Source organism: Microcaecilia unicolor, chromosome 5, assembly GCF_901765095.1.
Source record: "Microcaecilia unicolor chromosome 5, aMicUni1.1, whole genome shotgun sequence".
Taxonomy (NCBI): domain Eukaryota; kingdom Metazoa; phylum Chordata; class Amphibia; order Gymnophiona; family Siphonopidae; genus Microcaecilia; species Microcaecilia unicolor.
The window spans coordinates 91989953-92062041 of NC_044035.1; positions in this window are offsets into that span (position 1 = coordinate 91989953).

The following is a 72089-nucleotide window of genomic DNA, read 5'->3' on the forward strand; positions in this document are numbered from 1 at the left end:
TCAATTTGTTCCTAACAGCTTCCAGGTTTATAGAGATTTATTTCAGTTTCTCTGACTCATCAGCACTGAATACTATTTCTGAACCATGGAGGGGCATAATCGAAAGGGGCGCCCAAGTTTTCCTGAGGACATCCTCGCAGGACATTCCAGTGAAGGGGTATTATCGAAAAAAGATGGGCGTCCATCCTTCATTTCGATAATATGGTCAGTTCACCCAAATCTTCACATTTAGGTCATCCCTAGAGATGGTCGTCCTTAGACTTGGTCGTTTCTGATTTTTGGCGATAATGGAAACTAAGGACGCCCATCTCAGAAACAACCAAATCCAAGCCCTTTGATCATGGGAGGAGCCAGCATTCGTAGTGCACTGGTCCCCCTGACATGCCAGGACACCAACTGGGCACCCTAGGGGGCACTGCAGTGGACTTCAGAAAAAGCTCCCAGGTACATAGCTCTCTTATCTTGTGTGCTGAGCCCCCAACCCCCCGTCCAAAAAAAAATCACTATCCAGAATGGTACACCACTACCATAGCCCTTAGAGGTGAAGGGGGGTACCTAGATGTGGGTACAGTGGGTTTGTGGTGGGTTTTGGAGGGCTCAAATTTACCACCACAAGTGTAAAGGGGGGATGGGCCTGGGTCCGCCTGCCTGAAGTGCACTGCACCCACTAAAACTGCCCCAGGGACCTGCATACTGCTGCGATGGACTTGAGTATGACATTTGAGGCTGGCATAGAGGCTGGCACAAAATATTTTTAAAGTTCTTTTTTTTTAAGGTGGGAGGGGGTTAGTGACCACTGGGGGAGTAAGGGGAGGTAATCCCCAATTCCCTCCGGTGGTCATCTGGTCAGTTCGGGCACCTTTTTGTGCCTTGGTTGTAAGAAAAGCTGGACCAGGTAAAGTCGTCCAAATGTTCGTCAGGGACACCTTTTTTTCCATTATGGGTCGAGGACACCTATGTGTTAGGTATGCCCAAGTCCCGCCTTCGCTACGCCTCCAACACACCCCCATGAACTTTGGTCATCCCCGCAATTGAAAGCAGTTGGGGCTGCCCAAAATTGGCTTTCGATTATGCCGATTTGGACGACCCCCTGAGAAGGACACCCATCTTCCGATTTGTGTGATATTGCTCTGTGAAAACCGAAGCAAAAAATTCATTTAATCTCTGCACTATGGTCTTGTCTTCCCTGAGTACCCCTGTTACCCCTCAATCATCTAGCGGTCCATCTGATTTTATAAACAAATGTATAGTAGTCAGTACATCAACTAGAATGCAACTATTCTCAAGATTATTCTGTACATGTTATAACATGCTCTAGGTTGCATTCTAACTTTCTCCTTTGAACTTAAGCTTACTTTACAAAAGTCTTTTTAAATAAATTATTTGACTAAAGTTTCCTTTTTTATGGTATTTAATTACTGTGGTTTTAACTGTCAGTTTCCAGTTTCCATAAATACTTCATTACTAAGCATATTTGATAAACTTCAAACTCCAACAAGAAAATTGTTCTTAAAATTATAGATTTTCATTATTCTTCTTGATAAAATTGTGCAGCAGTAAATAGCTATTTTTCTACTTTTAAAGGGTGTTGACATAATCAACATATTTTGCTACAAAATGTATCCCCTTAATACTGTACACATCTACCTTACTGGTAAGGAATTAGCTGTTCTTAAAATATAAAGACCCCTTCCCATGATTTGTTTAATCTAAGACTGTATACAGTGTTTTAGCTGAAGTATAAAAGTTTACAAGCCATTACGCATCATTACCTCTCCATAATAAGATGATTCATTAAATGGCAGGAGGAGAATAGTTTTTCCAACAGTTAAAATCAATGCTTCGTGTGACAAGTCTCTATTTTACCCAAAGTATTATGTTATTGACTACTAAAACCTGAACCTTTTTTCCATCTAGTTATACAACAGTTATATTAAATACAAACTATAAACTTAACCCCCGGATTCTACATATGGCAACTAGAGTTTCTCACATGCATCAGCATGCGTAGCCAATTTGTGTGCAGAATTTAATTGGGTAACAAGCCAATCAGTGCTGATAATTGAATACTAACGAGCAATTATCAGTAGTGCTTGGGACTAATTAGGATTTATGCACATAGCTCACTAAACATATTCTATAAAGTAGTGGATGTAAATCAGACTGCGTGGATCTCCAATGAGGGATGGCCATGCGAAGGGCATGGGCAGGTCATGGGCATTCTTTCAATTTGTGTGCAGCGTTAGTCATGTGCTTTTAAACCAGGTTTTAGTTGGCATAAATGGCTGCAATTAAATTTACATAAGTACATAAGTAATGCCATACTGGGAAAAGACCAAGGGTCCATTGAGCCCAACATCCTGTCCAAGACCATCGAGCCCAGCATCCTGTCCACGACAGCGGCCAATCCAGGCCAAGGGCACCTGGCAAGCTTCCCAACGTACAAACATTCTATACATATTATTCCCGGAATTGTGGATTTTTCCCAAGTCCATTTAGTAGCGGTTTATGGACTTGTCCTTTAGGAAACCATTCAACCCCTTTTTAAACTCTGCTAAACTAACCGCCTTCACCACTTTCTCCGGCAACGAATTCCAGAGTTTAACTATACGTTGAGTGAAGAAAATGTTTCTCCGATTTGTTTTAAATTTACTACACTGTAGTTTAATCGCATGCCCCCTAGTCCTAGTATTTTTGGAAAGCGTGAACAGACGCTTCACATCCACCTGTTCCACTCCACTCATTATTTTATATACCTCTATCATGTCTCCCCTCAGCCGTCTCTTCTCCAAGCTGAATAGCCCTAACCTCCTTAATCTTTCTTCATAGGGAAGTTGTCCCATCCCCGCTATCATTTTAGTCGCCCTTCGCTGCACCTTTTCCAATTCTACTATATCTTTCTTGAGATGCGGCGACCAGAATTGAACACAATACTCAAGGTGCGGTCGCACCATGGAGCGATACAACAGCGTTATAACATCCTCACACCTGTTTTCCATACCTTTCCTAATAATACCCAACATTCTATTCGCTTTCCTAGCCGCAGCAGCACACTGAGCAGAAGGTTTCAGTGTATTATCGACGACGACACCCAGATCCCTTTCTTGGTCCGTAACTCCTAACGTGGAACCTTGCATGACGTAGCTATAATTCGGGTTCTTTTTTCCCACATGCATCACCTTGCACTTGCTCATATTAAACGTCATCTGCCATTTAGCCGCCCAGTCTCCTAGTCTCGTAAGGTCCTCTTGTAATTTTTCACAATCCTGTCGTGATTTAACAACTTTGAATAACTTTGTGTCCTCAGCAAATGTAATTACCTCGCTAGTTACTCCTATCTCCAAATCATTTATAAATATATTAAAAAGCAGCGGTCCTAGCAAAGACCCCTGAGGAACCCCACTAACTACCCTTCTCCATTGTGAATACCGCCCATTTAACCCCACTCTCTGTTTCCTATCGTTCAACCAGTTTTTAATCCACAATAGGACATTTCCTCCTATCCCATGACCCTCTAATTTCCTCTGTAGCCTTTCATGAGGTACCTTGTCAAACACCTTTTGAAAATCCAGATACACAATATCAACCAGTTCCCCTTTGTCCACATGTTTGTTTACTCCTTCAAAGAATTGAAGTAAATTGGTCAGGCAAGATTTCCCCACACAAAAGCCGTGCTGACTTGGTCTCAGTAATTCTTGTCCTCAGATGTGCTTTGTAATTTTGTTTTTAATAATAGCCTCTACCATTTTCCCCGGCACCGACGTCAGACTCACCGGTCTATAATTTCCCGGATCTCCCCTGGAGACTTTTTTAAAAACCGGCCTTACATTGGCCACCCTCCAATCTTCCATTACCACGCTCGATTTTAAGGATAAGTTGCATATCACTAGCAGTAGCTCCGCAAGCTCATTTTTCAGTTCTATCAGTACTCTAGGATGAATACCCAGGAATGGGTGCTACACATGTTCTATAAACTGCACCTAACTTTAGGCAATGCTTATAGAATAGCGCTAAGCGCATTTTTTGTGCCAATTTTTAGGTGCTATATATAGAATTACCCCCTTCTTGTGATGCTTCTGCTTCTACTCCAAGCCTATAGGTATGTGCCCCAGCCCTAATTTGGTGCTACAGGCATCTGGTGCCCTGTTGGCCAGTATTGTGTACTTTCACTGGGGACCAGGTCAGGGTAGATATGCTCATCATTGTCACTCTGGATACTGAAGTGACAGAGCTCAGTATTGAGGCATGATAGGCCAATGCCATAGGTACTGACTAATTGGCTGTGCTGTGCTGTGCTGCACTGCACTGCGCTTTGGGTGGAAGACCAGTAAGGAAGGGCAGTCACAGTTTGGCAGAGTTCATGTGCCTTGACAGAAGGGGACAGCACTTATTATTGAGCCAGACTCTAAGGCAGTAATGGCCCAAAAGAGAAAAAAGTTATTTCCTATTTTCTGAGTGAATTTGTGGTTTGTTTTATTGTATTATTTGGTTAACAGCAGGAAGTCAAACGGATTGGCCATAAATCTGACCACTTTTGAGGCCTACAGAAGTTGCTCTATTGGAAGGCTTGAACCTTTAAAAGTAGGACTGACTAAAACACCAATGGCATGCAGGAAATAAGGAGAACAAAAATATTAGGAATCAAGACCTTCCCACACCTTGCTGTCTATTTCTGATGGCTGACCAACGCTTACTTGGGAGTCAGCCTCCAAGGTTGCTGTTGCTGCAGAGCCCCATGCCATGTTGTGCTGGTTCCTGAAGTTGCTGAGCAACCATTTGGCCAAAGACCACCTGGTTCAGCATTGAAGGTTTTAGGCAGCAGCATGCTCATTCATCACAGGGCCCCCACCCCTTCTTTTTTTCTGAGGATGGACTTTATTGGGGAAGTAAGCTTCCTTCATGTTTACTAATCCCCAGCATTGATAAGCTCCCATAACACAAGGGTTTTTTTTTTCCACTAGTATGGATTTGTGGTTCATAATTAAAATGAACTGATTAGTATAGAAAACTATGATAATCAGCTCATTTAAATTTTATGCAGACTGCGCAACACAAAATTCCATGTTAATGCTTCCATTTACAAAAACTTGGGCTAACTTTAGTAATTTTTGTTAAATGTTTTCTGCTAAAAGCACATGTTAACAGACATTTATAATGGACATCATTGCTGTGCAATAATGATCTATTCATCCAAAGGAATTTACAGCAAGTTATCAGCGTAGACTATTGTTATTTTTTTTTTTTTTACAACAAGGAAGGCAGAAAACTAGAAAGTGCAACACAAGCTCCAACCCAGGAAGTGTTGATCATAATATATATTTTTGCAGCAGAGACCTGACATGGGGCCATGTTTTGGTAGGAAAAACTGCCTGCCTTTGATCCGAAAACGCTAACAAAAAGTCGCTACAAGTCATGCTATTTTAGCACAGGGTCTCATTGTATAAAATGGGACCCTGTGCTAAAATAGCATTACTTCTGATAAAATAACATGACTTAACAGTAGCCTTCATTTTATTTATTTATTTATTACATTTGTATCCCACATTTTCCCACATAGCAGTAGGCTCAATATGGCTTACAGGTTCCGGAGAGGAGAGTACCAACTCCGGGAATATATACAGAGTGAAATATAGAGTAAAAGTAGGCGCAAGGAAGCTGATTAGGTTCCGGAAAAGAGAATACAACTCTGGGACGAATATATAGTAGCATATAGAGAGAAGTAATCCCAATGAGGCTGATAAGTCTCCGGGGATGGGACTACAGCTTCTAGTGAGCAATACAGAGTAGGATACAGAGTAGAAGTACACTTAATTATAAATGGAGTGATAAGATTCGTGCAGTTTGAAGTAATAGGATTGTGTGGGTAAGAATGAGTATTGTTCATTTCTTAGTTTGATAGATGTGATAGATTATTCATGAATTAGTTCTGGTCTGCTAAGTAGGCTTTCCAGAAGAGGTGAGTCTTGAGGTCTTTTCAGAATTTTAGATGGGTGTTCACAGATCTAATGTTTCTAGGTAATGCATTCCACAGCTGGGTGCAAATGTAGGAAAAGCTGGATGCATATGTTGATTTGTATTTCAGACCTTTGCAGTTTGAGTACTGCAGGTTTAGAAACATTATCGTTGATTCGATGGTGTTTCTAGTTGGTAAGTCGATATGTTCAGTCATGTAGGTTGGAGCCAGTCCATGGATTATTTTGTGGACCACATAGCAAATTTTGAAGGCTATTCGTTCCTGGATTGGTATCCAGTGCAGTATTTTGCGTAGGGGTTTAGCGCTTTCGAATCTTGTCTTTACGAAAATAAGCCTAACTGCTGTATTCTGCGTGGTCTGGAGTTTCCTTAAGCCTACTGAAGTTGTTCTGATTGGAAGGCTTGATCCTTTAAAAGTAGGACATTGAAAACTTCCCTCCTGAAATGCAGTCAGAATAACGTGTTAAAAATTCAAGCTAGCACATGTGTTTAACACAATATGGTAAATATACTCTATTGTGAAAAATAGTGACCTTTAAAAAATGATAGAAATAAAGAATAAATCACATGTGGCAAGGTCAATACAATTCTGAGACATCTGATTCTAAACATCAAACTATATTTATACCCTAAAATGCCATTTCACAGGTTGAGAAACCACTGAATAGGCTTTGTCGGCATTACTGCACTGGGAGCTACTAGTGCAGCTTGATAAAAGAGGCCCTTTAGTTTTCATTTTCCCTTTAACTGCATTTTTGGAATTTCTTTATTAAATTTATTTTCCTTTGATCTCCCAAGTGAGATTTCCATTGATTGTTGAATGTTCAACAGAATGAGAGGGATAACATAGTTCTATTGTTAACTTTCTTTTTGGTTTTTATTTTATAGCCTTCTCCAGAGGCTTATTTTGTTGATTTAATCCCATCACCTACTTCCGCACACAAACATACATCTAAACACAAGCGCACACGCACACACACACACACAACTTCTTTTTGTGGACTTTTTTCTCAGTTTGTTTTTTTCTCCAATATAATTTTGAATTAATTAGAAATGCTATTTAGAAAATGCTATTTCACAAAATGAATTATAAGGTTATTGCTTATTAAGATACAAAATTAAAAACAATAAAGCTCACACTATAATACTAATTTCCCATTTTTGCAGTAGTTTCCATGATCTTCTATTAATATTTAAGTCCTGTGGAGAAATGATTCATTTAAGGACACTGAGGGGAATATTTATTAACATGTGCTAAGCAGTTAGAATGTGAATTAGCATGTGCTGCTGGCACATGAAAATAGAAGCCATTCCTGCACTGGCATGGGAGCATGCACTAATTCATGTGCTACTCACATATCATTTTATGGGTGCAGGAAATGAATGTGTTATGGGGGATGAATGTGTTATGAGGGATGGATGTGGACTGCCTGTTGCAGGTTGAACATGGCACTTTACCATGTGTTGTTATTTGTGCTATGCAGTTACCCCCTGATTCCATACAAGTCACCAAAAACCTTGTGTGCAAATTTAGGCATGTTCCTGATTTGCACAAGCAATGTAATAGAATAATGAGCCAATTAGTGCCAATAATTTTTTTTTACATTTATACCCTATGCTTTCCCACTCGTGGTAGGCTCAATGTGGCAATGGAGGGTTAAGTGACTTGCCCAGAGTCACAAGGAGCTGCCTGTGCCTAAAATGGGAATTGAACTCATTTCCTCAGGACCAAAGTCCACCACCCTAACCACTAGGCCACTCCTCCACTCCAATTGCCTTTTAACAACTAATTATTGGCACTAATTAGATTTAGGGCCTCTTTTACTAAGCTGTGGCAAAAGGGGGCTGGTGATGGCATTGGCACGTGTTTTATACCCGTGCCATGGCCCCCTTTTACCACAGTTGGTAAAAGAGAAGTCTCACTTTCCTGCAGGAAATGGCCAGGTGGCAAGTAAAGCATTTGCTGCACGGCCTTTTCAGGGGAGAGTCCTTACCGCCACCCATTGAGGTGGCAGTAAGGGCTCCCGCAATTAACCCAGCAGTAACCAGGCAGCGTGCAGCACTGCTAAATTATCGCTGGGTACACTCTGGCGCTACAAAAATAAATAAAGTTTTGTAGAGCAGGAAATGACAGCATTCTAGGGGTGGGAAGTACCACCGGGCTGCTGCCCTTAATTGGGACCTATGCACATAGGTCCAAATCCTGATTTTATGAAGCTCAGATATGGACACCCTTATTGCAAGGGGGCATGGTCTGGGTGTATTTTGGGCTGGATTAGGGAAGGGCCAACTCCAATTTCAGAAGGGGAAAGGATGTCTATATCCATCAAAATTGGTATTTAGACCAGGCACCCGGCATGTCTAGGTTACAGAAAGGTTCTCTGATTGAGCCCACTAGGAGGATTAAGGGAAGTCAATCCCTGAATCCCATGACGGTTGCTATGTCCCCCCCCCCCCCCCCCCCCCCCCCCCAAATAGGAAACTGGCAAGGGATACTGGGCTCTGTGACAGCTTCAGGAGTCATGGATGTTCATAGTACTAACTTTTTAATTAATTTCTTATATACCACCTGTAAACCCAAAGGCTATTGAAGTAGTATACATTCAGATTCAGGCACAGTAGACATTTTTCTGTCCCTGGAGGGCTCACAATGTTTTAAAAAAATCACAAAAAGCTACAGTGGAATATGAACCAGGGACCCCAGGTTCTTAGTCCACTGTTCTAACCATTAGACTACCCCTTCAATCTGCATGGATTTCTATGTGGCCATTTTATACTGTAATTCAACAATAACATCCATGAACCTTGTTTTGCCCCATTCATAGTTTGGATTTCTCAATTTGTAAAATGGATATTCATACTGGATATAACCACCACATGGACTTCCATTTCTCATGTATTTTAGAACAGATTGTACATAAGCATATCATGTTCTAAATTTCTAGCACCACTGGCGATATATCGATCAGGACATCTTTATTCTGAGTTGGATGTCTTTTCTAAAATGTCATTTCACATGGATAGTGCCACTAAATTTGAGCACCAAACTTTTGGCACAGAATGAAGATAAACATGCAAATATTTTTTAATGGGCCATTAACTAGCAATTAATTTATATTAATAATCAATTATTGCACTTAATTGGCAACTGTTGGAGTTTGCGTGCATATCTGCTTGCATGCTATTCTATAAGACTGGGTGCCTAAATCCCCTATTGTGCAACTCAAAAAGGAACATGGTCAAGGGAGGGGCAGGGGCATTCTGAAAAGTTGCACATGATTTTATAGAATAGCACTATTTCCATGCCCAAATTCAACTCAATTCAATTCAATTTAGGTCTTATATACTGCTAGTATCCCCTTATTAGGTTTTAGTGCAGTTTATAAAAATTAGACTAGCTTTAATCAGAGCATTGCATTAAGGATAGATTGATACAGATACAGAAATGAATGGGTACAGTGCAATGATGGGGACTTATGGAGTGGTACTTGGGAAAAAGAAGGTTTTTTTTTTACTGTTTTCTGAAGGTGATGTAGTTGCAATCTGTGCTGATGGCGATGGGTAGGGAGTTCCATAGGATGGTTACAGCCACAGGGAAGATCAAATTGAAAGTGTTCTGAGAACTGGTCCCCTTGTAAGGTCTAGGTGATAGGAGCAGTTGGGCACCCAATGAGTTGGGTGCTGGATTTTCAGGAAAGCTTTCCTGAAGATCAAAACTGCCAGATTTATACCAGGTTTTAGCTGGTGTTGATACCGGCACCCAACTGTGGGCACGAATATCGACTCTAGGTATTATTCTATAAAGGGTGCTCAACCCGGAACACTCTCTATAGAATAGTGGTTATCACTGCTTTTTATCTGGTGCCAGTGTTTTAGTGCCATTTATATTACCCCCTCCCCCTTTTGTCTCTGAGAATGTGGTTGAAATCCTTAGATGCCAGTTGTGGTTTGTTTGCCCCAGTGCATGTGAAAGTAACACATAACAATACAACTAAGTCATATTCTGATCCTAAATTGTTGAAAAGTACTTGGAAGAGCAAGAATTCTTTGTGTATGGCAACAACATGACTTTCTAAGGCCCCCCTTTTACCAAGCTGTGGCAAAAGGGCTGGTCGCTTTCCTTCAGGAAATGGCCAGGCGGAAAGTAAAGCACTTGCCACATGGCCATTTCGGGGGGGAGCCGTTAGTGCCACCCATTGAGGTGGTGGTAAGGGCTCCCGTGCTAACCCGGTGGTAACCGGGCAGCACGTGGCACTGCCCAATTACCACCGGGTAGTATCCGGTGCTACAAATTGCGTACTGCCGGAAATGATGGAGCGGTAGGGTGGGAAGTACTGCTAGGTTGCTGCGTTAGCCCGGCGGTACTTCCCAAATAGCGAGCGGTAAGCCCGCATTGGGCTTACCGGCACTTGGTGAAAGGAGCCCTAAGTTAAAATTCCTTGATGTCTTATATGAGTGATCAGTGTTGTTCTCTGAAGCTATGGGGTCTTGTACTGCTGCCTGCTAGTTCTCCTATACTATTGTCCTCCTCAACCGCCTCCCCCCATTCTTTCCTCCAAGAGAAGGTGGTATTGGTAGGAGTGGTCTTTTTTTTTTTTGCACTGTTTGATATGGTTTGGATATAATGATTCAGCACAACACTACTGCATGTAGCATAGGAGCCAACTTTCAAAAATTATTCGGGGTGCTAAACCCAATGGAAAATGCCTCTCTCTGAACACAGTCAAGGAGTTTGTTCAATATTGGGGGTGCTCAAGCACCCACATCACACACAGAGTCGGCTCCTATGGCGTGTAGCATATCTGATGAATTCTGTTTTCAATGCTAGAGCACAGCTCATTTATTTATTTGTTGCATTTGTATCCCACATTTTCCCACCTCTTTGCAGGCTCAATGTTGCTAAGATGATATATTTAGTCTTTATGAAGTCTACTTTCTGGTTTTCCATTGAATGTGAAGGGGTTCAATATCCTATAAAATGTTTTAAAAATTGTATTTCAAGAAGCTTAATCCTTCTGTTGTATTTTTTACAAGAATCATATATTTCTGCTATTGAATCAAAGAAGATTAAAAAAGACTGGGTGAAAGACAGTTTTAACTTTCCAGCTCAAGGCAAAAGGAATGATGTGATTATTTTAATAGCAGAGTCCCTTCGCTATTCTGTTGTTTCTCATGTTGCAGACTTGGAAGGTCATTGGCTTGTAACTGTGTGGCAAATGAGTCAGAAGAAATATTCTTTTATTAACATTTATGCTCCTAATACTGATCAATCTATCATTTTTCTTACATTGGCAACACATATTGCACTAATAGGTGCTGACTACTTCATTATGGGAGGAGATTTTAATTTTCCTTTGGATAGTATTTTAAATCAGAAATCAAAAGTTAAGGCTAGACCACTGAAAGCAAATTTGGCATTGAAAAATTACTTCAGTTCAGGAATTTTGTGGATACCCCGTGTATCACTCAATCCTAGTGATATAATCTATTCATTTTACTCTTCTCCTCACCATTCTTTCTCCCATTTGGATTATATCTTTAAATCCAATATTCTGGTTCCAAATATTATGCATGCTGCCATAGACCCTATTCATATCACAGATCATGTTTGTGCTACTCTTTATGTAGATAGTATAAACACATCTGCTGTTAGAAATTGAACTCGTTACTATTGCAAGATGATATATTTTGTCAAAAACTTAAATAGTGGACTGAAGAATATATTTATCACAATGACTTAGAGGAGACTGATTATAGAATCGTCTGGGATGTATATAAAGTGTATATAAGGGATGAAACCACATAATATAGTGCTTATAAAATAAATTGAGGAAAGAAGAATTAGATAAGATAGAGCATGAAATAAAATCTCTTGTTATACAATATCGGAGTGCATCTAGTACAGCATTTCAATTTGCAAAAACAATTTTAAATGTAATCATCTATTGCATTTTCAAGCTGGTGTTATATGGAGGGGCATAATCGAAAGGGGCACCCAAGTTTTCCTGAGGGCGTCCTCGCAGGACATCCTGGCAAAGGGGTGGGGAAACCCATATTATCGAAACAAGATGGGCGTCCATCCTTCATTTCGATAAGGGAATTGTGAGACTAAAAGATACAGCGAACCGCTATGTAGATAATGATGAAGAAAAAGCCAATTTACTAAATAGATACTTTTGTTCAGTTTTCACTGAAGAAAATCCTGGAGAAGGACCGCGAGGGACTGGCAAAAGTACACCTGAGAATGGAATGGATATAGCACTGTTCACGGAAGAGTGTGTATCAACAACTTGGAAAGCTAAAGGTGGACAAAGCCATGGGACCGGACGGGATCCACCCCAGAATATTGAGGGAGCTCAGACAGGTCCTGGCGGGTCCTCTTAAAGATTTGTTTAATAAATCCTTGGAGACTGGAGAGGTTCCGAGGGACTGGAGAACGGCGGAGGTGGTACCTCTTCACAAAACTGGTGATAGGGAAGAAGCTGGAAACTACAGGCCGGTAAGCCTCACTTCGGTTATTGGAAAAGTAATGGAAGCCATGCTGAAGGAAAGGATAGTGAATTTCCTAGAAGCAAACAAGCTGCAAGATCTGAGACAACATGGTTTTACCAGAGGGAAATCGTGCCAAACAAATCTCATTGAATTCTTTGATTGGGTAACTGGAGAATTGAATCATCGACGTGCTATAGACGTAATCTACTTAGATTTTAGCAAAGCTTTTGACACGGTTCCTCACAGGAGGCTCTTAAATAAACTAGATGGGCTGAAGATAGGTCCCGAAGTGGTGAACTGGATTAGGAACTGGTTGACGGACAGACGCCAGAGGGTGGTGGTAAATGGAGTTCGCTCGGAGGAGGGAAAGGTGAGTAGCGGAGTGCCTCAGGGATCGGTGCTAGGGCCGATTCTGTTCAATATATTTGTGAGGGACATTGCCGAAGGGTTAGAAGGTAAAGTTTGCCTATTTGCGGATGATACTAAGATTTGCAACAGAGTGGACGCCCGGGAGGGAGTGGAAAGCATGAAAAGGGATCTGAGGAAGCTAGAAGAATGGTCTGAGGTTTGGCAATTAAAATTCAATGCGAAGAAATGCAAAGTGATGCATTTAGGGAGTAGAAACCCACGAGAGACGTATGTGTTAGGCGGGGAGAGTCTGATAGGTACTGAGGGGGAGAGGGATCTTGGGGTGATAGTATCCGAGGATCTGAAGGCGACGAAACAGTGTGACAAGGCGGTGGCCGTAGCGAGAAGGTTGCTAGGCTGTATAGAGAGAGGTGTGATCAGCAGAAGAAAGGAAGTGTTGATGCCCCTGTACAAGTCATTGGTGAGGCCCCACCTGGAGTATTGTGTTCAGTTTTGGAGGCCGTACCTTGCGAAGGATCATAGGCGTAGTTTGACTGTTTCATTTGGGGGGGCAAAGGAAGGGGCGGGGCATATTAGCATATTCATTTGCATATATGTATATGCAAATTATGCTAATATGGAGGAAGGAAGGGAGCAAGAGCTGGCTTTTTTGGGAATAACCAGTGTTCGTTTGCCAATGGATAGCCACTGAATCAGAGAGGCAGCGGGTTTGGCGACAGGCACTGGTGTGCTGGCAAATGTTTAACAACAGGCTCTCCCCCCAGTCCCCCTCTGCGCCCCCCCCAAATTGCAGAGCTGGCTATAGCCGGGGAGAGAGCCTGGGGGGGGGGGGGTATAAATAAGTAAATATAAACTTTTAATGTTGAGCACCTGATTCTCAAAGTGAACATATTGCAAACACTATAATGAAAATAAAATTATTTTTTTCTACCTTTGTTGTCTGGTGACTGTTTTTCTGATCATGCCGGTGCAGTATCTGATTCTGCTGCTATCTGTCCTCTTAACTCCGTTTCCAGGGCTTCCTTTCCATTTATTTCTTTCTTCCTTTCTTCTTCATTTCTGGTCCTCAGCTTCTGCCTATTTTCTTCATCCATGTGCAGTTTTTCTCCTCTCTTCCTTTTCCCTCATCTCATCTCCTTCCTCACTCTTTCCTCCCCTCCATCCATGTCCAGCATTTCTTTTCTCTCCCCTGCCCTCCATCCACTCAGTCCAGCAGTGACCCTCCTCTCCCCTGCCCCCATACCCAGTGGCCCTCCTTTCCCCTGCCCTCCATCCACTTAGTCCAGTAGTGACCCTCCTCTCCCCTGCCCCCATGCCCAGTGGCCCTCCTTTCCCCTGCCCTCCATCCACCCAGTCCAGCAATGACCCTCCTCTCCCCTGCCCCCATACCCAGTGGCCCTCTTTTCCCCTGCCCTCCATCCACTCAGTCCAGTAGTGACCCTCCTCTCCCCTGCCCCCATGCCCAGTGGCCCTCCTTTCCCCTGCCCTCCATCCACCCAGTCCAGCAGTGACCCTCCTCTCCCCTGCCCCCATACCCAGTGGCCCTCTTTTCCCCTGCCCTCCATCCACTCAGTCCAGTAGTGACCCTCCTCTCCCCTGCCCCCATACCCAGTGGCCCTCCTTTCCCCTGCCCTCCATCCACTTAGTCCAGTAGTGACCCTCCTCTCCCCTGCCCCCATATCCAGTGGCCCTCCTTTCCCCTGCCCTCCATCCACTTAGTCCAGTAGTGACCCTCCTCTCCCCTGCCCCCATATCCAGTGGCCCTCCTTTCCCCTGCCCTCCATCCACTTAGTCCAGCAGTGACCCTCCTCTCCCCTCCCTTCATTCCGCCCTCTCCCCGTTCCTTCCCCCCCCCCCCAGCGAGCCAGTTCTCCTCCCTCCCTCCGGATCCGTCCCTCACCAACGATCTTCGAATTTTTCACCTGCCCGGCCCGCTAGCGCTGACTCTCCACTGCCGGTTCACGCTTCAAAATGGCCGCCGAGACTTCTCGCGAGGCCGCCTCTGAAAGTCTCGGCGGCCATTTTTAAAGCGCGAACCAGCAGGGGAAAGAGCGCTAGCGCCTAGCGGGCAGGCAAAGGATTCGAAGATCAGGTCGGTGAGGGACGGATACGGAGGGAGGGAGGAGAGCCGGCTCACGGGGGGGGAGGAGAAGGAACGGGGAGAGGGTGGGGTGAAGGGAGAGCTGCCTGTTGCCGGCCCTGCGTTTGGGGGGGCAATCTCGCCCCCCCCAGTCTACGCCCATGGCGAAGGATGTTAAAAAAATGGAAGCGGTGCAAAGAAAAGCTACGAGAATGGTATGGGATTTGCGTTCCAAGACGTATGACCAAAGACTTGCTGACCTGAACATGTATACCCTGGAGGAAAGGAGGAACAGGGGTGATATGATACAGACGTTCAAATACTTGAAAGGTATTAATCCGCAAGAAAATCTTTTCCGGAGATGGGAAGGCGGTAGAACGAGAGGACATGAAATGAGATTGAAGGGGGGCAGACTCAAAAAAGATGTCAGGAAGTATTTTTTCACGGAGAGGGTGGTGGATGCTTGGAATGCCCTCCCGCGGGAAGTGGTGGAGATGAAAACGGTAACGGAATTCAAACATGCGTGGGATATGCATAAAGGAATCCTGTGCAGCAGAAATGGATCCTCAGAAGCTTAGCTGAAATTGAGTGGCGGAGCAGGTGGGGGAAGAGGGGTTGGTGGTGGGAGGCTAGGATAGGGGAGGGCAGACTTATACGGTCTGTACCAGAGCCGGTGATGGGAGACGGGACTGGTGGTTGGGAGGCGGGAAATACTGCTGGGCAGACTTATACGGTCTGTGCCCTGAAAAAGACAGGTACAAATTCAAGATATGAGTTTATCTTGGGCAGACTAGATGGACCATGCAGGTCTTTTTCTGCCGTCATCTACTATGTTACTATGATAAAACGGTCGAGGACGCCCAAATTGCGAAATTTAGGTCGACCTTAGAGATGGTCGTTCTTATACATGGTCGTCCCCGATTTTCGGCGATAATGGAAACCGAGGACGCCCATCTCAGAAATGACCAAATCCAAAACCTTTGGTCATGGGAGGAGCCAGCATTCGTCTTGCACTGGTCCCCCAGACATGCCAAGACACCAACCGGGCACCCTAGGGGGCACTGCAGTGAACTTCAGAAATTGCTCCCAGGTACATAGCTCCCTTACCTTGTGTGCTGAGCCCCCCCCCCCCCAAAAAAAAAAACCCACTCCTCACAACTGTACACCACTACCATAGCTCTTATGAGTGAATGGGGGCACCTACATGTGGGTACAGTGGGTTTCTGGTGAATTTTGAAGGGCTCACATTTACCACCACAATTGTAACAGGTAGGGGGGATGGGCCTGGGTCCACCTGCCTGAAGTGCACTGAACCCACTAAAATTGCTCCAGGGACCTGCATACTGCTGTCATGGAACTGGGTATGATATTTGAGGCTGGTAAAAAAACGTTTTGAGGGTGGGAGGGGGTTAGTGACCACTGGGGGAGTAAGGGGAGGTCATCCCTGATTCCCTCCTGTGGTCATCTGGTCATTTAGGGCACCTTTTTGTGGCTTGTTCGTAAGAAAAAAAGGACCAGGTAAAGTCATCCAAGTGTTCCTCAGGGACGCCCTTCTTTTTTCCATTATCGGTTGAGTACGCCCATGTGTTAGGCATGCCCCAGTCCTGCCTTTGCTACGCCTCTGACATGCCCCTGTGAACTTTGGTCATCCCCGCAATGGAAAGCAGTTGAGGATGCCCAAAATTGGCTTACGATTACGCTGATTTGGGCGACCCTGTGAGAAAGACACCCATCTTGCGATTTGTGTCGCAAGATGGGCGCCCTTCTTGTTGAAAATAAGCCTGATTGTCAACTAAAGAATCAGCTTACTATTCTGGAATGAAAAAAAGCTGGTTGAGTCTTGGCCACTCATATTGAAGCAATATGCAAAGAAGGAAACATTGGACAGAAAACAGAAGATAGGGTTAAATGACCTTTTTTCTCAATGGAGGAGGGTGAATATTGGAGTGCTACAGGGATCTGTACTGGGACCAGTTCTATTTAACATATTTATAAATGATCTGGAAAATGGAACAATGAGTGAGGTGATTAAATTTGCAGATGACACAAAACTATTCAAAGTTGTCAAAACATGTGAATTGTGAAAAATTACAGGAAGACCTAAGGAAACTGGAAAACTGGGCATCCAAATGGCAGATGAAATTTAATGTGGACAAATGCAAAGTGATGCACATTGGGAAGAATAATCCAAATCATAGTTACCTGATGCTAGGGTCTGCCTTAGGAGTCAGCACTGAAGAAAAAGATCTAGGTGTCATTGTAGACAATATACTGAAATCTTCTGCTTAGTGTCTGGCAGCAGCCAAAAAAGCAAACAGGATGCTAAGAATTATTAGGAAAGGGATGCAAAATAAGACCAAGAATATGCCTCTGTATTGTTCCATGGTGCAACCTCATCTTGAGTATTGCATTCAATTCTGGTCACTGTATCTTAGAAAAGATAAAGCGGAATTAGAAAAGGTTCAAAGAAGGGCATCCAAAATTATAAAATGGATGGAACCTCTCCCATAAAAGGAAAGGCTAAAGAGATTAGGGCTCTCCAGCTTGGAGAAGAGATGGGGGTGGAGGGGGATATGAATGAAGTCTATAAAATCCTAAGTGGTGTAGTACAGGTAGAAGTGAATCAATTTTTCACTCTTTCAAAATGTACAAAGACCAGGGGAAACTCAATGAAATTATATGGAAATACTTTTAAAACAAATAGGAGGAAATATTTTGTCACTCAAAGAATAGTTAAGCTCTGGAATTCACTACCGGAGGATGTGGTAGCAGTGGTTAGTATATCTGGGTTAAAAGGGATTTGGACAAGTTCCTGGAGGAAAAGTCCATAGGGGCCCTTTTACTAAGGTGCACCGAAAAATGGGCTGCGCTAGTGTAGGCACGTGTTATTGGTGTTTTTTGTGTAGAAAACCTGATCTTAAACCGCATACTCTCACAACAGGAAATTGTTAAGGCAATTTCTTCTTTAAAACCAAGGAAAAAAACTGGTGGAGATAGGGATGGCTTAACAGTGAACTTTTACCGACATTGCTCTTCATTTCTATCACCTCACTTATGTATTAATGCTCTAATTTCATTTAGAATCAACAAAGTTATAGTACTTTTGTTGAGACAAAAGTAGTGGTTTTAGAAAAAACATGCCAAGACACTTTACAATCTACAAATTATAGACCTATCTCTTAAAATATAATTGCAAGATATATGCTGAAGTTTTAGCAGAAAGACTATCTAAAATTATTAATTCACCCCTCTCAAACAGGTTTTGCTAAAGGTAGACTTTCCAGCTTATTTTCAAAAGAGAAAAACGCCTATAGTGCGACCTAAATCGGGAGATAGACGTTTGTCTCGCAAAGGCGCCCAAATCGGTATATTCGAAAGCCGATTTTGGGCATTTCCAACTGCACTCCGTCGCGGAAACGAATAAAGTTGACGGGGCGTGGTGGAGGTGGAACTGGGGCGTGGTTATCAGCCGAGGAGAGATGGGCGTCTTTAGCTGATAATCGAAAAAAAAAAAAAGGCGTTTTTACCGCGATTTTGGGTCACTTTTTTTGGACCCTTTTTTTTCACAAACAAGTCCCAAAAAAGTGTTCTAACTGCCCAGATGACCACTGGAGGGAATCGGGGATGACCTCCCCGGACTCCCCCAGTGGTCACTAACCCCCTCCCACCAAAAAAAACCCACTTTAAAAACTTTTTTCCAGCCTGTATGCCAGCCTCAAATGTCGTACCCACCTCCATGACAGCAGAATGTGTTCGTTCCTGTCACAGCCTTTCCCTGGGTCAGATATGGCTCTCGGGTGCAGTACAGGGTCACATCAGCATTGCATTGTGGTGGGTGTAAGGTATTGGGCTCCATGATTTCATTAGCTTGTGTTACAGTCTCACGATGTTGGTAGTTGGTAGGCTCTTCTCCCATGGTGCTTTTCCCCCTGCCTACTGGGTCAGAGTGTGCCCTGTTGTGTTTCCTGTTGTAGTCCATGCGGTAGTGGCCATTTTTGTAAGCCAGTTTTAGTTCCCTTTCCTGTGTTAGCCAGGTTAGACAACTTAGTTCTTACCTTGAATGTGGCTGAAAGAGGGCATTGTACATCATTCTGCCAGCTCTGACCTACTGCTAATCTCAGTACCAGGGAGACTCGTTTCCAGTGGGGCATAACCTCTGATCTGCAGTTAACTGTGAGTAAAGGCGGTTATTCCAATAAAGGACGTTTTTGGAGAGATTAGTCTTCAGGTGTCAACTGGTGTGCCAATGTTATATAGCATCAACCAGTCCTAGAGGCCTGCGTGTATGCAGGTCCCTGGAGCACTTTTAGTGGGTACCGCAGTGCACTTCAGCCAGGTGGACCCAGGCCCACCCCCCCCCCCCACCTGCAACACTTGTGCTGGTAAATGGGAGGCCTCCAAAACCCACTGTATCCACATGTAGGTGCCCCCTTTACCCCTAAGAGCTATGGTAGTGTTGTACATTTGTGGGTAGTGGGTTTTGCGGGAGGGGGTTAGGCACTCAGCACCCGTGGTAAGGGAGCTATGCATGTGGGAGCTTTTTCTGAAGTCCACCGCACTGACCTAGGGTGCCCAGTTGGTGTCCTGGCATATCAGGGGGGCCAGTGTACTACCAATCCTGGCCCCTCCCACGACCAAATGGCTCGGATTAGGATGTTTTTGAGCTGGGCGTTTTTAGTTTCCATTATCACTAAAAATAACAAACGCCCAGCTCAAAAATGTCCAGTTTTAAGAAAATACGGTTTGGCCCGCCCCTTCACGGACCCGTTCTCGGAGATAAACGCCCATGGAGATAGGCGTTTCCGTTCGATTATGCCCCTCTTTGTCATATTTTCCAAACTACTGAGCATCATGAGGAATCACTTTCTGTGAATGGGGATTTTTATTTTCTGCATTAAGATGGCTGCAGCAGGGTGATATGCTTACTAAAAGGATTAAAATTTCGTATTGGAATCCTACTACATAATTCTCCCTTTCTAGAGGCATAAGACAGGTGTGTTCCCTATCCCCTCTTTTGTTTATTTTAGGATCGGAATCTTTCTCACATTGAGGGGCATTTTCGAAAGGTCATCCAAGTATGAATTAGGACGACCTCGCGAAGTCGGCCAAAATCAGATAGGTATAATCGAAAAATAGTATGGACGTCCTTACACATTCCATTATCGCAATGCAAAATGCCCAAATCAGGGATGCCCAAAGTATAATAAAAAAGACACCCATCTTCCAGAACCGCGAAAGGACGTCCCTAAAACTCACTGTACTTGAATTTGTCATATTAACGTCCTTCGCCGGTTCTACAAGAAAGACGTCCTTATTACTATACTTTGGACTTCTTTGATGTACCTGGTTGTTCCGCAAGTACAATGCATATAGTTGCGGACATCCAGGTACGGGAAATATAAGGAACATTCATAAGTGTAAAGTACAGTAAGAAGGACGTGTTTCTCACAGAACTGCCGAAGGATGTCCCTCTTACAGGCCCTTCCCTTTATTTGGTCCAGTATGCCTCATTCGATCAGGCTGTGGCTATGTTGTGGCAGCTAGGCCCCAGTGCATTAATGGCGAAGGTGGATATAGATTCCATATTCTGTCTGTTACCAGTGCATCCAGAATCCATTTATTTGTTGGGATTTTGGTTTGTGGAGAGGTATTATTTTGACTCCTGTCTACTCGTGGGATGTTCCGTATCCTGTGCAAATTTCAAAGTGGTTTTGACGTTTGTGTATTAGGCAGTTGAGCAGGTTTCTGGCTGGGGCACTACCGTTTATTATTTCGATTACTTTCTCTTGGGTGGTCCAGCTAGTGGTTCTCGAGGCACAGACTTGGTGGAGGCCTTGCACTGTGTTGCAGCTGCATTTGGAATCCCTCTTGTGGCCGACAAGACTGAGGGTCCTTGTTGCTGTTTAGGTTTTCTGGCTATTGAGTAATTGTTGGTCAAAGCTGTCATTGCAGGAAATTCAGTCTTATGTAGGGTGTTTTAATTTTGCAGCTCGAGTTATCCCCATGAGGAGGGTTTTTGCTCACCAGCTGGCGTTGCTGTCTCACAGATTGTGTAAGAAGCATATTCGGGTGTAGCTGACTCGGGGTGTCCAGAAGGATCTGGAGCTCTGGTGGTATTTTCGTGCTGGTTTTAATAGGGTGAGTGTTTGACAATCTGCAGCTGTAACCAATGGGGATTTGAACTTTTTATGGACACTTCTGGTGGTTTATTTTCGTGGAACATTCTATGCTCAGGCAGAACATGGTGTGCTCAGGCATGACCAATATCATGATGTGAGAGGGGATGGTGTAGGAATGTAGCCTTGGTGGAGCTGTTCCCAACCTAGGCTGAGTTGTGCATTGGGGGGAGTTGATTAGTGAACCAGGGTGTGGTTTTCCATTCTGATAACACGGCAGTGGTGTTGGCTCTGAATCACCAGACTGCATGTTGTCCCTTAATGGTGGAAGTTTTGCGCTGCATTGTGCTTTGCTGTTTACAGTGTAATATTACTTTTTCTGCTCATCATGTGCCTGGTATATGTAATCGCTTCACGGATGCTTTGTCTCATTTCCAGTGGGCACATTTTTGAGCTTTGGCCCCAGAAGCAGATGCTGCTCCAACACAGGGCTGCCGAGAAGGGAAACAGGGGGGACAAAATTCCCTGGGCCTGGCCTGCCAGGGGGAACCTGGTTCCGGCAAGCTTCCTCTTGCCTGCTTCTGGATCTGTCCCTCTCCTGGTCCTGTGTGTCAGGAGGACACGGATGACTGTATTAACATGATGACCCAGGTGACCTGGGTTATTGCATTAATACAATCATTCAGGTCCTGGTTGGCACACAGGAGCAATAGATGACATACCGAGGGAGGAGCAGTCAGATATAGGAAGGTAAGGGGGTGGGCGGGGGCGGCAGCCCAAATGTGGGGGCTGGTCCGAGTGAGGGGGTGCAGTGGCCCAGGAAGGGGCAGGGTGGGGGCGGATGGCGGTCCTGCCCTGGGCCTGGCTGTGTCTCTTGGTGGCCCTGCTCCAATGGATCTGCCACCGGACATCTGGACTCATTTTCAGCAGTCTTTGGAGACCTATTGACCAGTGCATTGACACCTTGAAGGCTTATAAATGTGGCTGGGCATGCTTTATTCAGTTTCTGGCAACTTTGGGCATGAGTCACTTTTTCCCCTTGACTCTGTCTTGGATGATTGATTTCATTTTGTTTGCTCATGTTCAGTGTTGGTCGTTGGGAGTTTTGCAACAGTCTTTGCCCAGTGTTACTGTGTGGTCTAAATGGTATGGGGGGAAAGATCCTACGGCATCTTCTGTGGTACACCATCTTCTGTCTGGAATGTTTTCCCATTATCCATGATGTTCTTTTGCAGCTGCTAGAGGCATTGCCTGGGGTTTGTTTGTCCCTCTATGAAGCTGTTGTCTTTCATGTAGATTTTGTGGTGGCTTTCTTTGCAGCACTGCAAATAGGGGAATTGGTGATGCAAGGGACCAGGGCATTGGAGAAGAAGGGTTTATTGCTTCATGATGTTCACTTTGGGGATCATGGACTACATCTGGTGATCCGCAGCATAAAGACTAATCAAATGGGCAGGGGAGTGGGGTGTTCTTGTGGAGTTCTCCAGCGTTGCAGTCTTGCCCAGTGCAGTGTGCTGCAGATTATATATGCCTGTATTCAGCTGAGGGACTATACTGGGTAGTGCGTTGTAATGGCTTTCAGCTAACTCATGACCAATTTGCCAGAGTGTTGAAGTAGGCATTGTGGGTCATTGGGAAGAATCTGACGTTGTATGGTATCCACTCCTTTTGAATTGATCACTGCCATGGGATGGAGCAAGACCCTGCGGCACCATGGGCCATGTAGGGGATGGGATAAGTGGAAAGGTATGTACAAGGACTTGGTGAACAGATATTTTGGCACCGAATGGCTGTTGTTGGGAGGGAACTTTCAATTTTGTATGTTTTTTATTACATGGTTTAAGTTGTTAATAAAGCTGCAATTATTTTCATGCTCAATATGTTAAAGTAAAGCTACTGTTGTGTTTTAATTGGAGGTGTTAGCATAGGCGCCCCGTATAAGAGGCTTGGGGAGGCTAAGCCTCCCCAGCCCAATGGTCGACTTCCGGGTGTTGTGCCCGCCCTACCCACTCCCCTCGCACGTGCGGTTTAATTGTTTTAGTTCCGTGGCAGCGACGTCGCTTCCACGGAGAATACGGAGGTCAGCTCCGCCCTCTTGGCAGCGACGCAATGTCATTGACGTCGCTATGGAGGTAAGCTCCGCCCCCTTTAGCCTCCCCAAAACAGTTGGCTACTGACCGTCTATGGGTTTTAGTGTATGTAATGCTGAAAGGGAGGATGTGAGTGCCAATGTTTTGTGTAGTATACATTTTTTTTCTATGTGGTAACTGTATGGGAAGATGCTGGGCATGAACCCAACACTTACTGCACAGGCTTTGCAATTATGACACCTTAATTTTTGCCACTAACGCATTACAACTGCAAAGTTTTACCACACTTTAGTAAAAAGGCAGCTAAAATTATCAAGGTGTACACAATAATAACATGCTAGCAGTTTCAGTGAATAGTCCCCACTGTTTAACCTTGATGCAAGCCTTTACAATTTATAACTCCAGTACTATTTATATTCATCAACCCACAATTTTCAACAACACTTTAAAATGAATATCTATTAAATATTGAGTAACTAAGATTTAGAAATGTGAATCAACCAGAGATTGTTAATAATTTTAACCATGATAATGTTTAGAGTTTATTGCTTGATAACTTGCAGATAGAAGGAAGAAAGGGAAAAGATTATAGTTCAGATAAGATTGAGACAGCACAGAACACAGGTACAACTAGGCAGACTGAATGGGGCACATGGTCTTTATCTGCCTGCACCTTCTATGTTTCCATGTGAATAGTTACAATTAAATGTATCTAGCATGCAGCTTGGCAACTGTGAAACTAAATAATTAAATATAAATTAACTTAACACAGGCTAAATAGTATTTCACAGACTATTGCTATTTAATTTGCTAGAAATAGTTAATTCTTCATAAACCATTTAAAAACATAATTAAGACATCTCTTAAAGTGGTACTCAGTGGTCTGGAATAGAATCATTTTGTTAAATGTTTTTGATTCTCAGTCCAATATCTGATCTTCCACTACATGAGAAATGGACAATACAATCTTCAAAAACCAGGATACATTTGGGTCATTCCAGCTATTTGGAAGCCAGAGAGATAAAGAAATATGATAGGGTCAGAGAAATATTCGACACGTTATCCTGAAATTGGAAAATGGCTCTCCAGATTAAAAAGTTGTTAATAGATACTTATTATGTGGAATATTATGCAAACCTATTTCTGATACACTGAATTCATTACCTGTCTCATGAAAATATACATGTATTTTTAAAGATTTGGGTACAGTAGAGGGGATACTATCTACTGGTGGTTTATGGCTTCACGCCTTACGAGGCAGAATTTTATCCAACACTGTGATCTTATAGAACATCTCTGATGTGATTGTCACATGCGATATAAACTTAGTCATGGACCCTAGTCAGGACTATTCCCAAAGATGTCAGGTAGGGGGGGTCTAGGACACCAGGAGAGGGGGTCCTCTCTAATTTTGCACGTGCATTGGATATTGTGGATCCATGGCGCCTTCTCCACCCGTCTGAAACGGATTATACGTATCTCTCCCTGGTTCACAGAACTCTGTCTTGTGTAGACTACAACTTGGTTAGTTGAGCAACGTTTCCCTCAATTCAGCAGGTGGAGGTGGGTCTGGGAGAAATCTTAGATCACACACCCATATGGGTGGATTTAGAGGCCTCAATGCACTGTAGATCTAATGGATGATGGTGTTTCCCTGTTTACCTTGCCCACAATAATGAGTTTCTAACATACTTACATGAATGTTGGGGACTCTACGCAACTCATAATTTGCAGTATGAATCCCAGCCAGCCCTTTTATGGCATGCTGCTAAAGAGGTATTAAGAGGCAACATACTGGCCTTCGTTAGTCAAAGAAATAAGAGAACAGCAGCTGGAATTATTCAATTGGAAAAACAATTGAAAAGGGCCAAGCAGAGATATGTTCACAATCCCACATGCCACAATCAGGAAGCGCTCCTAAAACTCCAGGTTTCTCTCTTAATACCCTAATCCATGAGCACACTACTTGTAGTCTTATTTATAGGAAGAACAAATTTTACAGACATGGAATTAAACCATGACATCTACCAGCACATGTAGTAAGGGTTTGGGGGGAACTCAGATGGTGCCTTCCCTCAAAGATCATAATGGAGACATCACTTCTTGCAGTGATCATATTACCCAAATATTTGCAGAGCAATTGCAATCCCTGTATGCTGAGGAGCCAACAGTCTCCTCTGAGGCTTTTCAGTCTTTTTTAAGTAGAGAAAATCTCCCCCATTTGTCACCAATAGCTGTAACCACCTTAAATAAGCAACTCCAGGGTAAAGAGACACAGCAAGCCATTTGGTCACTAAAACCATACTCAGCCCCTGGTATAGACAGGTATTCAGGGGAATTTTATAAAGCACTTTGAGTGCCCCTAATAAAACCATTAGCAGATTAAGGAAATGATGAAGAATAGGGCATTTCCACCTCATGAGAATACCACATTAATCACCTTAATTCCCAAACACAAGCCTAAGGAACTAGCGGATTCCTATCGACCCATTTCACTTTTTAATGTGGATATTAAGATATTATCAAAACTTTTAGCTAATAGATTGGCAGAGTTTTTACCAACCTTGGGGCCCTGTTTACTAAGCCAAGCTGTATGCCCACAAACGTTTTAGCATGCGCTAATAATAGAGACACCCATAATATTCAATTTAATTCAATTCTTTGAAGGAGTAAACAAACATGTGGACAAAGGGGAGCCGGTTGATATTGTGTATCTGGATTTTCAAAAGGCGTTTGACAAGGTACCTCATGAAAGGCTACAGAGGAAATTGGAGGGTCATGGGATAGGAGGGAAAGTCCTATTGTGGATTAAAAACTGGTTGAAGGATAGGAAACAGAGAGTGGGGTTAAATGGGCAGTATTCAGAATGGAGAAGGGTAGTTAGTGGGGTTCCTCAGGGGTCTGTGCTAGGACCACTGCTTTTTAATATATTTATAAATGATTTAGAGATGGGAGTAACTAGCGAGGTAATTAAATTTGCTGATGACACAAAGTTATTCAAAGTCGTTAACTCGCGACAGGATTGTGAACAATTACAGAAGGACCTTACGAGACTGGGAGACTGGGCGGCTAAATGGCAGATGACATTTAATGTGAGCAAATGCAAGGTGATGCATGTGGGAAAAAAGAACCCAAATTATAGCTACGTCATGCAAGGTTCCGCGTTAGGAGTTATGGGACCAAGAAAGGGATCTGGGTGTCGTTGTCGATAATACACTGAAACCTTCTACTCAGTGTGCTGCTGTGGCTCGGAAAGCGAATAGAATGTTGGGTATTATTAGGAAAAGTATGGAAAACAGGTGTGAGGATGTTATAATGCCGTTATATCGCTCCATGGTGCGACCGCACCTTGAGTATTGTGTTCAATTCTGGTCGCCGCACCTCAAGAAAGATATAGTGGAATTGGAAAAGATGCAGCGAAGGGTGACTAAAATGATAGCGGGGATGGGATGACTTCCCTATGAAGAAAGACTAAGGAGGCTAGGTCTTTTCAGCTTGGAGAAGAGACAGCTGAGGGGAGACATGATAGAGGTATATAAAATAATGAGTGGAGTGGAACAGGTGGATGTGAAGCGTCTGTTCACGCTTTCCAAAAATACTAGGACTAGGGGGCATGCGATGAAAACAAATCGGAGGAAAGTTTTCTTCACTCAACGTGTAATTAAACTCTGGAATTCATTGCCGGAGAATGTGCTGAAGGCGGTTAGCTTGGCAGAGTTTAAAAAGGGGCTAGACGGTTTCCTAAAGGACAAGTCCATAAGCCACTACTAAATGGACTTAGGAAAAATCCACAATTCCGAGAATAACATGTATAGAATGTTTGTACGTTTGGGAAGCTTGCCAGGTGCCCTTGGCCTGGATTGGCCGCTGTCGTGAACAGGATGCTGGGCTCGATGGACCCTTGGTCTTTTCCCAGTGAGGCATTACTTATGTACTTATATTCCTATGAGTGTCTCTATCATTAATGCATGCTAATTTTTAGTGCAAGCTAAAAGGTTTGCACGCCTACAGCATGGCTTAGTAAACAGGGCCATCCTGTTTATTTTCGAAGGAGGTGGCCGGCCATCTCCTGAACCCGGCCAAATCGGTATAATAAGAAGCTGATTTTGGCCAGCTTCAACTGCTTTCCGTCGGAGAGCCGGCCAAAGTTAAAGGGGGCGTTTCAGCAGGGTATGGAAGGCAGGACAGGGGCGTGGATATGAGATGGCTGGCTTCGGACGATAATGGAAAAAAGAAGGCCGGCTCTGACAAGTACTTGGCCGGCTTCACTTGGTCCATTTATTTTTAGGACCAAGCCTCCAAAAAGTGCCCCAAATGACCAGAGGACCACCGGAGGGAATCGGGGATCACCTCCCCTTACTCCCCCCAGTGGTCACCAACCCCCTCCCACTCAAAAAAAAATTAAAAAATATTTTTTGTCAGCCTCTATGCCAGCCTGAAATATCATACCCAGCTCCATCAAAAATAGAACCAAGACAATATGCTGCTCATAAAACACATCTGTTAGTACTGTCAACCCAAGCAATGAACTCAAAATATGTCTCTGTTGGCACAATATTGTTTTCAAGGATTTTTACTTGTTGTTATTATTTCATAATTCTCAATTTTCAATTGAAATTTTTTAAGTGTGCCCTCAGTATTAACCACTGTTTTTTAGGCAATACTGTTTATTTGCCACGTGGCATAGCACCTCTTTCATCAGGCTACTCTCCTAAAGGGGGGGCTCAGCACACACGGTCAGGGAGGTATGCACCTGGGAGCAATTTTTGAAGTCCACTGCAGTGCTCCCTAGTGTGCCCGGTTGGTGTCCTGGCATGTGAGGGGGACCAGTGCACTACAAATGCTGGCTCCTCCCATGACCAAATGCCTTGGATTTGGCTGGGTTTGAAATGGCCGCCATTAGTTTCCATTATCGGCAAAAACCAATGGCGGCATTAGAGATCTTTCATTTCGATAATACAGTTGGAGCCGGCCAGATCTCAACATTTGGGCTGGCCGGCCCCAATTGTATTATCGAAACGAAAGATGGCCGGCCATCTTGTTTCGATAATACGGGTGGGTATGCCGCTTTCCGGGGCCAGACCTGTGTCTCAGATGATCCAAATCATCTTTAAGATCCTCATAAGAGGCTATAATGTCCTCTAAACTCAACTTGTACCATTTTACCACTTTCTGCTTTGTCAGACCTACATAGGCACGAAACATGCTGCCTGAATTCCCTTCTTGGTTTTGGATGATAATGGGCCTTTTCCACTTCCTGGCACTATATTCAGCTTAATCCTCTAGTGTCCACTATCCCTCAGCATACAGCATCATATTCTAGTGAAATATCTGCCATATGGGTGTATATTTAAGGTGAAGGAGGCAGGAGGTATGCCTTGTATAAGTATGATCAGGTGTATGGGCATTAAATAACATGTATATCAATGCTAGCATATTATCTCCTCACTATAAAGCACCCACATTTCTCCAAATCTGGTTTTCTATAGGGCTCATTTTCAAAAGAGAAAAACATCCAAAAAGTGTCAAAGTACCACTTGGACGGATTTCTTTTATAAACGTCTAAATCAGTATTTTCAAAACCTGTTTTGCAGACTTCTATTTATGCATTTCATCTGCAGTTTGCCCAAATCACAAAGGGGCATGTTGTAGCATTTCAAAGGTGGGATTAGTGTGGGCTGAGGGCAGTGGTATACACCAAATTGTTTTAACCACCCTTAGGTTTTGCCTTTGAGTTTAACAAGCAATACCATGTGCATGAAAGGTCTAGATAAATGTTAACATAGCAGGCAGCCAATAGATTTAATTTCCACTGAAAATAATGAACTTTGTATGAACATAAATGTCATTCAGCTCCAACTGTTCTACTGGTGCTTTCCCTTAGCCATCATTATTCCTGGGACTCATCTATATACAAACACACAGCCGGGAGACAAAGATTAATCCCCACCCCCAATGCATTTTACAACCAAACAGAATTGAAGAAGAAATTAATATATACCACAGAACTGGAAAATAGTGGCACATTTAGACTGACTCTGGACTTCTGTATGAAGGTAGTTATGCCCTCATTATTCAATCTCTCTCTCTCTCTTTTAAATAGTAGTAGTAGTAAACAATATTAAGTGCATTTCTATAATAATATACCACTACATGCCAACAAAACAAAAGGAGCAAGTTTCCACAAACCATCTCTCTCTTTTGAACTAGGCACAGGAAAAAAATAAGATTGTAAATACTCCCAGGTTTCAACCTAATTCATGTTAAATGTGGGACATAAATGTCATAAATATGTAAGTAAGTAAATAAATAAATAGAAACTCTGAATGTTGAACACCTGATTCTCATAACATGATGTCTGTTTTAGTAGCCCTTTGCCAGAAGAAAAAAAAATCCCTGCATAAATAACACACGCTAGAGTGTCCCTATAACCAACAACTGATTACAATTTATAACAAATTACTACTCTACCTATGAAAAGTTATTCCATTATTATACTTCCTCTGTGTACATCCTGTATGCTGCACAAGTCGGCATACTTGAAAGCATAAGTGAGATTAAATAAAAATTCTGCCAACAATAAAGAACGACAATGTAGATGCAGCAGCTTATAAGTTTGCTTGCTTTGATTTGAGTTTACAGCAAAGACAGTTGCACGGGGAAGGGAAAACAGATATTAACCTAATTAGCTTCAACTTTTTGACTCTTGGTCTCAATCAAACCTTCTTGCCTAGAGCTAACACAGATTCATCCTCCCCTCCCCCCCCTCCCCGTCCATTCATGCATACCTCTCTGAGCTTTCCATCTCAGATGATCCATTCATCTCATCGGCTGTCCTTCAAACCTCACTACTCTTCTTGTAACTCTAGTGGTAACATGCTGCCAGACTGACCTGGAGCCTTTTCTCTGCCATATCCTGCCTCGCTGATGCAACTTTCTGCTTATGCATGGGCGGGATCTGGCAAAAAAAGGTTCCAGGTTGGCCAGGCAGCATGTTACCACTAGCGTTGCTGGAAGCAAGGAGGTTTGATGTTCTCAATCTAATCTCCTTGGCTGGAAGTGTAGTAGCTGGCTGCCTGGATCCATTCAACAACCAGCTCATAAAATTCAGCAACATTTAACAACCAGCTCTTGCAAGCTGGTACGAGCTGGCACCAACATACTACTGGCTCAGGGCATGCCTAGCACTTGTATGTTTTAGAGCCATAGTAGAGCAAAATGAAAACATCTAGGGCAAAAACTTCAATATTTTGGTCCAGACCTGTTTTCAGAACAAACAAGGCACAAAAAGGTGCCCTAAATTACCAGATGACCAATGGAAGGAATCAGGGATGACCCCCCTTACTCTCCCAGTGGTCACTGGCCCCTTCCCTCCAAAAATGTTAATTAAAAATAGTACTCACCAGCCTCTATGACAGCTTCAGATGGTATAGCCAGGTCCATTAGAGCAGTATGCAGGTCCCCGGAGTAGTGTAGTGGTGGGTGCAATGCACTGTAGACAGGTGGACCCAGGCCCATGCCTCCCCTTACCTGTTATACGTGTGGTGGAAACTGTGAGCCCTCTAAATCTCACTAGAAACCCTCTATAATAGCCCCCATCATCCGTAAGGTCTATTGTAGAGGCGCACAGTTGGGGATAATCGGTTTTGGGTGTGTTTTGGAGGGCTCAGCAGATAAGATAAGGGAGCAACAGTAAGATGTGTACCTGGGAGCATTTATATCAAGTCCACAGCAGTGCCCGCTGGGGTGCCCCATTGCTCTCCTAGGATGTCTAGGGGACCAGTCTGCTAAAAATGCTGACCCCTTCTACATCCCAATGGCTTGATTTTCTACGATTTTCATTTGTGTGTGGGGTTGTTGTTGTTTTTTTTTTTTTAATGGCCTGAAAAGATAAATGCACAGAGCACAAAACCTTGTTACAAACAGCATTTTCAGAAAAAAAGAATGATAATTGCTTTTTCAAAAATGGTAACATTTGCTATTTGGATTTGGGACATTTAGTGCAAAACATCCAATGTCCAACTTAGACATCATATCTAAAAATGCCCCTCTTTGTCTCTAAAGGTATAAGTAAAATTTCTGTGTGAAACTACAGGCAATTTTTTTCACAAACACAGTGCTATTACTATCATATTTTCCTTCAGCCACTCGTTATACTCATCTTCACCTTATTTTCCTAACTGCTTACGATTTTTAGCACAGCAATTGATAGCAACCATTCTGTGTATGGAACGTCTAATGCAAGCAGATGAAAGATTGCCTTAGACTTAACGCAGCTATGTTAGGCTTGCCACTGCTTTCCAAACAGGCCTGTTGATATGTTTGAATCTAGCTTTGTAAATTTGAATAATGCAGATTACATATAGTACCTAATAAAAAGATATTTAGCATATCATGTTAGATGCCTTTTGACACATGAGAAATGAGTTATCGTAGCATAATAAGATCATACACATGCTGTAGTAATTTTCACATAAAACATTGCTAAACAATTAAATTAACTTGTCAGCAGTCACTGTTTTACCTCTGATTAATGAAAGCAACATAACTGGAGCAGAATTGTATTAAGGCAAATACAATTTGTATTTTCTCCTACTGACATGAAATGATGTTACTGAGTTTTCATTTTCTTTGGTATAATAGAACAAATATATATTTTAAATCTTTAGCTATTAATTTGGGGGTTCGTGTTTTTAATTGCATTCTAAATTTGCTTATAATATCTCCAAGATTGATAACCACTAGTATATTAATTTTCAAATGCAATAAACTACTTCTAATATAATTGTAATTAAGCCTGAAAGCAAATAAAAAGTAGAGACAATGAATAGAATAGTTAATTTAGCATAGATACATGCATTTGGCTTGGCCATTAAGATTCAAGTGAACTAGCAAAAAAAGCAGACAAAAATATATTGTTCTACCATAGTCATGGACTAATTTAAACACATCAAGCAAAAATGCCTTAGTAAATCAGGCCCTCTGAATTAAATTTTATTTCATTATTTTTATTTTCTATTGTGCCCTTTAGTCCTAATTGAACAATGAGTAGTGTGAAATCATTCAGGGCCCCTTTTACTAAATGGCGGTAAGCCCAACTCAGGCTTACCGATCGTTAAACAAGAAGTACTGCCGGGCTACCACAGCAGCCCGGTGGTACCTTCCACCCCTAGCGCACCATCATATCTGGTGCTACAAAAATATCTGGCAGTAATTAGGCAGTGCCGCGTGCTGCCTGGTTACTGCCGGGTTAGCGCAGGAGCCCTTACCGCCACCTCAAATGGTCACATGGCAAGTGCTTTTCTTGCCACATGGCCATTTTCTGAAGGAAAGAGAGACTTCCCTTTTACCTGCTGCGGTAAAAGGGGGCCTCGGCACACATAAAAAAGGACTCACCGATGCCAGTGCAGGCCCTCTTTTGCCGCACCTTGGTAAAGGGGACCCTCATTAGGAACAGTACAATTTGTTAGCAGAATTGGAGGGGCATTTTCGAAAGGATGTCCGAGTCAGAATTGGGACGTCCTTCTCATAAGGTCTAAAAAAAAAAAAAATGTCCATCTCACAGCCATTTTTGAACTGGAAATGCATCAGGGTTTCCTGTTTGAAAGTATGTGAAAATGTCCAAAATGAACAGCCATTTTACAAGCTGAAACATTCAGATTATGAACATCAAAAAAACAGGCACACGTACAGCTGTCTGGCAGCAGTTTTACCAAAATGGCTACACAGACATCCTTCCTGAGAGAGGTGAAGCCTATTGGTTAGTGCTGTGGACTGTAAACCAGGGCAACCAGGTTCATAATCCTCTACAACTCTTTTATTTTAAATGCTGAGCCTTCCAGGAACATGTAAATAACTATTGTACCTGACTATACACCACCTCAATAGCCTTCAGGATGGCAGGTGTCAAATATTTAAGTACAGTAGGTATATGTCTGTTTCTGGAGGGCTCCCAATTTAAAGGGAAAAAGAGAGAGAGAGAGAGAGAGCTGAAGTGTGAATTGAACTTGTGTTCCCTGGTTCACAGTCTACTGCACTGACAACTAGGCAGCTCCTCAGACCAGCTTTCTGTTTTGATCAGAATGCCATAATACCTGATGCTGTCAGACAGCCTGATATGTCTTTCCAGTTCCACTTTCAGGGTAGAGAGAGGGGGCAGCAACCACTGGGGGATTCATAGTCCCACCCAAGACATGCTCACAACACACCACCTTGCTATTTGGAATGGAAGAACAGTGATGTAGGACGTCCAAATTTTACCATTCCAAAATCTCTATTTGGACATTTTTTTTTGCCATTTTGAGACATCTATAAACTTTGAAAATGAGCCTCATAGTTGCAAATTAGAAGACATCACACTTTAGAACAGGGGCAAGCAGCCTGAGTTAAAGCCTCTGCAATTCCATTACTAGGCAGACTTCTACGGTCTGTGTCCTGAAAATAGCAAGGACAAATCAAGATCAAATATACATATGTAGTATCACATCATACCTTATTCTATGAGTTTATCTTGTTGGGCAGACTGGATGAACCATACAGGTCTTTATCTGCCGTCATCTACTATGTCATTATGATGCTATATTTATGAATTGATTGGGCTCCCTAAATTAGGTTCCATCTCATTTGCATGTATAAGTACACATACGCAAACACAGCAAGGTTATCATGGATTCTGAGCCTGGTGTCATTCTCTTGCCAGCCAACCAGATCTTAGCTGTCTTTCAAGTAGCAGGCACTCACACAGCCAGTCATCAGCTCAAAGGCCAAGGAATGGCTTTCTTCAAAGTATACTCTCATATACACACAGACACAGAGAGGCTGGCACCACACTACACTACACACAAAGATATCTTATATCCAGGCACACCCAAAAAACACATACCACACTCAGATAAATTCAGATACACTCCACCTCCATGCATGGAGAAAAGAAGTCTACAGCTTAAAATTCTGTAGTGAAGTTGGTGAACCTATGCAAATGGAAAAAGAATGCTATTCTTGTCAAACATTGCTGAGTACCTTCACATGATGACCTCATTGTACAACATCTAGATTGAATGTCAGGAAGGCAACAACTATAATCAGGGACAGATTTACATATAAGCTTGACAAGCTACAGCTCAGAGCCTCAAATTACAAGGGCCTTCACGTTTCACTAGACTGGAAAACAATAAAACCTGAAATTTACTTCCTACTTTACCAAGGGGAACCTCTTAAATTTTATAACTTAGGGACCATGATACACGTACATCTAGCCCTTACTATCATTAGGTTAGGTTAGGTTAGGTTAGATTATTTTTTTTATATACTACCATTCACTGACTCACAGACCAAAGTGATTTACAATAATAATAGCAAGCAAAGGGAAATGGAAAAATAACTACAATATTGTATATCATATAAATCAAGGAAAAACGTTAACTACCCCAAAACAAGGGGAGGTAAAATCATGATCCTGCAAAAGAAAAACTCACCCTATAGTACAAATATTGAGAGTGCATACAGGTGGATAAAATGATTACATTATGTGAAATATGGAGGGTTTTCAATAAGAACTCACCTGAGTCCAAGATCCACTAATCTGAAATTGCCATTAGTGAAATAGTCAATCAATAATAATCAATTTTGCTTACCTTGGCTGGCATTAAACTTGGATATCCTCCTGACATAGCAGAGTAAAACAAGGGGGCCCTTGCCAGGGATTTTTTCAGACTATGATACGGGAAGTTTATGACTCCAGAGTTGAAGTGAAAGTGATGCTCCAGGATTCTTGTATGTGGACATACGGATAAGCCTGCATTTATTTTTTTCTCATTGTGCAAAGTCATAGAAATTTGAGTTTTGATAATCGGGGTTTTGCCTTGAATGTGCTATTGGATATTGAAGAAACAATTTGCTGTTTGGCAACTGATGCCCAGTTTTTTTTTAGGGGGGAACAATGTGTTTTTTTTAATCCAAAGAGCTCTGGGGTTCTGGGCTAAATCTTGAAACCAGTGATAATAGCCATTATCAGGCATTTGGCATTGTTGACTATCCCAGACAGTTGAGGTTTTGTTTTATTGTGATCTTTAGTCTGGCAGTTTTGTTTATCATAGCCAAGGTAAGCAAAATAGATTATTAGTGACAGAATATTTACATTTTGCTTTTCCAATTGTGTAATATTCATCAGTGAAATAGGCCATTCGTAGTGCTCTCCTTCCATCATAGAACCCACTAAGTGCTAACAACTCAAACACATGCAATTAGATAACATAAAATATCCATCAACACATTCTATATTCAATCTTCAACAATAAATCAAATAGGCACGGGGATACTGCATTAATGATACATGTTTGTTTCCACCAAGGCTGACACTTATCTTTTTAACAGCACAGTGTGAAGCTGCTCGACAGACTCTCTATTTTGATTACTTTTTCTTCAGGAGCAGTCCCCTAAAAGTACTAATCCATATGTCATAACAATCCACAGGCCTTGGAGTCCACCATTCACAGTTAAAGATGGAGTGCCTGGACAACATCTCTCTGAAAGAATAAATAAGCATGATGACGTAATTCAACTAAACTTTAAATATATCAGAAAGACTCATTCAAATCACTACCAACCATTGGATTTCATCATTTAATCCCTTAATTTTAACAGATCGCAGGGTAAAAATCCAATACTGTTCTCTTGATAACAATAATGCTTTTCTTTCCCCTTCATTTGTATTAGAGATTTGTTCTATAATGAACCAAGACAAATGGGTGAACAGATGGTTACTTCTCACACTATGAGCCACAATGGGAGCCATCATCTGATGAGTCAGCTCTGGTGTTCACAAACCCTGAGCTTAATTGCTCTAGTGGTACGACCAACATATAAATTCTTGCACGGGTACATAATAACATATACCAAATGATGAATTGCAGGATGTTACAGCAGACAAATGATATGTGTAATTAGTACAGGATGTTCCCATTGAGTAAGAGATAATGTAGTACAAACTGTATAATTTCCACAAGGAGTGTGTTTGCCTTGTGGTTGAGAAGATTTAGGGTTTGATTTTTGGTAAGTTTTTGACTTCTTTGGTCTATTACATCAAATGTCATATATTTAGATTAGTTCATAGTTTTTTTGCATAAAATGCAGTGCCAATATGAACGTTTGTTTGTTTTTTTATTACTGAACATTACTACTTGCATTTATTTATCTATGTATAACATTGGGACACCATCCTAGGCAATGTGATTTTATTTAAGTATCTATAGGATATTTCTTATAGGACAGGAGCATGTGGTATTCCATCGGGTCAGTTAGTCTATAAAAAGAATGACTTTAATATTAGTAGATGCTCCTCATATGGGTTTAGTTGGTTGAGATAAATATTACATGATAAAGCTTCCTGAGGTAACATTTATGTTCTAATGTATACTGGCCAAAGCTTTACATTTTTTTAGGCATCATATCTTGGGGTGGAGAGTGAGTGTATCTGTCTGCGCTAATCAGGGCTAGATACTATTCAATAAGGCATACCACAATGATCCATCCTAAATTCCAGTCAACGAGACTTATACCAGAACTGGACATAACCAAACTCCATATACCTGATTGACTTAACAATGGTTACGGATGAACTTTAATGTTACAACACTGTATCTCTGATCCTGATAATGAACTCTTTATAATCTGCTTTTCTCTTATGAACATGTATGCATTACCAACTTGTATTTCCTCATACCGTAAATGGCGATCGCCATTATGGAATAATGTAAGCCACATTGAGCCTGCAAATAGGTGGGAAAATGTGGGATACAAATGCAATAAATAAATAAATAAATATATGAGGACAAGGAAATTTACTCTTTATAATAAGTCAGCCTTGTGTTTTATTTGTAGGAAGTTTATACCTTATATGAAAGTTTTTTGTAACAAACTATCAACTTTGCATAATCAGCTATACATCATAAGGTTAGTAGATTTATTGGAACATACTGTATTATTTCTTAACCTTTGTTTTCTTTTTTGTGTATAATATTTTTATCTATTTGACAATTTGTTTTAAATATGGTTTATTATTTTGGTTATATATATATATATATATATATATATATATATATATATATATATTGTTTTGTTCTCCCCTTTTCCTTTTTTTTCTTCTTTTAATTTGGATAGGTCCTCTTATGTGTTCATATGTAGTTATTATTGTGCAATATATAGTTACTACATTTTTGTGACCCATTTGTTTTTTTTTATGCTTGTATACAACACCATTGTATCTTATACAAATAATATTTTATTCACAACTTTTATTTTACATCATTTTTTTATCCTATGAATTGTTGTATTAGTCAATTTATGTAACACATATATACATGTATATATATATATATATATATATACTTTTTTAATTATGAGTTTTATAGTTATTTATGTATATCTGTTGCATATATTTTTATTATCATATGCCCATATGCTGTTATTTTATACATTTATGTGTGGATAAATTAATATTGATTTGTTTGTTTATATATAAAAATGTATTATTTCTGTTGATGTTTTGATATATGTTTTAAATTCCTATACATTTTTATTACAAAGATATGTTTTTCTATCTATGGTATTGGGCATACTTTGATTATTTGTTTTTATGTTTTTATAAATCTTATGTTTTAGACTTCCGAAGAAGGCGCGAGCTAGCGCTGAAACAATAAAGAAATGTTTCTTTATAGACGTCTCCTCCGGTTTTTAGAAGAGTTTATCTTTCCTACTTCTTGATTCTGCAACCTTTTACGTAGGAACCAGTGTACCTCCACACCTTTGGGGTGCTTTTCTTTGCTGCATACACTGACATACCTGGAGCACTTTCTTCTCAGGGAACAACTGCTCCAATTCCACCATCTCCTTTGGCAAGCATCAAATCTCTGTCTACAGCTGACATGAACTAAGCAGAACATTCCCCTCTAAAAAGCTCCTCCAAATCAAAACCTGCAGCAGCTAGTTTTTACTAACCGGCTCCAATTGATAATCTGTTTTAACCCACCAGTACCCAATAGAAGCACTTAATCAGCATTCAATTTGCTTTGTTAGGCATGATAGATTAACTCCACCCAAGCTTGAAAGAGACCAAAATCAGGTTTAAGGCAATCAAAATGGTAATGCCCCCTCTGCGACCCCCACCCCACCCCGGTCTGACTCCAACTCCTGAGGTAGCAAACCTTGCAAAAGGGGTATGCACAAAGCCAGCACCTTAGGATGGAGGGTAACTGCCTGATTTCATCCATTCCTTCCGCATCTCCATAGCTGTGTAGAAAGGAAATGGACCAAAAGGTAAGTTAACTCAGAGCAGGGGCTCCCATACATCAGCCTTCTTGGCCCTTTATCAGTTAAAACCTAATATTGGAAACCTTATATAAAATGCATGTAGTTATTTTCATTACCAATATTATCTACAAGTCTTAAAAGCTTGGTAAATTTAGCTAATCTTATGGAAAGAATACTAATGCGGAAAGCACATAATAAATCAACATTTCTTTTTTTTTTCTCCTTAAACTTCTGCCTATCCTCCACAAGAACACCTTAAAAACGTCTTTATCCTAAAGAGATTTGATCCAGGTCAATGGTATTGCAAAACATTCACTATAAAAGAGAGACAGTGTGCAAGTATGCCGATTTCTAGTAAATACAGCAGTCATCTGGTTGGTAGTACCATGTGGCATGTTAAATCTAGCACTGCTAAAATTCTGGAAAATCAAATGCAATAAATTAGAAGCAACAAGCAAATTTAATAAAATCAAGCATTATCATCACAATCTTGACTGAAGTACAACAGTGTGAAGTCAATTTAATTAGCTTATAAGTGAAAAAGCATCTTAAAGTTTAATTAAAGCAAGAGAGCTTTATTGATTTTTTTAAAAACAGTTGCTCATTTCCAAACTAATCAACAGACATATTTATACATATTTAAGTGCTGCATCACATTTACAGTACTTTTCTGTGAACATTAATATCTAACTCCGAGATATTCAGCTGCAGCCGTCATTATTTGATTTAAATGCAGACTGTTGCATTTTTTTTTAAATACCTGGATGTTTAGTGATGGTATCAGGATACCAGCCAGTGCTGCAGATTTGAGTATAATCTGGCTACCAGTAGTTATCCAGGCTTAGTAATATCAAAACTGGTTACTTACGAGATAACTATCCAGATAAAGTTAAGATAGCTTTTTTGATGTTGTTACCCGGTTGTACCCAGTTGTTACCTGGTTAGCAGATTGAATATCACCACTCACCTGTAACTAGGAACTCTACCCAGGTTCCATCCCCAGCCCACGCTGGGATCATGTAGAACAGTCAGAAAGGATTTTCAGTGACATTATTGAGATACTGCCACTGAAAATCCTGGTATGGCTACAGTAATCACCACTCTGTGTAGGAGCTTTTCCTACCTGAGACAAGACTTTTAGAGACCCTTTTACTAAAGGGCATTAAGTTCTTATGCATGCCTAACCTGTGAGAATACACTAATAACAAAATGCACTAAAGCATGCTTATTATATGCTATTAATTTCAAACATATTTTTATGAGTTGGTATGTCGTGGGTGGCGAAGCATTATCCAGTTAGCATGTTTGCATTAGTATACACCAACCCCCTATTTCTATATATAGCACTCAACATTGCATGTGAAAATTGGGGCACTCACCCAATTTGTGCACACAATTTAATTACTTAGGGCCCTGTTTACTAAGCTGCGCTAGAGGGTGTGCTAGCATTTTTTGCGTGCGCTAAAAATTAATATGCGCTAAACGCTAGAGACATCCATAGGAATATATGGGTGTCTCTAGCATTTAGTGCACGCTAATTTTAGCTCACACTAAAATGTCTAGTGTACCTTAGTAACCAGGGCCCTTAATGAGCCATTTAGTGCCAATAATTGGGTGCTAACAATCAATTGTTATACATATACATAAACATGTCCCAGACATCAATATGGAGCACAGGTCATAAAAAGTAACATTTTAGTATCTGGAGAACATCAGATCTAACTGCCTCACACAACCATCAGAACACACATTTGTTCTATCGCAATAAGCGAAATGGTGTGGTGCAAATCCTCATAGGCTCTCCTCATTGTTTTACAACTATTTGTTTCATTCTTATATTTCTTATGTTTCTTTTTGTCAGACAATATATAATCTCATGAAAAAACTAGTGTTTCTAAGAACACTTATCTTAAAAGACAACAGCTTAAAGATATCAGAGGTATCAAAGATATCAGAGAACCCCCGCCGACATGGCCAAGTTTCGTGTAAAGCTTTTTCAAGGAAGAGGCTCACTGAAATGTAAAACAGCCAAAATAAGCCAAAATTTTAATTTTAACAACCTCCATTATCAAAAATAGTAATGAAACATCTTACACCAACTTTCTATTAACATACCTTTCCATCCTGTGATCGCTCCTGCATACAAAAAATGGCCGCGGCGTTTTCAAGCGACCTTACTATTTAAATGAACCACAGCTGATCTATCCGCTCTATCTGTAACAAACTCCCCTATATCCAGGTACTCTTTATCTCGCGTCACCTTCATCTGCTCGCCATAACAGAAACCTGGCTCTGCCCTGATGACTCTGCTTCAGTCGCAGCCCTGTGCCATGGCGGTTATCTATTTTCACATACTCCTCGCCCTGCTGGCCGTGGGGGCGGTGTTGGACTACTTCTCTCTCCCTCCTCCAGATTTCAACCCCTTCTTCCACCTCAATCTCACTGTTTTTCCTCCTTTGAAGTCCACTCTATCCGCCTTTTCTCTCCTCTGCCTCTTCGAATAGCGGTCATTTATCGTCCCCCTGATAAGTCCCTTTCATCCTTTCTCAGTGACTTTGACGCCTGGCTTGCCTTCTTCCATGATCCTTCCTCCCCCTCTCTCATCCTTGGTGATTTTAATATTCCTGCTAATGATCCTTCCAACTCTTATATTTCCAAGTTACTCGCTTTAACGTCGTCCTTTAATCTCCAACTATGCTCCACCTCCCCCACTCATCAAAATGGTCACTGTCTTGATCTCATCTTCTCCTCCAACTGTTCACCTTCTAGTTTCCTTGCCTCTGATCATCCCTCCTCTGATCACAATCTTATAACTTTCACACTTAAATCTCCTCCCTCCCAGTCCCGTCCTATCCTATCTAATTTATCTAGGAATCTTCACGATATTGACCCTTCATATCTATCCTCCCATGTTTCAAACCTCCTCTCTATTGTGGCACCATCCACGTCTGTCATCGAGGCTGTTTCTTCTTACAACAATACTCTATCCTCTGCCTTAGACACTCTTGCACCTTTGATGACCCGCCCTGTAAGGCATACAAAACCTCAACCTTGGCTGACTTCTAATATCCGCTACCTATGTTCCTGTACCCGCTCCGCCGAACGCCTCTGGCGGAAATCTCGGGCCCTTGCTGATTACTTACACTTTAAGTTCATGCTGACCTCCTTCCAATCTGCTCTTTTACGTGCCAAACAGGATTATTATATCCAACTGACCAACTCTCTTGGCTCTAATCCTCAACTTCTCTTCACCACATTGAACTCTCTCCTCAAGGTGCCCCCTCCCCCAACTCCCCCTTCATTATCTCCTCAGACCCTTGCTGAATTCTTTCACAACAAGGTTCAAAAGATAAACCTTGCTTTCTCTACCTCACCAGCTCTCCCTCCACTAGTCCGTTCCCCTCTCTCTCCTTCCCCTCATTCCCTTTCCTCCTTTCCTGAAGTTACTATTGAGGAAACTACACTTCTCCTTTCTTCCTCAAAATGTACCACCTGTTCCTCTGATCCCATTCCCACCCACCTTCTTAATGCCATCTCTCCTACTCTTATTCCTTTTATCTGTCACATTCTCAACCTCTCACTTTCCACTGCGACTGTCCCTGCTGCCTTTAAACATGCTGTGGTCACACCTCTCCTTAAGAAGCCTTCACTTGACCCTACTTGTCCCTCTAATTACCGACCCATCTCCCTCCTTCCTTTTCTCTCCAAATTACTTGAGCGTGCTGTTCACCGCCGCTGCCTTGATTTTCTCTCCTCACATGCTATTCTTAACCCATTACAATCTGGTTTTCGCCCTCTCCACTCAACCGAAACTGCGCTTACTAAAGTCTCCAATGACCTATTACTGGCTAAATCCAGAGGTCAATATTCCATCCTCATTCTTCTTGATCTTTCCGCTGCTTTTGACACTGTCAATCACAGCATACTTCTCGATACCCTGTCCTCACTTGGATTCCAGGGCTCTGTCCTTTCCTGGTTCTCTTCCTACCTCTCCCTCCGCACCTTTAGTGTTCACTCTGGTGGATCCTCTTCTACTTCTATCCCTCTGCCTGTCGGCATACCTCAGGGTTCTGTTCTTGGTCCCCTCCTCTTTTCTATCTACACTTCTTCCCTTGGTTCATTAATCTCATCCAATGGCTTTTCCTACCATCTCTATGCTGATGACTCCCAAATCTACCTTTCTACCCCTGATATCTCACCTTGCATCCAAACCAAAGTTTCAGCGTGCTTGTCTGACATTGCTGCCTGGATGTCTCAACGCCACCTGAAATTAAATATGACCAAAACCGAGCTTCTCATTTTCCCCCCCCAAACCCACCTCCCCGCTCCCCCCGTTTTCTATTTCTGTTGATGGCTCTCTCATTCTCCCTGTCTCCTCAGCTCGAAACCTTGGGGTCATCTTTGACTCTTCTCTCTCCTTCTCTGCTCATATCCAGCAGACCACCAAGACCTGTCGTTTCTTTCTTTACAACATCCGTAAAATCCACCCCTTTCTTTCCGAGCACTCTACCAAAACCCTCGTCCACACCCTTGTCACCTCTCGTTTAGACTACTGCAATCTGCTTCTTGCTGGCCTCCCACTTAGTCACCTCTCCCCTCTCCAGTCGGTTCAAAACTCTGCTGCCCGTCTCATCTTCCACCAGGGTCGCTTTACTCATACTACCCCTCTCCTCAAGACCCTTCACTGGCTCCCTATCTGTTTTCGTATCCTGTTCAAACTTCTTCTACTAACCTATAAATGTACTCACTCTGCTGCTCCCCAGTATCTCTCCACACTCGTCCTTCCCTACACCCCTTCCCGTGCACTCCGCTCCATGGATAAATCCTTCTTATCTGTTCCCTTCTCCACTACTGCCAACTCCAGACTTCGCGCCTTCTGTCTCGCTGCACCCTACGCCTGGAATAAACTTCCTGAGCCCTTATGTCTTGCCCCATCCTTGGCCACCTTTAAATCTAGACTGAAAGCCCACCTCTTTAACATTGCTTTTGACTCGTAACCACTTGTAACCACTCGCCTCCACCTACCCTCCTCTCTTCCTTCCCGTTCACATTAATTGATTTGATTTGCTTACTTTATTTTTTGTCTATTAGATTGTAAGCTCTTTGAGCAGGGACTGTCTTTCTTCTATGTTTGTGCAGCGCTGCGTACGCCTTGTAGCGCTATAGAAATGCTAAATAGTAGTAGTAGCTGATCATGAAAATACTATGCCGATTGGATACTCAAGAATACCCAACAGCCAATGAAACTACAACAAAAGACCACCAGTCTATTTCTGCATTTAAACCACCCGGAAGTAATGTATTCAACTGAAATATCCATCTTTGCTCTTTCAAATTTAATAAATGAGAAATGTTACCACCCTCCCATCCCACATCCACTTGATCAATAATTCTCCATCTAAAGTCTGTTAACAGATGATCACAATCAGACCAATGTTGAACCATAGGTGCAGACAACGTTAGATTTTTTATACGTGATTTATGTTCATTCAAACGTATCTAGCAGATCTTAATAGGTCTGCTAGATCTTCCTACATACATTTTATGGCAGGGGCAAATGATCACATACACTACATTCTTAGAGAGACAGTTGGTATTTGACTTGGCATAGATAGGTCGTGCTGTATCTGAATATCTCCAGACTGGACCTTCAATCGTGGATTCGCACCACTGGCACGATCCACATTTAAAATGTCCCAGAGTAGCAGAAGTCAAATTCTCAGTATCAAGTCTTTTATATGATAGCAATTCACCCAATGTTTTACTACGTCTATAAGCTCCAATAGGGTGCTGATCAAAACATTCATAAATCTGTAGAATATGCCAATGTCGATGAATACTTGACATAATTTTGGAACTGAGAGATGAATATGGAAGTACAGCAGTCAATTTATCCTCCTGGTCTTGAGATTGATATTGTAATAGCAGATCTCGATTTGCAAATTTAGCTCTCAAGTAGGCTTTCTTGACTACCGATTTTGGATAGCCTCTCTCCAAGAATTTATGTATCATTTTTAATGCTTGATCTTCAAACATGCTTGTCTCTGAACAAATTCTCCTGATTCTTAAAAATTGACTGATCGGTAAACTACCTTTCAAGTGGTATGGGTGAGAGCTAGAAAAATGTAACAAAGTATTTCGTGAAGAGGGTTTTTGAAACAATGTAGTTTTTATCCAATTCGATGTTTTAAACACCCATACATCCAAAAATTCCAATTCTTGATGATGATAATGGAATGTAAACTTCAAATTTCATTGTAAAGAATTTAATATCTCCATGAATTGCAGGAGTTCTGTCTCTGAACCCTCCCAAATGAAAAATATGTCATCCAAATATCATTTCCAATATGAGACATTTCTAAATTCTTCTAATGTATATACCAGAGTATCCTCAAATTTTGCCAGATACAATGTAGCAACTGAAGGGGCTAATGTTGCCCCCATTGCTATACCCGTCTTTTGTTCATAAAATTGTTGCTGAAAGAAAAAATAGTTTCTACCAATTACCAATTGAGCCAATTTCATAACATATTCAGTTGATATGCGATGGGGGACAGGTCGTAAATCAAGTATTTCTTTTATAACAATCAAAGCCTCCTCCTGCGGAATGACGGTATAAAGAGATGTAACATCCACCGTAACAAAAATTGAGTTATCTGTAAGTCTCACATCTTGAAGACTACATAGAAAATGCGTAGTGTCTTTCAAATAAGATTTTACATGCTGAGCCATAGGTTTCAAAAACACATCTAGTAAAATGGATAAAGGTTCTAAAATTCTGTTACATAATGCCACAATAGGGCGGCCAGGTGGGTTAGAAATGTTCTTATGCACCTTTGGGAGAAAATAAATCCGAGGAGTATTTGGATGTTCTACATATAGGAAACGAGCCTCCCGTGAAGTTAACATAGCAGTAGTTAAGCCTTCTTCAATAATTATTTTAATTTTTCTTTGAAGATCTAATACTGGGTCACTTAACAATTTCCTATAGGTAAGTTCATCATCTAGATGTCGCAATGCTTCTTGTATATATTTATTAGTATCCCAAAGGGCTACTGCTCCACCCTTGTCAGCCCGAAGTATAAGGACTTCACGTTGATTTTGCAATTGAGTTAATGCTTCGTATTGTAATTTAGAAAGATTTTGAATATGAAATGTCCATTGACATTGATTCTCAATTTGTTCTAAATCATGTAAAATGCATTTCTGGAATGCTATTACAGATGGATCTAAATTCTCAAATGGCATCCATGATGATTTTGGATGAACAAGAGAATTATCCGGAAGTGGGGGGTTAGCCCCCCCAAATTTTTTTTTAGATGTAATTTTCGGAAAAATCTGAATAAAGAGACCCGTGTAGTAAAAGGGTCATATTTAATTGATGGGACAAATCCCAATCCCAAATTCAATAATTGTTCTTGTACAACAGAAAGTTCAAAAGATGAAATATTAATTACTACTGATTTTGATTGGTCCACGCTCGGGTTTGATAATACCTCCCCGAACCTGGGGGATCCCCATGACTTGCTTGCATTTGAAATCGTGTTTGACGTCCCCGACGTCCCCTGAAAAAGGGCGGTGACTATCAGAAGAAATTTGATTTCTTATAGGTTGGGCAGATCTTCTTTCTTCCCCACTGGAATCGCTATCACTTATATTACCAGTAAATACCGTTTCTGCTGTAGTTTTGGGAAGACGATCTTTATTCATCCAAAAATAAATTTGATTCGAGGCATAATCCTGTTCATCTCTTTTGAACTTTTTTATTTTAAATTGACGAATAGACTCTCTTGCTGATTTTAATTTTGCAGTTAACTCAGTCATTGATTTAGAATATTCTTCTACAGAAGTATTCTGTTGAAGCTGATCTGTCATAGCAGAAACTATCAACTTCAACTCTTGTTCTACCGTAGCTGTAGTTTCCACAATTAATAACATCAAGTCCCTACTACATTTATTTAATATGGCATTCCATTTCTTTATGAATCTTTCATCATAAGTAAACAAAGAAGGTGCCTTTTGCATTCTCAGTCCCCTGGGAATCATATGGCTTTTTATATATTGTGCCATAGTGTCCCCGTGTAATTCAGCCTGTATAAGGCGTTTATTGATCGATTCAAGTTCAAACCAGGAATTTCCCCCCGAAGGGGATGATTCATTTCCCAAGATGTTAGCTCGTTGAATTAATTTAGAAATCTGTTCATCCGAATAACCAAACATTTCTAGCTCTGTTGTAGTCATTTTTTAACGCTGTGGTTCAGGTGGATATATTCAGAAACTCTTCACAAAAAACCACCAAAGAAAAAGATGTGGGGACTATTGAATAATATACATAAACATGTCCCAGACATCAATATGGAGCACAGGTCATAAAAAGTAACATTTTAGTATCTGGAGAACATCAGATCTAACTGCCTCACACAACCATCAGAACACACATTTGTTCTATCGCAATAAGCGAAATGGTGTGGTGCAAATCCTCATAGGCTCTCCTCATTGTTTTACAACTATTTGTTTCATTCTTATATTTCTTATGTTTCTTTTTGTCAGACAATATATAATCTCATGAAAAAACTAGTGTTTCTAAGAACACTTATCTTAAAAGACAGCAGCTTGAAGATATCAGAGGTATCAAAGATATCAGAGAACCCCCGCCGACATGGCCAAGTTTCGTGTAAAGCTTTTTCAAGGAAGAGGCTCACTGAAATGTAAAACAGCCAAAATAAGCCAAAATTTTAATTTTAACAACCTCCATTATCAAAAATAGTAATGAAACATCTTACACCAACTTTCTATTAACATACCTTTCCATCCTGTGATCGCTCCTGCATACAAAAAATGGCCGCGGCGTTTTCAAGCGACCTTACTATTTAAATGAACCACAGCTGATCATGAAAATACTATGCCGATTGGATGCTCAAGAATACCCAACAGCCAATGAAACTACAACAAAGACCACCAGTCTATTTCTGCATTTAAACCACCCGGAAGTAATGTATTCAACTGAAATATCCATATTTGCTCTTTCAAATTTAATAAATGAGAAATGTTGGCACTAATTGGCAATAATTGGAATTTACAATCACATCTTTATAGTCACTGCATATAAATGTTGCCACATGTGTCTGAAAAGGGGGCACGGCCATGAGAGGGGCGTGGGCAGGTGAGGGGGCATTTCTAGGATTTTCGTGTTATAGAATTTGGAGAATGCACACCTAATTTAGACAATGGGATTTAACCCGTCAGTAACTGGGCAGCGTGGGGCACTGCCCGATTACTGCCGGGTACACTTTGTCGCTACAGAAATAAAAAATATTTTGTAGCGCCGGAATTGATGGCATGCTAGGGGTGGGAAGTATGGCTGGACTGCTGCGGTAGCCTGACGGTATTTCCTGTACAGTGACCTCTAGACCCCCTAACCTCCCCCACAAACAGAGGCCCTGGTGGTCTAGTGCTCCCCTAACTCCCAGATCCACCCACAGAAAACTTGATCCCCATCCCCCCCCCAACATAAAAGAGGGCTGAATTTCCAGAAGACCTCCAGCCCCCATCTTGTAGTCTAGCACCGCCCCCCCCCCCATGATAGCACAGTGGCCCCCAAACCTCCCATATCTTCATCTTCAATATGACAGCACCCTGGTACATCCCAGTACCTGGGTGCTGCCTGGGATGTGCTGGGTGGGGCTTCCCTACCATAAAAGGGAGAAACTACTACTCTCTCCTCTATCATCTGAAGGTATGGTGGCTTCAGAGTTGCTAGACCACCAGGTGGGGGCTGCCCTCTCTTCTGTCTCTGGGAGGTGGGGCAGGTCTGGTGTGGGGGGGGTCAGTCATTCAGTCGGTCCCATCAGGGGGGGGAATGGGGGCCTCTGCCATCATGCAGATGCATGCTGGACAGGGCTCCCCATTCCTCCCCAATACTTTGTAAACCCTAATGCCAAATCTGAGCTGGTGTAGGATTTACAGCGGTAGTGGCGCCCTTGTTCAGTGCGCTGCCTGCTAAGCATTGGGGGAGAACACAAATGTCCCTGTTTAGCATGCATTTGCATGCTATTAGCATTCAGAGCCATCAAGTGCATTGTGCTCACCAACTCTGATCCTGGGGCACAGGCAAACATGGGCGCTAGTCCGTCGCTAATGGCCTCTAGCGCTCACGTTTGCTTTTGATCATCTGGTCCTCAGACAATTAAATACTATTTCCATTGTAAAATGCACTTTATTTTTAAACAGTGTTTTAAAGGAAATCTGGTTAATCTTTCTCACATTCAGCAGATTTAGTACTCACTGTCAAAGAATTTTGAAAATTGATACATATTAGAAAGCAGCAGGTAAAACCAAATGTTGCATCTAGTCAGCCCAGCTGAGATTCTTAATATCTGATTTTCAGAACTCAATCATATTTTTTCCTTCATTCCTCAATCTGCTTTTGAATCTACTATTGAAAGTAGATAATGAGCAATTCATGTCAGCTTTATTTGAATTAGAAAAATAAATTGAAAACCTATAATCTGCTGGAGCGGAGTCTAGAAAAATACAATAAAGGTTGGAACTGTTAAGTAACTAAGGAGCCCTTTTACTAAGCTGTGTTATGCAATTAGAACAAGTTTTACCACACAGTAGACATTAGTGCAGACTGATGCTAATGCCTATTGCACATTAAAACCAGCCCGTGTTGTGAAAATTCCTTGCTAGTTTCTTAACGCAGGCAGGGTTGCTGAATGTGTATAAATGGGCATGACCCGCCAAGAATGACAAGACTGAGCGGGATATAAATATAATAAATAAATGACAGGGGCAGAGGAGTGGCATGCTGTCACAGCTAGTGCACAGAGCAGTACAATATGCTAGCTGGCATGACTTCCAATATTGTGGCTATACTTAGTGCCACCTCAAAAGGAAGTAGAAGGTGCAACCACACTATCGGTAAAGCTGCTGTGACAGCTGATCTCCTCACCCCCTCCCCCACTCTGATTTCTCTCTCCCAAATCAGAACCCCATGATGCATCTCCTGCCCACCATGACCCACCCCTGATGGTCTAGTGAGATGAGGCAGGAACTTCCTCCTATACCCCATCCTACCTGTCTCCAGGTGCAGTATGGTGCCCATTGACCTTTCACACCAAAAACAACAACAAAAAAGGGAGACAAATCACCCTACATCAAAGTACCAACAAAGACTATTAGAGTAGGGATGGAGCACAGGTTTCCACAAAGGAGAAAGTGCTATCCTCTGGTGCACGTTTACAGCAATTGGACTGAGAGTTCTTGACTTTATTTGTATCATTTGATGGATGCTAACATTTTTATTAGACTTTTATTAAAATATTACTGAAGCTCAAGTCTCTAGTGCCTCTTCTCTCCTTTGGTCCATGTCTACTCTAATAGACTTTGTTGGCCCAATGGCCTCTAGCAGTAGTCTTGCTATATTACTGCTAGAGGGTCAGCCTTCTATACAAGGGTGATTAGAAAGAGCATTGAGGTGGGAGGAGCCTCAGGGTGTTCTGATATGGTTCTCAAGAGGATTGGGGTGAGTGGCAGGAGTATTAGGGCAGTTTTTATTTGGGCAGGGGGAATCAGATCAGGGATTGCTAGTGGGGGGAGGGTCAGGAGGGAGGATATGGAATGGGAGAGGATTATAGGGAGGGGGGTATACTGCCATAGCAGAAGAATGATTTTGTTGTTGTTGTTGTTGTTGTTATTTCTTGGTGAGTGGGCTCACATTACATTACCTGTAGTTTCAGGTAGCATGGATGGTGCCGTGCTGTTTGTGCCTGCCCTATGTGGTAAATGCAAGATAGATAATCGAAACTACCCCTGCATTTACTGCACAGGAAAAACCTTACTATACTTTAGTAACAGATCCCTTAAATGTAACAAAATGTATATATTGAAAGTTTACATGGGACCATATTTCTTATTTTGTACAATCCAAGTCTTGTAATCACATGAAAACTGTTGCAATATTTCAAAACTGTATTACCTCCCTGCAGTTCTTCAATTTGATGCATGCTATGAAACATTTCTGATAGCTATCTCCTGAATAAATTGCAAATAGCACTCTTTTTTGTACACATCATGATATGCCCTTTGTAACAAAAGAACTTAAATTAACTGCAATCATATAATTATTTCAGACAACAGAAATGTAATCTATCTTTTGCATCTATCATTACCATTTTACAAAAGAACTGCCATTTATTACTTAAAAAAAACTTTTGTATTTTAAAATAATGTCTGAAGTGTTCAGAAAGCTTATTGTTCTGTTTAATAAAAGAAAGATAAGTCCCTCTTGTTTAAGCATTTTTAATTAATATATCATATTCTTGACTGCTTAACAATATTATGAGCAGATAATCACACTTGATATTAAAAGATGTGACCAAGCAGGACACAGCATTGAAATGCCTCATGCATGTGGGAATCCCTAGGTCATGACACCTTAGTGGTTCCTCATAACATTTGAGTCATTTCACCGAAAATGTATGTAATCATAGGTTGGCACAGAACAGATTGATTTTTTTGTTTAATAATATTTAGTAGTTGCCCTCTCTGTCCAAGAATACAGGGTGACTTAAAGTATCAGAAATGCAACATAAAAACAAAAACTACAGAACACAAAAATGAGGACACAGCAACATAAAAGACCATTGGGGGCAAGTTCTCTTTCATCTTAAAAGATTTCCTCTATTTTGATGGGGAAGCAAACTGGGGGGGGGGGGGGGGGGAGAGGAGATATTTATATTTATTAAAATTTTATATACCACCTATCTTCTTCAGATCTTGGCAGTTTACAATTAAAATACGTGTAATGTAAAAGGAAAAGAACTCCATTATTCAAATAGAAAATATCCAAACCAAGGAATTCATGCAACACACACACACACACACACCTCTTTCTATATTTCAGATGCATCAATACAATTTCTCTTCTTCACCTTCCCCTCATCAGAAACATCAACTGCCTGGCAGAAAAAAAAAAACTTTTTAGAATGTTTTTAAAATTATTTAAAATTTATTCTGCTCGCAAATATTTTGGAAATTCATCCCTTAAATTTGGTGCTAAACAGAAAAAAGCTCACTCTCAAGTAGACTCCTACCATGCCTTAACCACAATTACAACCATCCTAAAATCTTGCAATGATCTAAAACTTCTACTTGGTACATAAGTTACTGCTGAGGTACTCAAATATGGACGTTGCAGTTCATATAAAGTTTATGTGCTAGCAGAGTAATTTTAAACCAAATTCTATGTTCGATGGACAGCCAATGATAATGAAAAACTGGAGAAACATGGTCAAATTTATGGCCAATGCCCAATAATCTGTAGCATTCTGAAGTGTTTGAAGCCTGCTCATATTGATCCCAGATAGACCTGCATACATCAGATTAGCATAATCAATCTGTGAGATCAAAAAGCATGTTATAGTGTATGAAATGCTGGCTCATTAAACAAATGCTCTAACAAACTCATTTACCGCAAAACAGCAAAATCTATCACTCAGAGACCCCAGTACTCCAGTCATAGGTCCAATGGACTGTTTTGTTGAACTTCGGGGCCTTGAATGGAATGATCCAAGGCTAGGCCAGCTCGAGTTCTATAGCGTGAAGGTGCATCTCTTCAGCATCTGACATTATCTTGAGTCTGGATTAGCAGACTCCACTGATGTAGCCTGAAACATCTTGAGCCAAGTGGGTTCCCTGATTGAAGGGTTCCTGTGTGCTGGGTCAAGGGGACTTGCTACTGATAGTGTAGCTACTGATCCAGTTATGCCTTCAGAGAAGGAGACAATGGTAAACCTTTCTGCTTTTCTATCACAACCTGTATTGGAGGAAGGTCAGTTAGAATGGTCTCTTGTTATCTTTATATTGTACTTTGGAGTCAGTCTGGTTGACTATTATTCAACTTGAATGGGTTATCCCCTAATTCTATAAAAGTTGCCAAAAATTGCATGTGCAAATTTGAGCATGTGTCCAATTTGCACAAGCATTTTAATTTTTTAACAAGCAATTATTGGAAATAATTAGATTTAATTGATATATATATATATATATATATATATATATATATATATATATATATATATATATATATATATATATATATATATATATATATATATATATATATATATGAATTTATGCATGGGATCTGTTCCTAAATTCTATATATGAGTAAAAAAAGAGTGCGGAAATGGGAGGGTCATGGGTAGAAAGGAGTCATTCCTAGCATTTATGCAAGTTGTTATAGAATAATGGGGATATATGCCTAATTTAGACATGTACATTTGCGACGCATTTCATTTGGTGCAAATGGCCACTCCTAAAGTGCTATTCTATAAACTGTACCTAACTTTAAGCGGGGCTTATAGAATAGTGTTTTTTGGCACCAATTTTTTTCAGCACCATATAAAGAATCTAGCCTTGTATGTCCGCAACTAATATTCTCCAAGACAAGGCTCAAGAACAGGAGAACAAGATTAAAGCTATAGAGACTGAAATAGATATATGAAAAAGTTCTATGTTGAAGGTAGAATCATATATAACTACACTACATAATACAGATTTGGCTTTAAGAACAATAATTTGTACTGAGACATACCCCACTGACCCAACTTAAATGCCTATACCTTGCAACACAACAAAACCAAAGCTCGTAATGGACATATAATAACTCTTCCTGTCTACGATTCTCTTCCTCTCTACAATTCCCTAATGTGTCTGTTACACATGAACCTTATTCTACCACAACATTACTGTATTTGTTCAAACCGGAATTGGCAAACACCTCTACGGTACTATGTAAACCACACTGAGCCTGCAAATAGGTGGGAAAATGTGGGATACAAATGTAATAAATAAATAAATAAAATATGAGAGCTACTAATTTACAGCTGTTGGATTTTCCTAAACTGCCTTTGAGGTCTTCTAAGAAAGGACTTGTTCAGTATTTGAAAGAAATATTGAAACTCTCTCCAGAAACAGTTCCTTCTATTAGTCAAGAGTATTACCGTCCTTCTGCTAAGAGAAAACCCAATAAAGGTATGTCTGGTCATCCTGATTTTCCAGGTTCAGGTACTTCTGATATTTTAGGAATATCTGATTCAGATTTTATGGCACCATCAACATCATTAGTTTCCCTGACAAACATTGGTTATTGTGCCTTTAAGCACCGGGAAGAGTTATTTATTAATAGTAAGATCATGATTTTTCCTTATGTTACAAGGGAAACACAGAAATTCAGAAGGGAGTTTCTTTTATTAAAACTGGGAGCTCATATTCCTTAAATTTCCATGTAAATGCATTGTCAAATGTAGGTCTATGAAGTACATATTTTTCCAGCCTGCAGAATTAGCAGCTTTTCTAGTTACACATCTTCCAATTACCTCACTTTCCCTTTTGTTTTCTGAGGCTAATGAGGAGTAGTTTGTTTGCATGATATAATAGTCGAGTCTTGGTAATTTGTCTGAACTTCCCTTTACCTATTATTTTAAGTAATTAAGAATTTGTTTTTGATTTTCCATGACCTCACTCTATAAGATAGTGATTATGTTTTCCTTTATTATTAGTTCTTTTTCTTCAAAATTTATGATTGCCATACTATTTTCTGCACAAGTGTTGTAAGTTTGTTTATTGCTGTGTTATATTGCAAATTTCAAAATAAGGGGCTCTTTTACTAAGCCGTGTAAGCGGCTACGCACGCTCAACGTGTGCCAAAATGGAGTTACCGCCCGGCTACTGTGTGGCTCTAGCAGTAATTTCATTTTTGGCACGTGTCCAAAAATTAATTTTTATTTTCAGACATGTGTATCAGATGCGAGCCAAGTGGCATTTGATATGCGTAGGTCATTACCACCCGGTTACTGTGTGAGACTTTACAGCAAGGTCAATGGCTGGCGGTAAGGTCTCAGACCCAAAATGGATGCGTGGCAATTTTCATTTTGCCAAACGTCTCTATTTTCGGCAAAAATTTAAAAAAAGGCATTTTTTTACAGGTGCGCTGAAAAATGATTCTGTGTGCACCCAAAACACACGTCTACACCACCGCAGGCCATTTTTCAGTGCGCCTTTGTAAAAGGGCCTCTAAATAAATTAGAGACCGTTAGGCCTATTTATCAAACTGGCTTTAGCACATCATTTCAGTCATCTATGCTCAGTTTAATTTCTAAAGAAAACTAACACAAAAAAAACACATTTTATAGAATTTTTGAAAAATTAAATAATTCTGCTAAAGACATGCTTTCTGTTAGCACAGAATTTTACAATTAAGAGACTATGGGGCTCACTTTTGAAAGAGAAAAACGTCTAAAATATGGCACAAAAGGAAGACAGACGTTTATCCTCTAGAAAAACATCCAAGGGCTATAATTAAAGTGAAGGGGAAAATGTCTTGAAATGCCTAGTACATCCAATTTGGAATGTCTCTAGAAGGGGCATTTCGAAAGCATGTCTTGGGCGGTCTTAGAGAATGAACATCTCTAGCCCATAACAGATAACAAAATGGTTTCTCAGTGACGGTATGAAAAACATCCTCAATTAGGCCTAATATAAGGACATCCAGGGTAAGAGCAAAGCTGTCTTTAGACTCATTTGTGAATTTGAAAAGTAGGAGAGTGGAGGAAGTGATATTTTGAGAGCAAGTTGAGATTTCCTGAGTGCAGTTTTACCGTTTGTCTGTTTGCCCTAATCTGACCCTTGTTCCCTCCTTGCCTCCTCTCTATCTCTCCCCCCCCCCCAGCCCTTGCCCATACCTGCTATCCCCTCCAGTCACACCCATCCCTTCTACCCCCTTACCTGTTTGCCCTCTGTCCTGCAGTGTCCCTCTGTTTGTCCTGTCCCAATTTTTTCTGTGCTTTGTGCTGCTACTGTGTGTGTGTGAGGAGTGTTTGTTGTTGGGAGGAGAGTGAGTGATTTGTGGGTGGATAAGTGATTTTGTGGGTGGGTGAGTGACTGCTGCTACATCTGTGTGTCAGGACTGTTTTGTGGTGGTGGGAGAGTGAGCACTGGGCACTGTCTGTTTTTGCAGGGACTCACTACACTCACTAGGTGCAGTAGGTGCAGGTGTTTGGAATAAGTCAGTTGCACCTGTGGTGGTGGGAAATATATGCACTGTATGCACTGATAGTTCATGGTTTGATGGAGGTGGAAGAGGGTTTGGAGGAGAGACACCACAGGAGATACCCCCAACCACAGGTATATAGACCTCGCTCCAGTTTCCTGGATCTCACTGATGCACAATGCCTAACCAGGTACCAGTTTGACAAGGCTACCATTCAGCACCTTTGTGACCAGCTAGAACCCCTCCTACAGCCTCAGACCCATAGGGACAATCCTATCCCTGTCCACCTGAAGGTCACTGGCTCCCTCACTTTTTTTGGCCACTGGCAGATTCCCTTCTTTGCTAGCTGTGAATGTGGGCCTCACCTAGCCCTCCATTTCCAATTGACTCACCCAGTTTCTTGATGCCTTCCTCACCCACACCTCAGAATACACCACCTTCTCCGCTACTGCCCCGGCCCTGCAGAACAACATGGCTCAGTTCTATAGCTTGCTTTCCCTTAGTTATAGGCATCATCGACTGCACACATTTCACACTCAGACCCTCAGCACTGCCTCCTTTCAGTTGTCTCCACATCCCACGTCCCACCTCACCTCCACAAGGTACCCAGAACAGACTATACACACCCATGTCTCTCATTCTGCTTCTCCCCTCAGGTGACAGAGAATATCCACAGTGGACCTGGCTCATGACCACGCTAGTGCACTCCCAAACTGTAGACATCGGACCACAGGTGACAGTTCAAGAACAGGTTCCAAAGTCTCAATTGTTCTGGAGGGGAGCTCCTCTATAGCCCTGAAAAGTTTGCTAAGATCTTCATTAGCTGGTTGCGTCATAACCTGGCCCAGCACAGATGACAGCCCCTTCCAGAGGAGCCACATCAACCACATCAGCAGGCCCAAGACCAAGATGACAAGGAGTCTCCCTTTCCACCCCTACAGAGCAGAGCAGAGTGCACAATAACTGGGGATCCGAGCCAGGGAAATACTGATACAGATCAATTTTTAGGGAAGGTATATGCAATTTATTGCTGACCACATACAAATCCCTCCAACCACCACCATCCACTTTGTGCACACCCCCTCCCCCTCACACATACCCCTCCCCATCACTCAATTCTCCCCTCCTGTAACCCCCCTCCCCATCTGTGAGGCACCCCTTGCTGCATCAGCAGCAACACTATCAGTGTCCTCCTCCTCTGTGGGGTTTTCATTGCTCTCCTCAGAGGTGTTTGCTGCTTCAGCTGCCCTCTGAAAAATGGACTACCAGGCTGGCTGGGGGTCAGGTGGAGGTTGACTGGGCTGAGGTGATGGTTCTCCACTAGTGGCTGCTGCTGCAAATGCATGGAGATCCTGGAAGAGGGCTAGCAGCTGGTGCCAGATGTTGTGGTGTGCCTGCTTAAACTCCTCTCTCAGGAGTCTCTGCTGCTCTGCTGCAGCCTCCTGTGCCCTGACCCCCAGATGCAGTAGCTCTAACTTTCTCCTGCAGTACTCTACCATGCCCTGGGTCTCTGCCAACAATCTGGTGGCCAGCTGAATCACCTGCTGCCTCTGCCTCTGCCGGTGAACTTCCCCTCTGCGGATGGACTATTGCTTTTCTGTCCCCTCGTCTGTATCCCTGTCCCTATCTGCAAATGCTTTGGTGGGGGGAGGAAGTTCCACAGCCAAGGGGTCCACTATCTGTCCCCTTCACAGCTATCCTCTGCCTCCTGTTGCTCTCCCACTGTTGGGGCTATAGTTGGCGCTGCCTTCTCCTCCTCCTCCTGATTATTTTTTATTTTATTTTTTGTTACATTTGTACCCCGCACTTTCCCCACTCATGGCAGGCTCAATGGCGGCTTACATGGGGCAATGGAGGGTTAAGTGACTTACGCAGAGTCACAAGGAGCTGCCTGTGCCTGAAGTGGGAATCAAACTCAGTTCCTCAGGGACCAAAGTCCACCACCCTAACCACTAGGCCACTCCTAGTGTATCTGCTGGGTCCAGCCTCATCCTCTGAGTCAGTATCATCGCTTGCAAATCAAAAGTAAGACAATGTCTTTTGTCACAACCTAACCTGTCCTTGAGCCTCTGCCACCAATGTGTCTTCTGTGCCTGCTTAGTTTTGTTACCCTTCCTAATTTCTGTTACCAATTCATCTGTCTTGTTACCTGTGTATTTGTTTTTTGTTTCATTCATTTCTGTTTTGTTTGAGTGCTGTGTTCTTTTTACATACATCAAGAATCTCTCTTGAATTAAAGAATAGAAATAAGTAAAGAAAGCAAAGGACATGCTATGTTAGACCATATAAGTACAGTCATATCAGTTCATCAATAAATAAAACAAGGAAAAAATCCTATACAATGTACATGCTGATAATATGTTAGAAACCAAATCCCCTTGCCTTTAATTAGGTTGTGAATCTGAGTCATCAGAACCCACAGGGGAAACAATCTTATCAAAACTTAACTCTCTGTCCTTAAAGGTTTGAATGATTTGGTTCATAAAATACTTATTTATTACCTTCATATGTTATTTCACATTTACAGAGAAATCTTAATGTGAAAGCCATCCCCAAAGAGGCAACTATCACTCTTATTTAGGAAAAGTCTGCATCTTTCTTGTGTTTCTTGACATAGGTCAGGGAACATAACTAGTTTACATCCAAGGAAAAATACATTGTTTAAGTGCCGTCTGCCTTTGCCCTCTGCTGTGTTCTTCTGTTTCAGTTTGTAATACATGCAGTTTGTGTGGTCTGTCTAGGTAAATTGGTGATGAGTCATTTAGGCACTATGGACTAGTCATGCCTAAAAAATTGGCGCTGAAAAAATACAGCTAGGCGTAATCTGCAAAGTATGCCTAAATTTAGGTGTACTTTATAGAATGTTCCTAAATTTCTGTGCAGTTTATAGAATACACCAAGCACCCATCCGCGTGACTAAATTTAGTTGTAGGCAGTTACACCAAGTAAAACCTGATGTAAATGACAACACCTAAATTAGGTGTGGGCTGGGTGTATTCTATAACAGTGCGCATAGACTCATGACCTGCCTATCCATGCCTATAGCCATGTTCCCTTTTCAACTATGCAACTTAGAATTTACGTGCATCATCTTACAGAATACACTTAGTTGTGGGGTGTAAATTCTAATTAATGCCAATAGTGTCAATAATTGCTCATAATTGGCAATTATTGGTACTGATTGGCTTGTTAACTAATTAAGTTTATGTAATGTTCTGCACGGAAGCAGAAGAAAGTGAGCCCTAAGTCCTAGTCCACAAGGACTACAGAGTGTCAACAAATCCTTGGTTCTTCACCACAACCAACTGCCATTCCCCGAAGATTGAGCCCTCAGGTGTCAGGCAGCCAGCAGGACTCATCTCAACCAGATATGTCAGTGTCCAAAGGCAGCCGGTACAGGACAAAGGCAGACCACTGAAGACGTGGTCAGGAATCAGAAATAGAAGCCAAGCACCCTGGAAACAACAGATACTGGCAGCAAGGTTAGAAGTCAGCGTTGCAGCCAAACAGCTCTGGTCACGCAGATACTGGTAACAGGGTTAGAAGTCAGTGTAGTAGATACACAGATCTGGTCACAGCAGATACTGGTAGCAGGGTCAGGAGTCGTTTCAGCCAAACAGCTCCGGTCACAGCAGGTACTGTCAAAAGGGTCAGAGTCAGCGTTAGCCAAACAAATCCAGTCACCACAGGAACTGACAGCCATTTTTGAAGCCCTGAGGAGCCACGGATCTGGAAAAAAAAGGAGCATGCACCTGATGTCATCATAGGCTGACATATCAAGATGTGCGGGGATGGAGATGCCCCCCTCACATTCCACGGAATGGACCAGCAAAAGCCATGCCACGATGTTCCCTGCCCAACCACGCCACCGAGAGCAAGGACTCAGTACCTCCAACCTGCCGCCAACATTGCCTGAAGTGTCCCCAATGTGCTTCTAGGTGGGGGGCGTGACAGTTGCACGCATAAATCCAGAATACAAAAGGATTTGCATGCGCAACTTAAGTTGCATATAGAGAATCTGGGGGATATGTGTGTTCTATAAATGTGTGGATCTTGTGCAATCTGTTGGAGGAGAATGAAGAGGAGGAGAAAGCACCCACTGGAAAGGATCTATAGGCTCAGCACTTTTGGACTTGTCTTAGGGCGTGTGCTTCGGAGCAGATAGCAGGAGGCCCAGCTGTACTGCTGCAGTTCTAGTGCTGCAATGAAGCAGAGATTCAATACTGTATGGAAGCAGAGATTTGAAGGTACTGATGGGGGGGCAGCAGCAGAGAGGACATTGTAGAGTCTATGTGGGTTTAGGGGGTCAGCAAAGAGGCCATAGGGATCTATGTGTGGGGGGGGGGGGAACAGCAGAAGAGGGCATTGTGTCTATAAATGGGGGGACAGCAGAAAGGCATGCTGGATCTGTGTGGTGGGATGTACATGCTGGCTGTGGTGGAGTGTGAGTGAGGCAGGGAGAAGGACATGTGTGTGAGAGAGTGTGTGTGTATGTGTGAAACTGCCCTTCAGTAATCCATAAGATTGACATTAGTATTTATGGTACAATTCATCAACTCAACATTTCAACTTAAAGTCAATTCCCTCTTATCCTCCCTACCTCCACCCCACCCGCACTGTTTACCTACTCACTTAAAGGATAATAATATTCACTAGGTACCGAGTGGCAATTCTCTGCTTAATAGATAATTCCAAGGTTCAATACAAGAAAATGCAGCAGGATGTAAGGGATTTAAAATCAATCCTTAAAAATGTTTGTGTGGTGCCATTTGTTAATTGATTCAAGTATGGAAAATTTCATGTCTTTATAGGAATGTAGTTCTGCATGTGGATTTTTCCTTCATTCATTCATTCATTATCATAATTGAAGATACCATACTATCCTACAATCTAGGTGGGTTACAAATAAAGCATACAGAATTAAAACAAATAATTTAAATATGCACGACATTAGCCATTACAATTGTACATACTTAAACAAAAAGCACGACACCATACAAGTTACACATAACAGACTGCTTATGCAACATGTCCTGATGTTTATCAGACTGTAACACATTTTTTTTTACTGGATAATAGGCCATCATTCAAATATATATATATATATATATAGTGGCTAATAAATCCTCCATTACCTCAAATACAAGCTTAGATTGTGAGCCATCCTGGGACAGAGAAATATCCAGAGTACCTGAATGTAACTCACCTTGAGCTACTACTGAAAGAGGTGTGAGCAAAGTCTAAATAAATAAATAAATAAATAATATTTCCTTTAGAAAATAATTGATGGGTGAGTCCAGGAGGGGAGATCTTCCTGGTTGGGGGAGGAGGAGGGAGTGGGGGCTGCACAGCACAATTCTGATTTTAGCTGAAAATGAATTAGTATATTTTGGATGCACGCAGATCTATTTTATAGCGCACCTGCAAAAAATGTCTTTTTTGGGTCTGAGACCTTACCGTCACCCATTGACTTAGCAGTAAGGTCTCATGTGTTAACCGGGCGGAAATAGTCTATGAACATAGAATGCCTTTTACCGCTCGGTTAGTGCTGCATTGCAGAAAATAAAAATTATTTTCCGGCATGCACACTGGATGCGCGTAAATGAAATTACTTCCCTGTGCCACAGGGTAGCCTAGCGGTAATTCTGAATTGACACACATTGGGCACGCGTGGAGGGGCATAATCGAAAGGGACGCCCAAGTTTTGTTGAGGATGTCCTCGCAAAAGTCCAGATGGAGGGGCAGGGAAACCTGTATTATCGAAACAAGATGGACGCCCATCTTTCGTTTCGATAATACGGTCGGGGACGCCCAAATCTTGAAATTTAGGTCATCCTTAGAGATGGGCATCCCTAGACTTGTTCGTTTCTGATTTTCAGCGATAATGGAAACCAAGGACACCCATCTCAGAAACAATCAAATGCATGCCCTTTGGTCATGGGAGGAGCCAGCATTTGTAGTACACTGGTCCCCCTCACATGCCAGGACACCAACCAGGGGACAGGGGTACTGCAGTGGACTTCATAAAATGCTCCCAGGAACATAGCTCCCTTACCTTGTGTGCGAGCCCCCACAACTGTACATCACTACCATAGCCCTTATGGGTGAAGGGGGAACCTAGATGTGGGTAAAGTGGGTTTTGGAGGGCTCGCTGTTTCCTCCACAAATGTAACATGTAGGGAGGGGATGGGCCTGGGTCTGCCTAAAACTGCTCCAGGGACCTGCATACTGCTGTGATGGAGCTGAGTATGACATCTGAGGCTGGCAATCAATATTTTTAAAGAGGGTGGGAGGGGGTTAGTGACCACTGGGGGAGTAAGGGGAGGTCATCCCCAATTCTCTCCGGTGGTCATCTGGTCATTTTGGCCACCTTTTTGTGCCTTGGTCATAAGAAAAACTGGACCAGGTAAAGTCGTCCAAATGCTCATCAGGGACGCCCTTTTTTTCATTATGGGTCAAGGACATCCATGTGTTAGGCACGCCCAAGTCCCGCCTTCGCTACGCCTCCGATATGCCCCTTGAACTTTGGCCGTCCCTGCGACAGAAAGCTGTTGGGGACATCCAAAATCGGCTTTCGATTATACCAATTTGGACTACTCTACATAAGTACATAAGTATTGTCATACTGGGAAGACTAAAGGTCCATCAAGCCCAGCCTCCTGTTTACAACAGTGGCCAATCCAGGTCACAAATACCTGGCAAGATCCCAAAAAAGTACAAAACATTCTATATTGCTAATCCCAGAAACAGTGGATTTTCCCCCAAGTCCATTTAATAATGGTCTATGGACTTTTCCTTTAGGAAGTTGTCCAAACCTTTTTTAAACTCCGCTAAGCTAACCGCCTTTACCACATTCTCTGGCAACAAATTCCAGAGTTTAATTACACATTGAGGGAAGAAAAATTTTCTCCAATTCGTTTTAAATTTACTATATTGTAGCTTCGTCACATGCCCCCTAGTCGGAGTATTTTTGGGAAGTGTAAACAGACGCTTCACATCTACCCGTTCAACTCCACTCATTATTTTATAGACCTCTATCATATCTGCCTTCAGCTGCCTTTTCTCCAAGCTGAAGAGCCCTAGCCCCTTTAGCTTTTCCTCATAGGGAAGTTGTCCCATCCCCTTTATCATTTTTGTCGCCCTTCTCTGTACCTTTCTAATTCCACTATATCTTTTTTTAGATGCTGCGACCAGAATTGAACATAATATTTGAGGTGTGGTCACACCATGGAGTGATACAAAGGCATTATAACATCCTCATTTTTGTTTTCCATTCCTTTCCTAATAATACCTAACATTCTATTTGCTTTCTTAGCCACAGCAGCACACTGAACTGAAGGTTTCAACGTATCATCAACGACGACACCTAGATCCCTTTCTTGGTCTGTGACTCCTAATGTGGAACCTTGCATGACGTAGCTATAATTCGGATTCCTCTTTCCCACTTGCATCACTTTGCACTTGCTCACATTAAACGTCATCTGCCATTTAGTCGCCCAGTCTCCCAGTCTTGTATGGTCCTCTTGTAATTTTTCTCAATCCTCCCGTGATTTAACGACTTTGAATAACTTTGTGTCATCAGAAAGTTTAGTTACCTCACTAGTTACTCCCATCTCTAGGTCATTTATAAATATGTTAAAAAGCAGCGGGTCCCAGCACAGACCCCCTGGGGAACCCCACTAACTACCCTTCTCCATTGAGAATACTGACCATTTAACTCTACTCTCCCTTTCTATCTTTTAACCAGTTTTTAATCCACAATAGAACACTACCTCCTATCCCATGACTCTCCAATTTCCTCTGGAGTCTTTCATGAGGTACTTTGTAACATGCTTTCTGAAAATCCCTGTGAGAAGGACGCCCATCTTCCGATTTGTGTCGAAAGATGGGCGTTATTCTCCTTTGAAAATGAGCCTGATAGGCACCTATGTGGCTTAGTAAAAGGGCCCCCCTAGTTACTAATAACCTAGTTTAACATTAAAATAACTCATCGTAACTGTAGCTCATGTTAATCAATTCTCCATAATTTTTAAACGGTTTTTCACACATACAGGTCTTTTATGCATGTTAAAGGGTTGCGCCATAAGAGTACACACAATGACAAGAAGGCATGTAATTTTATTCAATCCATGTGTTGGCACATACTTATTACACATGCCTGTAGTGATCACCTTATCATTGTAAAGAGCAAATACTAAAGGAATTTATAACAGCGTAATAACACATATCATTCAAAGGCTCCAAAGTGCTAAATTCATTAATTCATTCTTTGATATAAATGCACAGCAGCACATCTAATTCATGTATGAATTCAAACTTTTTCAATCCATCACTGAGTTTTTGAAAACATATTGATTTGTGTGTTCTGCTCTCAGGAGTTTGGTAGCTATATCTGAATACTATCTTGCCCTTTACTCTTAAGGAATTCATGAATTAGTTATGAATGATCAGTTCATGTGAACTGCATTCTAAAAGATCTTTCTTGGAATGGGACAATAAAGAAGTGATTGATGTTTTAGCTCCAGTGAGGAAGTGCCAAGACAAAAAAAGGCAACAGTAAAAAGTTGGCATTATGGCACTTGGAATGCCAATGGTGAAATTCAGGTGAAGTGGGTAAAACAACATTGAGACAATTATTTTGGGACTATAGAAAGCTAATGGCCTATATTAGGCCCACGATACTCACCATGGGGCCCATTTCCTAAGTTGCGTAAGCATCTACATACGCCCAACGAGTGCCAAACTGAAGTTACCGCCCTGCTACCACGTGGCTCTTGCGGTAATTTCATTTTTGCCATGTGTCCAAAAATAATTTTTATTTGGATGCATGTATTAGGCACGTGCCAAGTGGCATTTGACACTTGTAGGTCATTACCACCTGGTTACCGCGTGAGACTTTACCTCTAGGTCAATGGCTGGCAATATGGTCTCAGACCCAAAATGGATGTGTGGCAATTTTCATTTTAACGCATTTCCATTTTCGGCAAAAAATTAAAAAAAAAAAACATTTTTTGCAGGTGCGCTAAAAAATGATTCTGTGCACACCCAAAACACCCATCTACACCTTAGTAAAAGGACCCCTAAATTTTTAAATGCCAGCTGCTGTGTAAAAAAAAAAACACTGAATATTCATCACCTGAAAATATATTAGCTATAGCTGCAAGAACCTACCCCTGGCATTCTGTTTGAGACAGTACACATCTGATCTATTTTACTGTATTTACACTCTGTATCTGTTCACTCTGGAGTCCGTAACTACCTCTCCAGAATTATGTAAGCCACATGACCCTACAAATGGGTGGGAAAACGTGGATACAAATGTAACAACATTAAATAAATAAATAAATACATACATATCCAGGAATTATCACTGATAGGCAGTGCTATCCTGTTAACAGTGATATTCAGACCACTAAGCAGATAAAGTTTGAATAGCAGTTTTATTGCCCTAACTTTATTTGGTTAGTTATTTGGTTAGCTGTCTGAATATCCTAACCCAGTCAGTCAATGTAGGGTCCATACCAAGGCACGCAATTTATTTAGACATTGTCTATGTAGAACTGTGTCAAAGGCTTTTCTAAAATCTAAGTACAGCACATCCAGCTCCCTCCGTTGACCGCTAATAAATCCAAGTCAGCCTCTTCCATCACAGCCTCTAGAACCAGAACTTGATTTAGTCTATTTTTGCATGCAGATGGTATGCACTTCTTTGTCCCTATTTCTAAATCAGTGAAAAGATCAAAGAAAAGATTAGAAGAATTCATGTTTAGATTTCATAGCTAGTTGCTAAGAAATTGCTTGTGATTGAACATTGTGATAACAGTGATTTTATGGGTGATTTCTGCAGAACTTCTTAAGGAGTTGGTCACAATTTCCTTTCTGAAACATGATATTGCTTTATAGGATTAGAATTAAAAACACTTGGAGTATAACTTTATAAGGGGTCACCTAGAAAAAGCCATTTGAGGCACCTATGTTTAGCCTATGCTATAAAGACAGATAGGTGTTGACTTGTCTCCATAAAATACCATGGTAAGTGGCAGGTGCAGTCACTTAGACCAGCACTAACCCTGGTGTAAATCTCCAAACAAATGTTTCTCAGTTAAGTGTATATGTTATAATATGTACATACTTGTCTGCTCCCCTCTCAATCCAGCCAAATTCCTTTTGTGCATTTATTGTACTATTCTACTTTTGTGCCAGTCAGTATATTATAAGAGGTCATTTATGTGCATATTTGTCCACATTAGCATATAGCTAACTAAAATACCCCAAAGTAGGACACTAAAATACCCAAAAGGAGGAGCCCTGGAGCCTCCCCCAGACCCATATTTGGCCACTGACCACCAATACAAAGGTGGAATGGGCTCAAAAAGGCCCAAAGAAAATCAGACCCCCCCCCCCCCAGAACAACATGGACCCCTCAAACGGGTCCCAATGGAGTAGGGTTGAACACAGGTAGCCCCAACATGGCCCAAAATGACACGGGTCACAACAGAAAACCCAGCAGCCACCCAGTACTCAGGTAAGCCCTCTTTTAATTCAAAAACTTTTTATTTTGTATACTCCATTTACAGTATCTTTGAGGGATGTTAGATATCCCAATGAGAGGGTGCAATAAGGACAAAAGCAAGCCATGTGCCTTTATGAGAAAAACAGACAGAAATTAAAGATTGCAAATTATCCCTGTCTTCTGCCAGCTTTTTTCTGGCTTTATTTTTCCAGGAATAATACAGCTGTGTTATTCAATTTACATAGTAATGAGGTATTTTGCCTGCATTTAAATGCTTTGATTCTAATTTCTGTGTATTCCACAGTACCTTATAATATATTATTGCCCTTTAACACACATTAAGGGGCAAATAATGTGTGTTGTTGCCATAAAGGGCTAGATTCTATATATGGTGCTCAAAAAAGGGCTATTCTATAAGCCATGCTTAAAGTTAGGCGTGGTTTATAGTACAGCTCTTATGCTTGGGAATCACACCTAATTTTAGGTGAGGCCATTTGTACAAATTGAAACATGGTGCAAATATACATGCCTATGTTAGGCACGTATCCCCCGTTATTCTATAACAAATCGCGTTAATTTTAGAAATGCCCCTGTTTCACCCATGACCCTCTCATTGCCATGCCCCCTTTTTCAGATCACGTATAAAGTTAAATTAAATCTAATTAGTGCCAATAATTGCCTCTGAAAAAGCCAATTATTGGTGCTAATTAGTTTGTTATTTAACTAAATTGCGTGCACAAATTGGTCACATGCCCAAATTTGTGCATGCAATTTTTGGCAAGTTTTACAGAATTTGGTGGAAAGCATCTCAATAAATACCTCCTTAGGGCTTTGCATTTGTTGAAAGTGCCATTTGTACATAGAAGAGGCAATTTGTGACAGATATGTGTAAGTGGCACCGCTTAAATATGTTAGGTTGCAGATTGTGGTAACTACATATCCACAGGAACTGCTTAAGGAAACAAGGTTTAGAACTCTTTGGGCATTTTGAGGTAGTACTGAATACCTGAGAAGTCAGCAGAAATTCATTTCAAGCTTTCCCCCAAATTCCACACTCAAACAATTCAAACAATAAGTAAACTGGCAGTTATGTATAACCTAAAGTAGGTGTAAATATTCACAGGAAAACTTTTCTGTATATATATATATATATATATAGTGCACTCCATTTAAGTGAATGTCGGATAAGCACATGCTCTGTTAACTGCATGCCGTAATTTTTGGCACGATCAATTTCTATGGGGACATACTTCAGTTTAGTGCACCACTGATAAGTGCAATATTCGCTTATATGCATGATTCAAGACTGCTTCTTCTGCAGGAAAGACTCCACATAAGCGCGTGCATGGAATATGGAAGCCAATTGGCGTGACAACCAATGAGATTTCAAATTTACTGCCTCTTTAACTGCCACAGGCAGAATAAGCGAAAGAATGTTGTTAGGGCATACACCGGGGTCGTCGTTGTCATCATGGCGGAACTGTAAGACTTTAACACTGGCTGAACAAATAGAAGTTCTTAAAAAATTGGAAAGCAAACAAAGTCAAGCATCTATTGCTAAAGAATATGGTGTCAATCCCAGTCAAATTTTACGTGTCTTGAAGCAGAAAGACCAGCTTCTGGAAGACTGGCAAAACAATACAAATCCACAACGGACACGAAAATGGGCGGGAAAAGCTGAAAAGGTAGAAGATGCTCTTCTTCGGTGGTTTTCTTGAGTCAGGAGCAGACAGCTTCCTGTCAGTGGTCCACTGCTTATGGAGAAAGCTAACCAACTAGCTGAAAGTCTTGGACTAACTGAATTCAAAGCCACTGTTGGATGGTTGGAAAGATGGAAGGAGAGGAACAGCATAAAATTCAAGAAACAGCATGGTGAGAAACAAGACACTGATGACTTTGGTGCTGAAAATTGGGTTGTTTCAGTTCTTCCTACCCTCTTCAATGAGTTTGCACCTCGTGACATTTTCAATGCTGACGAAAACCGTCTCTACTGGTGAGCGATTCTGATGGAACACTTGCATTCAAGCATGCCGAAACTGCTGGGGTAAAATGTCAAAGGACCGACTGACGATCCTCCTGTGCTGCAATATGGATGGGAGTGAGAAGTTGGAACCCCTCGTCATTGGAAAGAGCAAACAGCCCCGTTGCTTCAAGAAAGTTAAGTGACTTCCTGTGTCATACGAGGCTAATGCAAATTCATGGATGACTGGGGAAATTTGGAAGCAGTGGCTAAAGAAGTTAGACACTAGAATGTGGCCACAAAAGCGTCAGATTTTGTTGCTTTGTGATAATTGTGCTGCACACAGGGATGATGTCAGGCTGTCTAACGTCAGGTGGTCTTCCTGCCACCAAACACTACCTCTCTGATCCAACCTATGGATCAGGCATAATAGCCAATGTCAAGCAACATTATCGGGCTCTTGTGCTAAGTCGTCTGATGAGTATTATGGAAGACCAGACTGGCATGGATAAACGTGCTGTTGAACTGTCTCGTAATCTATCACTGTTGGATTCCCTACATATGCAGAAAGAAGCCTGGAATCATATTACACAGGCAACTATTGTGAACTGCTACAAGCGGGCAACCTTTGTTAAGGATGTGGAGAGGGATGAAACAGATGCAGCTGTTGCAAACGCGTCAGATGAAGAGGTTATTGACATCCCAGCCAGTGTTACTGAAGAGGAGTTCCATCGCTATGTAGCTGTTGAGTACGATCTACAAACAACTGAAGACAGCACTGATGTCAGATATACGCCTACACACAAGCACCAATGGCTGATGATGGAACAGATGAAGAAATGAGCAGCAAGGCACATGCTGACAAATTTAACAACCTCCTCCTGTCACTTTTGCAAGAACGCTGGAGAGTCTCAACATTGTACGGGCCTATCTGGAGGCCACTGGATGTCAGTGCTATGACAGTTTTTACCATCTGGCAGACGTAGTCTATGGAACTCACAGACCCAAGAGTGTACAGAGGACTATAACTGATTACTTCAAGCAAGCCTAATGTCAGTTAACTGAGACTGTATACTGTACGTATAATAATAAACAGTACTGTACATATGTTTATCAGATGTCAAGCTTCTTTGGGTCAGAACAGTTAAGTGCATGCTCTGGATAACTGCATGCATTTCTTTGGTCCCAGACCTTGCACCTAAGCAGATTGCACTGTATATATATATATATATATATATATATATATATATATATATATATATATATATATATATATATATATATAGTCGTTCTAAAATATAGAATACTTTATACTTTGAAGGATCACCAAGACCACATCCACTATATGTATGTATCTGTGTGTGGCAGCATGTGCCTTTCCTTGTAAATGCATGTAATTCTTCTAAAATTGCCTCCATAGTTTCTAAATCTATCAGCAATTTTCTCCTTCCCATGATTTGTTACATTCTAGTGAATGACAATTATTGCTTTTTAAAATTCAATGAATGTAGACTTAGGTGCCTTTTACTAAAATGCAGTAAATTTTGCGCTTGCCATACGTTAACAACAAAAACTAATGTATGATAAGTTCCAAGTCCATGTGCTAAATGCAGGGGCATTCCCTGCATCAACACTGCATTTACTGCACGGGGCAGACAGTTACCACACAAATACTGCATTATATGCAGTGGCTAATAGCATGCGAACATGCATGCTATGTGCCCATTCAGGTAAAGCAGTGAGAGACCATTCAATAAAAGCATAAATACAGCCAAGCTGCAATGACATACCCCACTCCCTAAACATATTCCCACCCCACCCCCAAATTCATCCCCCCCCCCAGATGCTTCCCCTCCAAATACTTCCCCCACTCCGATTCACCCCACAGGTTGGAACCACTACCTGCAACTCCCCTCCCCACACAATCTGATCCCCTTTTCCACAAGACACTGTCCCGAAAACAGAAAAACCCTATCCTCAACAGAAGAACCCAGCTCTCTCAAAACCCTGGATTAAGCAGCTAGCACAGGACTTTTACCATGCTGGTTTCTGAAAAAGCAAAGAAGACATTAACCTGGGTCTGCACTAATGTCCATCACACAATAAAACCCAAATTAGCTACTTAATAAAGCTTAGTAAAAGAGATCCTTAATTCCAGAAATAAAATAATGCTGTGAGAATGCATTTACTGTTCTCTACTAACTGGATTTTAAAAGCTCTTACTATTGTTTGCTGCTGCTAAATGTTTTTGCTTTATTTTGAAATCCTTGTTTATTTCCTCTTTATACATGTCATACAGCTACCAAAATTGTTTAGTATTATGTAAGTCAATTCAATAAGGACTACTGCTTATAAAATCTAAACTTAAAATAAAAGAGGCAGGAATTCTAACTATACAGGCTGGAGGCAATCTGGAAATGTTGAGCCAAGGGGGATCTATGTGTGTACAAAAGCTTTAGTAACATAAATAGATTTATATCTGGAATACTTTAAGCAGCAAAATAAAAAAACCTGACGCTAAATAAAACAAAACAAGATATATCAGTATAAACCCTTCTCCCCTATCTCTAGGAAGGAGAGCAATGGGGAGGGTTCATTTCCAAACTGAGATGAAATTGTGTGCTACCTTTATAGAGTAGCAACTAATTGTAGTTACATGCATGAGTGCGAATTAGTGCCAATCAACTGCAATTAATGCCAATTATTGAGTATTAGTGCCAATTATTGAGTATTAGTGCCAATTATGGCCAAATTAATGCCATCATTTATGTACACAATTTCTACTTTTTTATTACTCATGCACATAAAATTGCACATGAGGAACGTAGATTTGCACACATTATAGCATGAGAGGGGATGTTGAAAACAAGAAAAAAAATGTATGTGTGAATGAAGAGATGCTGTAATCATTGATTCCTTAACTATAAAGAACAAATCTGCAGTTAAAGAAAAGTGTATACAAGTAAAGTGAAGACGTTTAAGGTCACAAAACTGATACCAATTATCTGACTTGTTAAAAACTGATCTGAAGAAGAAAGGTTACCTTTGACAGCAAATCAAAAAATAGGTATTGTTAGTCCAATAAAAAAGTTTTCATCTTATTTTCTTTTCTATGTTTTGTTTTATTTCTATTTATTACCTTTAAAAGTGGACCAACATGGTTACCACATCACTTTACTAAAGACTGGAAGTGGAATTGTTTTTCTTTATTTTGTCTGCAATGCATTGCCAGTGTACATATAAAAGACTATCTTTATATTTTCCTAGTGGAATATGATCATACACCAGTGCACAACTGTGCCCAATCTACAGTCAGCCCATTAGATATTTGTGTATCTCCAGACTTTCAATTATGAACAACATTGAGGCTGGTGGGAATATAGGCACATATAAATATTTCTTTGTCATATTCCTTGTTAGATCTTTGAAGGAATTTACCTGTTACTACTGTATATACCTTTCATTAGCCAGTCGGTAAATATTTAAATTATTGTATAACCATCACTGCTCCTCACAGGTACAGAAATATGCAATTTCTGCCTATCCTGGAGAATGTGCACAAGAGTGAACAATAAGTTTAATTTAATTTAATAGCACATTTATAACCCACATAACCATTAACATAGCTCAAGGTGGGGAACAAAAAGATGAAATACATAAAAACAACAAAGGCTAAAGAATAAGTTCACCTTACAAGATAGAAATTGCAATCCAAAATCTCATTAACCTAAAGTGAGATGAGATAATAATATACTTATAATAATAGTATAGGTTATAAAATTTCTTAAACAACCAGGTCTTCAAGTCATGATGAAACCTCTCATATTGTTGCTGTGAGCACAGATGTAAGGGTAAGGCATTCCACAATATAGGATCACTTCCTGCTATACATATTTTCCTCCAAGGAACTAAGGGCCTCTTTTATCAAGCCACGCTATGGCTCCTGGTGCGGTAATGCTACAAAGCCCCATTCACTTTCAATGGGCTCCGTCAGCATTGCCATGCTGGAGCCGCTAGTATGGCTTGATAAAAGAGGACCTTAATTAAATTCATTGGTCAAAATTCTAATGTGTGCAGTTCAAAAGGGACACGGCTATGGGCAGGGAAACGGGCATTCTATGGGCGTTACCAAAT